Here is a 53,189-nt window from a genome sequence, read left to right as displayed (position 1 = left end):
TGCGTGTGTGAAAGAAAGAGAGCAAGGCTTTCCTGCAGTGTTCCTCCATGTGGGAGTGTCTGTTTCTATGGGTGTGTGTCTCAAAGAGGCTGTCTTTGGTCCTGGTATTCAGAGCCAGTTTCTGCTGCAAGAACAAGTTTCTTGAAGTTTAAAGAGGCAGCTGAGTAGGGGACTAGAGGAGGTTTACTCCTCTTGGTCAAAGGGGTACAGCTGCTCAAAGGAAAGGATGAGAAGACAGCAAAATCTTACAGGCAGGCTTTATTATATGCACATCTCTTATTTTTCCATGGGAATGGGGGAGGCTGCCTGTTAGCAGCTGGATTGACCCAACAGAGGACTTGCTTTATTGCAGGAAACTCCAAAACCTTGGTCTGGAAAGAAGATTCATTACAGGAATTTCAAGTCTGGTGGCATGTAAAAGCAAGACTAGCCTCTGATGATATTTTAAAGTTTAAAGATTGTGCTTGATGTAGCTGTTTCTCATGGCACTCCAGTGAAAAATTTGTCATATTCCTTGGAGTCACGAGGTCATACTCTGGCGTCATAAAGATGAACAAAATGTTCTCATTCTGGTCACATTTTCCCATATCAACCTGCAGGCAAACTCCCATTGATGATATAAAGTATGGTCTGACTTAATGTCTGGCATTGACTGTCATCTTGAGGGAACAACATTTCAAATGCTATGGAAATTTCAAAGACAATGGACTGAAGGATATGGTACATACACATACAGATGTGCTACAAGCTGTGAATTATACACAGCCCCAGGCAACTTTGTTGTGAGTCTGCAAGGATTTATTTGAAACACACACAAAGGGCCAGTACCAGGGTTTAATGACCACCAGAGAGTTTTTGGGCCCCTCTCTCCATCTTTCCTTGCTTGTGCCCTCCTTCCCTCTCAAGCATCCACATGCCTCCTACCTGTTTGTGTATCCTTCTTCCGTAGGTTTGCCGTTTGTCACACAACAGAGGGCAACCCCGCCCCCCACCTTGACAATTTGAAGAGTGAAAGAAATTTCCCCCCAGATTTTATGGTAAAGACCATAGATATTGGAGGGATTCCTAAATCGCCATATTTACCATAGAGATTGGAGAAATTCCTAGAGCATCATAGAGACTGTGGAGTCAGTTCCCCTGAAACCATCCCCTCCCCAGGCAGCACCCTCCAAATTGCTTAGCATTTCCAAGTGGAGGGCTGGCAACCCTATTCCTTTGCCCATGTGTGAGCCCTCCCACCACCTATGTTCACAGCCATCTATCCTTCCTGCCGCCCCAGTGACACTGCCAATGAGTGCAACTGGGAGCATGGGTGATGGAGCATTTGCAAGTTAGTGCACAGGAGGGAGCAGAAGTAGCCCGTCAGCTGCCTCACCTCAGGGTATGCTGATACCAGCCCAGCGACACACATCTACACCACATAGAAGACTTTGGGAAAGTCCACCCAGCTACATGGTGAGTGAAGGTATATTCTGAAATAAGGAGTAGCCTCACAAGGGAATATAAAAATATGAAATGAAATCTTTATAAAATGAGCATACAATGTTTAAGACTGTCACAATTTGTGTGACAGAGAACTCAACTTTGTTTCATTATTTTAAGTGGACACTGGATATCTAAACTCCAGCTCACCTTTTGTTTTGTCATATAGAACCCCTGGAGCCTCCCATTGTCTTGCTGTCTAATAAGTCCTTTTGATGCACGCATTGTTTAGAGACAAAGGGCTCAAGTCCAGATGGTATCTTTTGCATTCATGGCACCAAAACTTTGGAACTCTCTCCTCAGGAAGATTAATCTGTCTCCTTTTATTGTTTTCTTACTCCAGCAATGAAGACTGTTTTGTTCTGTTTGGCATATCCCCATAACTGTTACTGGTCTCTGCCCTGGTTTTTGGTGTCATGTCTATTTATATGTTTTTATTGAATTATTATGTGTGTATGTATACACATACAAACTTTATTTTAAATGTTTTTAATGTTGAGATGTTTTAATGTTTATGTTTACCTTTTGGGGACCCTGCTTTGGTGAAAAGATGGCATAGAAATGTTTTAAATAAATAAATAGATGCAATATTCTGCATCCTGTCCTAAATTGTGCAGAATGCAGACATGCCTGAGCCTGTGAACAATGTTGCCACTGGTCTTGATGAGGTGGTAAGAAAACAGGCATATGGCATTCTTTTTAATTGATCAAGGACAATTCCCCCTCTCTCACTGGAATGTCTAAAAAGAGGATAGGCAAATGATTAAAATTTGTCAGCTACCTACCACAAGAACACTCACAGAAGATTTACCTACCCCTTTCTATAGGTCGTATTTTTTTAGTATTTTTAGTGGGTTTTTTAGTATTGTCTAATTAGAAGCGTCATTTGATTTTTCAATACACACACTCATGTATTGTTTTTCCCCTGAATCTCTTTTGTACAAACTGGGCAGAACAATCTGTGGTAAGTTATTGTTGATCTCACGAGCCAAAGATGATTCAGCCTCAATGCTGCTTGGAAGTCAAGTTGAAAGGTATGAGGGAGGAGCATTGTCTTGTGGGGACAAGAGTACACTTGAATGTCCTGAGGGAGAAGAAAATCTTTTCATAGTCAGGCCCAGCTCTGATGAGAAGCTGACCTAAGATAGTGACAGTTTACTACTCAGTAAGTCATGCATAGAGAATAGAGCACTGCACAGCATTTCTCTCTCTTAGAGCCAAGCCACAAGTGACGCCTGACACAGGTTGGACACTTGTCAGCTTCCCTCAAGTTTTGATGGGAAATGTAGGCATCCTGGTCTTGCAGCTGTAATGGAGAGCCAAGCTGCAAAACCAGGACGCCTACATTTCCCATCAAAACTTGAGGTAAGCTGACAAGTGTCCAACCTGTGTCAGGCGTCACTTGTGGCTTGGCTCTTACTCATTCGCACACAGAGAAAGAGAGAGCCACCTTTACCATTACCAAAATAGTTTAATCTTCAGATACATAAGTACATAATGACTTACCAAAGAACTCTCCAAAATCATTCAGATAAGTCTTGGCATCCATGAGAAAACAAAGATTATGTAGAGAAATGGCTAGGGCAGAGGTTGGATGTGAGAATCCCAGACTCAAATATCTACTGAAGCAGGAACTTGAACAGATGGCCTTGGACCAGTCACTATTTCTAACCTACCTCACAGGATTACTTTGAAGCTAAAATGCTGCTCTAAGGTCTTTAGAAGAAGAGCAAGGCAGAAATGCAATAGACTGAATGCTGATTCACCAAATTCACTTTCTCTTAATCTGCCATTACCTCCAAATAGTGACAGCAGAGGTCGTTAGGCCATGCAATCATTTATATCTTTAAAAAAAAGGATCACTGGTCCTAGGCCACCTTGGAAATATCATTCATAGTTCAGTCTCTTAAACAGACTGCAACCATTCATGTATTGTGGCTTGCCAGATTCCTGACAACTTGTAACTATGCAGCAAAAATGGGTGCCTTTATAACCTCTGGGAAGTTGCCATACACAGGCTGGCAGGTTGCACTTGCCTTTGTGGATCACAAGTGATGCCGACGTGCCCTTAAAAGACCCTGCTTAACTTTCCGGTTTAAAACCAAACAAGTAAAACTAGTGGGAAATACTAGCTCTTCTATCCTTTGTCAACATTTTTCAGAAGTCAGCATGATGAATACCAATTCATTATGGTCTTGAAGATTCAGTGCATATTCTTTAAAACAAGTGCATACCAGCAAGTTCAATATTATTGTCAGGTCTGAAATACCTGTAAGGGCGTTGCCTAGAATTTTTGTTTTACCTTAAGAACTTGGGGGAAGGAGGATATGCCTGGAAGGGGTGGAGAATGTGCCTAACAGAATAAAAGTGTACTGCTTTGCTTACAGAGTGAAATCTAATTCCTAGGTACAATTTTCTGAGACAATGAGTGTTGAGAAATCAGTGGATGGCCATTATGGATTAGATTGTACAAACAGTTTAGTAGGAATGACTGTGCCACCTCTATATTGAGAAAGGGGCTAACCAACTCCACCCACCCTCCAGTGCTAAGATACAGAAGAAAGATCTGCATAGCATATGAAGACAAATAATATACAATATTATACAATACAATAGCAATAGCAAAGTGGCAGTTTTCTTATTCAGGAAACAAGATTCTCAATCTTGCATGAGTTTGCTCTTCGAGGTTACAGTGGTCCTGCAGGTAGACCACTTGGACGAGTAGTTTTTTGTTAGTGAGCTGCATGAACTGGCTCATCAAACTGCTTCAAACATTACTGGGAAGGGATGATTGAACATGTGAGTCCTTGTATATACGTGCTTTCAGATATCATACGAAGGGAAAACTCAAGCATCTTATTTATTCGTTTAGAAAATGTTTATGCCACCTCTTCAGGGAACCTGTCCAAGGTGGTTTACAAAATAAAACAGAACATTAAAAGTTATTAATAAAATCCAGCATTAAAAACCCAGCTACATCTTCCATAGGAAATTTGGGGGCAGAGCAAAGGGATGAGCAGGATCTCAGCAGGATATAATGCCATAGTGTCCATTGTCCAAAGCAGCTATTTTATCCAGAGGAGCCGATCTCTGGAGATCAATTGTACTTCTGGGAAAGCTCCAGGCTCCACCTGGATGTTGGCAACCCTGAAGTGCAAGTGCTGCTGATTCAGGCACAGCTTTGCATACAGATTGAGTGGGAATCAGGGCTTTTTTTCAGCTGGAACAGGGTGGAATGGAGTTCTGGCACCTCTTGAAAATGGTCACATGGCCGGTGTCCCTGCCCCCTGATCTCCAGACAGAGGGGAGTTTAGAGGGGAGTTTAAACTCCCCTCTGTCTGGAGATCAGGGGGTGGGGCCACTGGCCATGTGACCATTTTTGCCAAGGGTGATTTAAACTTTAAAAAACTCCCTCCTTGTTCCAGCTGACCCAAAGTGACGTCATTGTGTGGAGTTCCACCACCTCTTTTCCCAGGAAAAAAGCCCTGGTGGGAATGGATGTCCTTGTCCAGGGCTTGGTTCAGCCTGCAAACCTATTGCCACAAATTGCATGTATCTAGCACTATCCTGCAACTCCTCTAAGCAAAGTCTAAAGCCTTTCTCCAGCCTTAGGGCTTCCCACAAAAGAAGAGCCATTTAAGTTGGAGGAGGGCTCCACAGGTTGAATCCATGCCACTGTCTGTGAATTGCAACTTTCTTCTGCTCTTTCTCAGAAAGTTCTTCTAGCCTTCATTTTATCCTCACAACAACTCTGAAACAGATTAAGTTGTACAAGAACAACTAGCCTAAGGTCACCTGGTGAGCTTCAAAGCCAAGTGGGAATGTGAACGTGTGTGCAGGTACCTCATGCTACGAGACACAGTTTGGGGGCCTTGTTTGTGTGATATCTCAAAGCATAGAAAGAAACGTGTGAAGCTGCTTGGGTGTAGTCTTTCACCACTTCCTGAGAAAGTTGCCCTAACTAAATCTGAGCCTTGAACATATTTTGTAAACTTTGTAAGGCTCCTTTTAAAAATATCAGAAGATTTTTGTGGCTAGTTTCAAGCTGCTTAGAGTGTAAAGGAATTTAATATTGATCTGCTTTCCCCTACCTTAAATGTCTGCTTTGCATTGTAAAATATAGTCATGCTTGAGAAGAGCCACTGGAATCGAGCAAGTAAAAAAATCCAAATGGGAATACTTCCACAGTTAATTAAGGTCTGGCTTTTTTTTTTAACAAAAAACCCCAGTGTTTTCCTCTGTGCTGTTTACAAAATCGATACCCAATTTTTTTGCACTCCATTGCTTGGACACTGGAATCAAATAATGCTCAGATATTTTAAAAGAAGCAAAGACTCAACTGGTGGGCAAAGGAGGTCCAAGATGTGGTTGGGCATCTTTTACATTTGGCTTTGCTTCTCTAAGGGAGGGGGGTGCAGAGCTCCTTGCAATTGGCCAGACCTGGAGGGAGGCAGCCAGCTGGCTTCTGCTTGGGAAGCTGTTTGGAAAGGCTGCTTTCCAGGCATTTGTGGTTGCAGATGGCCTGGCCGGGGCTCTAAATTTCCCTTTGAATTGGGTGTTGCTGCCAGGTTTAACCCCCTGATCTAGGCATATCACTGTGCATAATAAGCCCTCTTCTGCTATGGCTAGGAATAGGCCAGCAGCATGTCCCAAAATTTGCTGGAAAGAACCAACTAGCAGACCTATAAGTCTGGAAAACAAAAAAGAAGCCTGGTATGGCACTGCTAACGCAATACAGCTGTTAGTCTTTAAGATGTCACAAGTCTCCTTCTTGTTTCTGTATTCCTCTGGACTACTTGGGGAAAGCGGAGGATGGAGAAATAAGTTATTTTAACCAGAGGGCAGTTGGAGCAGGATCTGGCTTCATCTTCCATGAAAGTGGGGTGCAGATCCCGATAAATGTGAGCGAATGGAGCCTCCCAAGCTAGGAGATATTACCCCAAAGCCTACAAAATAATGAATAAAGCTAGCCTTTATGCAGGCTGTACGCTGAGGTTACTTATGGAGTTTCAGCAGCAATGAAATGCATTCTCTCTACCTCAGAATCATTGCACAAATGATTCTGCTAAGGCTTAACTTTGTTGATGAAATATCTTTTCAGTAAGAGTTCCCAGAACCAAGTTTCAAATTAATATGTCAATTTTCATTGACCAGGCAACCTACTAGCATGGCAGAATATAACAGTGAGAACAAGGGACTGTAACAGACTATACAGGGCCACTGTAAGATATATTGTTAAAACAATAATAGTGCAGTCCTGAGAAGAGTTACAGTCTTCTAACTCCGTTAACTTCAATGGATTTAGGAGGGTATAACTCTGTTTAGGATTGGAGTGTAAGATTCTCCAACAGGTTCATTAACAAGACAAGCACGACTGGTACAAAGGTACATGTGAAGGAAAAAACAAGAAATCAGCATAAATACACTGACGCAGTGAAATAGCACAGTGGCAATATTGTTAAAGGAGTCAAAGCAATTAATCAAACACTGAAAACAAATAAACATTATCACTACAGCCTCAAACCTCTTCATTGTGACTGTCCAATGAAGAAATGAACACAGTCAATGCTAACTGTATTTGGGAGACATCAGCTCCGTTACTTTGATTATAACTGGCCCGGAGGAGGTCCTGCCGACGAAACAACAGGTAGCACTGCCGGCCCTGTTTGTCGGGCGGAGCCTGGAACGCCTGGCTGGCGTCTTGAAAAATTCTTATCATCCAGTGGGACTAACTGGGCTAAGGAAAAGGACTTCCTGGTTAGCCCACAGACGGCATCCCTTTGGAGTTTCCCTTTGGGACTGGTTCTACACGGCCGTCATTTTTTTCATTTCTTCATTGGACATTCACAACTTTAAATTTCTAAACAGCGGTTTGAGGCTGTAGTGATATTGTTTATTTGTCTTCAATGTTTGATTAATTGCTTTGACTCCTTTAACAATATTGCCACTGTGCTATTTCACTGCATCAGTGTATTTATGCTGATTTCTTGTTTTTTCCTTCACATGTACCTTTGTACCAGTCATGCTTGTCTTTCCTTGTGAAGGTGCCTTCCTATTTTAGGTTCATTAACAAAGCATATGCTATTAAGTAAAACACATACTAATTAAAAACTAGCTTCAGGTTGGTAGGCATACAGCAAAATTAGGGTCCATTAGCACCTTAAAGACCAACTAGATTTCCAGGGTATGAGCTTTTGAGAGTAAAAGCTCATTTTTATGATACATGAAATGAGAAAAGATAAGAGTCTTATAATCCTGGCAGAGAGTGGGAAGGGTGTCAGGAGGAAGCGAGCTATAATACATGATGTAATTAGCTTGATAGAGCAGGGCTGCGAAGTGCATAAAATCAACATCTGTAATGTGAGAAAAATCCTATGTCTTGATTCAACCCTGGGGAAAGCTAATCATGACTTACTTCCAAAGCTAAGATGAAGTTTGGCCCTCATCCAAAGACCTAAAAAGGATGCAAGTCAAAAGTAAACACAGGGACTTCTGGATGCCTCTGAGCAGAGGAAAAATGCTAAAGCAGTAGCAGAACCCCCACTCTGAAAGATAGGGCCTGAGTCCAGGGCTTTTTTTCTGGGAAAAGAGGTGGTGGAACTCAGTGGTGGAACTCAGGACCACACAATGACGTCACTTTGGGTCAGCTGGAACAAGGGGGGAGTTTTTTAAAGTTTAAATCGCCCTTGGCGAAAATGGTCACATGGCCGGTGGCCCCGCCCCCTGATCACCAGACAGAGGGGAGTTTAGATTGCCCTCTGCACTGCTCCAGTGGCGTGGAGGGCAATCTAAATTCCCCTCTGTCTGGAGATCAGGGGGTGGGGCCACCGGCTATGTGACCATTTTCAAGAGGTGCCGGAACTCCGTTCCACCACGTTCCTGCTGAAAAAAAGCCCTGTCTGAGTCTATAGCAATGTTGTGAAAGTGATGTAAGCAAATACTAACCCACCATCTAATATGGCAGAGATATTAATTTCTATAGCCTAGTAATTAATAAAGTATTAATTAATATTAATAATTTTAACAATTTTAATAATAATAAAAATAAACTTTTCTAATGGTAACTCTGTTTTCCTACTTGCTTCTTGCTTGGTTACCTGAACACACACACAAACACACATGAAACTGCCTTATTCTGAATCAGACCATCAGTTCATCAAAGTCAGTATAGTCTACTCAGACTGGCAGCAGCTCTCCAAGGTCTCAGGCCCAGATCTTTCACATTACCTATTGCCCTGTCCTTTTTAACTGGAGATGCCCAGGATTGAACCTGGGACCTTCTGCATGCAAAAGAGAATCCCTTCCACTAAACCATAGTCCCTCTTCTACTTCTAATCCCATTTTCATATGTTATGTAGCAGTCTTCTTCCAGTTACTCAGGCGGTCATTGCTAATACCTCTAGAACTCTGGTGGCATTTGGAGATTCCAGTCTGGAAATCATGCATTTTAAAACTGACTTTTGTTCAGAAGCTCCCAATAATTAATACACACTCTTGTGTAATCTGGCCTCATATGGTATGCCTACAGAAGGGGAAAAGTTTAATATATTTGGGGAGGGAATATATCATTGTATAAGCTAAGAGTATCTGATGAAGGGCTTTATGCGATCCTATACATATGAGGTCTGTATGAAAGACCCAATGGATGGATGGTCAAGATGGTGTTCTTAGAAAAGGACTTCTAAATCAAAACTGGAACGTTTCCTAACATTATATAGCAGAGAGAGAGAGAGAGAGAGAAGGAGAGAGAATTTTATAGCAGAAGAGGTATATGGGCTAATTGTTAGAACCAAAGATAAATGCATGTACAGGGAATTCATCTTTATACATGTCTGTATTGCATACTCTTATTAAATATCCATCTAAAAGTAAATGTTTTGTCTTGGGATTCAAAACTTTGCATCTGTTGCTCAGAACTTCTTATGTTAACTATGTATTGCAAGAAGAAATACTTCCATTTTCCTAGTATTAATTTCATTGCACGACTTCTAATATCCTACCCCCCTGGTTCTAGTGTTTTGAGAAAGAATAATCTCTATTTCTCCACATAATTTATAATTTTGCAAACTTCTGTTGTGCCCCTCCTCCAGAAACAAACAAATAAACACATTAAAATCTAAAATAACTTTGGGACAAGAAAACATTTTGAGAAAATTTTTATGCAGAAGGAGAAACACACAACTAGAAAAAAAATCAGTATAGACTAGGGACTAAAGTGGATTGAGGTTTCCTGTAGAAAAGTAACTAAAAAGAATATACAGTTTGGGTGAGGGGATAAAGGAGCCCCCTCCCAAAGTAGCTTTTCATAAACAAAGCAGCCACTGGGGGTTTGATTACACATTTTTGTGTGTAACATTTAGCTAGGCCCCGAGGGACAAAGCAAATGAAAGGATGGAAGATCTGTGGTTGAATTCTCCCACTAGTTTGTAAAATATAAATTATGGCAGCAAGGGACCCCAGTTCTGGTTAGGGCTGCAGACATTTAATCTTTCTTCCTTGCTCTGTTTTACCAGTTGTGATAGGGGAAAAGGCAAGGTCAAAGTCCCACAGCCCCAGTCAAAATTGGGGCCCCCTATGGGCCCCCAATTTGCTAGGAAATGCTAGGAAAATCTAATAACAGGGCTTTCAGCATCACATTGGGTTTGGCCCTCAGATTCCAAGGAATAAAACAAGGGCTGATTGACGCCATGTGGCAGATAAATCTGCTGTTTCTCCTGTTTGCTGATGAATATATTTAAAAGGGAGACATATATGTTTAACACACAGGGGAGCCCTAAGGTTCGGCTCAGATGGGGGAGGCAGACTGAGCCAATTAATTAATGAAGAATGGGGAAGCATTCATCCAGCTGGTCCTGACTCCTAAGCTCCACAACAGACAAAATGCTGTTTGAGCGCAAGCATCTTCTTAAAAATGACAGTGGGGATATGAGTTGTTTCCAAGATGCTCACGGTTCTTAAATGCAGTTTGATGCCAATTTCAACTTAAACTAGGATTCTTCTGGGATTGACTTGCAAAAGCACATCAGTACAGACCACTTTTTGATATCAAATAAGTCTATTTGTTGCTTTGGCTGTGATGACCCCACACCTGCCTGTACTGCGGAGGAGAGGAATTGTAGGCTGAGTATTGGTGGCACAGTCCACCCAAATGACAGCAGTGTTGGAAGTCCCATACTTCACCTATATACATTTTGGGGGTAGTGACTGCTTTTTGCATGCCCTGTGCAGTGCTGGAGCACAGGAAATATGTACACATGGGCTACTGCAACAGCAGAATCAACAGCAAAAGTGTAGGGTTGATTCAGTATTCATTAATTTATATGTTATTTATTGTCTGCATGTCTCATTGAGACTCAAGGCAGATTACACAGTGTAATTCAATATGACCAACAGCAGGGACATTCAATAAACAATATAGATTGAAAATTTGAAATTTGACAGAAATATAAATTTGAAAATAAGCAGAAATCTGATACAGAGCCAAAACAAACAGAAACAAATTAGCATGATATATTAAACGATGTGGAAACTACCCAGTAGGAACATACTTACAGTTACAGACAGTGCACAGTAGTATAACCTATATGTCCGGGGTCTGGGTCCCAGCCCCCAGACTTGGTAGGAGGGAACAGCAGGTCAGCCGGGCTGACAGGCTAACAGAGGGGGCAGCCAGCAGCCAGCAGGTCAACTGGTCAGCCAGCAGACAGCAGGTCAACTGGTCAGCCAGCAGACAGCAGGTCAACCGGTCTGACTGGCAGGCAGAGGGGGCAGCCGGGGGACAGCAGGTCAACCCCTCCCATGGGCAAATGGAGCCAGAACCTGCCGGTGCCAGGGGCAAGGGGCAAAAGGCCCAGGAGTTGCCAAAAGCCAAGCCACTCCAGGTGGGGCTATTGGAGGCACTCTGCAGGAAGCCCTGGGCAACCAGCCAAGGAGCCACAGCTGGACCCACCTTCAGCCATTAGCTCAGCCAGGAAGGCCGGGCTGCTAGCCTGGGGACTGCAGCTGGACAGGCCTTCAGCAATCAGCCAAGGCAGGGAGGCTGGGCAGCCAGGGAACAAGGCACAGCTGGTGCTGGTCAGTGGGGCCAGATCAGCTACCCCAGCTGCAACTGCTTGGTGCAGCCCAAGACCAGGCTGGAAGAGGGGTGGGGCAGTAGAAGGAAGCCCTATAAAAGCTGGCTGGGAAGAGCCCTGAGGTGGTGGGTGTGAGTGAGGAGTGATGATGTGGAGTGAGAGCAGTAAGATGCAGGGGTGGAGGCTTGGAGGAGAGTTCTGGAAGGAGGAGATGAAGGAGGATGCAGAGGGTAAGCAGGCCAGGTTGAGCAGGCCAGTGAGTGGACTGAGAGGGAGTCTGGGTGAGGTATACTGCCCCTCCTTCCACAGAGCAGGGTCCTGCAGAATCCCTGGCCCCCCTATGATGTCAGGAGCAGACCGCCCAGTGCCACACCCGGTGGCAGCGGTGGCAAGCCCTGACACTATAGTCCCTATCCTTTTATCAAAGCATTTATTTAACCCATTTCTTTACAGTACAGCCATGTTGCCTGTGTTAAGAAAGTCCTCTGTCCTGAATAACTCAGGTTTGCACAGTCTGTAGAAATGTGAGCTTTCCTGAGGTCCTCAGGGAGGCCATTCCACAGAGAGGGGGAGGGGCCTGCTAGAATGCACATGTATGACAGCTGCTGATTTTGCCATTTGCAGGGTGACACCTGCAGAGGCCCTGTTCAGATAAGCAAAGCTGCTGTGGAGGAGCATAAGGAAAGAGGTGGCCCCATAGATATGAGGGATAGGGTTTCCAGGTGCCTGCCAGTGGCATGAAACTCCCACTGGTTTGCCCCTCTGCCCGCCACTGGCAGGCATCTTGGGCAGAGGGGTGTACATGCCTCTACACTCCACTGTGATGATGTCACTTCCAAAAGTGACATCATTGCATGGGTGGGGGGCAGGAGAGCGCATGTGCTTCACATCAGGGCTGATTCTTTAAGAATCCACCCAAAATATAGTATGATGTCTGGAAGTGTTGACATCACACCGGGGAATGGGGGTCTGTGTGTGAGGGAATACAGTATATACTGCAACCCCCCGACCCTCCTGGAAACCTGGCAATCCTAGACGTCAGCGCCACAAAGGGCATTGCATGTGATAGCCAAAGCCTTGAATTGAGCCCAGTAACTGATGGGTAGTCAGTGGAGTGACTGGTGAATTGGAGTAATATGCATGCTTCGCCTAGCTCTTGATAGTAAACAAGCTGCGGCATTCTGTGCTGTAATGTTTTGCATGTAAATAAGTTTGTGTGTTTTGTTCCTGAAGGAGTTTTTAATATTTGTTACTGTGGGTTTAATTGCAGACCTGTGATGTGAGAAGGAGGGGGATTGGTGAGTGAAGTGTGCTATGACTGGACAGTAGCTGTACCCTAGGGGGTAGAGTGAACTGCTTTTTTTAGTCAGAGTGTGGAGAAAAAGTGTTCATTTGGACTAAGTCAGGCAAAGTGTGCAGAAGCTTGAGTCAGTCTGTGTGTATCTCAAAAAATGGTGAACTGTGTGGAAAATTAATCTTTGTGACTGGGTCTGTGAATATACCTTTAAGAATATATAACTATTTTTGAAATCACCAAGCTTATGAACTTATTCTGAAATCAATATGCTTATCAGTACTCTGCAACCATCATACTTATGTACACATAAATAAATTCTAAACAAAATACTTGTTTCATCTGGAATATAAAATCCTTTGTTTCACCTCACAGCCACCCCATGTGCTGACCGTTCTGTCATATGATTATGTATAACCAAGCCTTCTTATAATACCAGCTAAATGGAAGAGGTCAAAGGCAAAAGCCTTTGGTGGCAGCAAAACCCTTTTAGAAAGCAGCAATATATAGGTCATATAAACAGGACAAGATGCCACAGGTGATGTTAGCAATGAGATTCAAACTCCAAAGGGAAGATGTTCTTGAGGTAAAAGCCTGGGTAAAGTAGAGTACACCTGAGGCTCTATGTGTGTGGGGAAAAAGTAGTGTTGGTTGTGAGTGACCAGCACCCTCCAGAGGAAAAAGTTTAAGGTAATATAATGAGCACTTGTAATAATAGTCAAGGCAGTATAAACAAAATTGTTACATGCACCAACTGGAGCCTCTGAGTTGACTTTGAGAGGAGACCTATGTCCAAGTGCATTACAGTACTGAAGTCTCAACATTACCATGCTGTGGATCCAGGTGGCCAGATTGGTCATGTCATGGTAGCGGGTCACCTTGCAGGCTAGAAAGAGTTTGTTGGAGAATTTTTGTGCAGCTGCATTAACTTGGTTCTCTAGCAGCAGCGCTGGATCCATTATAATCCCCAGACTCTTAGTCAAGTACAAAAGTCAGCAGAACCCCATTGAAAGCACAGAGTCCTTCAGTATCTCCACTTTCTCAGCCAGCATCACTTCTGTGTTGTCTGGGTTCAGTTTCAATTTGTTCTCTTTCAGCCAAGTGACCACAACTATGAGGCAGCAACTTAAAATCTCTGCTGCATCACCAGAGGATTTGAATAGAGAGATAAAGAACTGGATTGTCCACATATTGATGACACCCAATTCCATAGCTATATATTATTTCTCCTAAAGGTTTTACATAAAGGTTGAATAACATAGGCAATAAGATTGTGCCTTGTAGAACTCTAACCTCCACTGTGAAGATAGCTGGTCTACAACAGCAACCCTTTGAGTCTGTTCCATAAAAAAACATTTAAATCAGTCCAAGGCACTTCAAAAAGGTTGCTCCCCATTCTGGCACGAAAGCTTACTAGGTAACCTTGGATCAGGCACTCTCTATCAGTGAGGATAAAATGGAGGGGGAGAGAACAGTGTTGAGGTCCCCATTAGGTCCCCATCAAATAAATAAATAAATAAATAAATAAATAAATAATGGGAACAAATTCCCTTGCAGCTTGGATGTGCTTTTTTCTCCAAACACAGAGCCCGGGCTGGGCCAATCCTTTAACAGATGGTTGTTCCACAGCTCCTCAGAGGGCTGACACTCCAGAGCACTTCCTTTGGTTGTGCCTGTGCCTACAGCAGGATAATGGGACCACAATGAAAGAACCTGTGGAAGCCAGACTCTCCCCATCTCGCCGCTTTTGACGCTGAAACCTCAGGCAGAGGCCGGACTGAGAATGAACCTCAGGAGGTTTCTCCACCCAACAGCTGGAACAAGGCCTGGAAACAGGGGATGCCGAGTCATCACATTTTCCATAGAGCAGGGGAAGCTGTTGCAGGGAGCTGGGTAGGGGAGTGGGGGTTGGAAGAGAAGTCGTGTCGCACATGATAATTGAAAACAGAACTGGCAGCAGGCAGAGACTGGCTACAAAAAGGGTTCTTAGGTACTAGAAGGCCTCCATTGAGTGAATTGCTCTGAGCTGCCTGATGGGATAGTGGAGATGAATATACCATTACAGTATGCTTGTACTGGACGCACACACACAAAACCTCTTGAATATATAATGCCATAAAGAGAGCAGCAGCAGAAGAGAAGAGGACAGGAAGACATTTTTGAGTGGGATGTCTTCATATTTTGTGAAAGCTAGGTAATGTGAAAAAGACCCTAAATTGCTGATTCGGTATCTCATAGGGAAAAACAAGAAAATGCACGTGAAAATGGGGAGAAAAGGCTTTGCATGCTGAAATGCCCTCCTTCACAAAACTATTTAACAGGGATGTTGTCCTCCTTTGCATTTGGTCATCAATGAATATAGCAAACTGACCATCTGCTGATTCTAGCTCATAATGCTGGCCTGGCCTACATCACGAGGGCCAAGCAAGAGGAAGATCGAGGTCCAAATCTTCAGAGGATTTTTTAAAACTCAGTAAACAGAACCTGGGAGGAGGGGTTTGATTTGGATCAGGGCCACAGTGTGGAGGCAAGAAATTACCTTTCCCTCCTGCATCATTTTCCGGACAATAGCCAGGACATCTGGAACTGCTGTTTGCCTCATTAGGGCAAAGATGTTGCTTGAATGTTGCCTGAATGCTTCTCCAATGGGTCAAGTAACAGTTACAGGTATTTGAGATCAGAACAACAACATAGGAGGGAAGGGGTTAAACCTTGCACCCAGTCCAAATTGGGGTCCTTCTCTACATCTGTTTACCAGTACTGAAATGCTCACAGATCTTAGCCCTCAGTGCACATGAGTTAGTATATTGGTGGCTTCTCCATCATGCATTTTCAATACCATTATTGCCAGGTGTTCTTTGCCAGCATCTGATAGCACAATTAATGTGCAGAACAAGTTAGGCCAGTTTTCAGAAAAGACTCAATCTGCTTAGAGAGCCATGCCCAGCCTCTTGCAGCCTAAGAAGCACAGAAATCAAGCTTTCCTCTTGGCAACTGCGTGGAATGAGATGCCCAAATTCAACCATATCTCAGTTAAATCTGGGTCTTTCTTCAACTACTGAGTTTCTTCAGCTCTTCCTGTTTGGTCCTAAGACCTATAAGGCTACGGATGTCAACTCTGGTGTGGGAAATTCCTGGACGGTTTGAGGGTGGGGCCTGGAGAGGGTGAGATGCGGGGGAAGGACCTCCACAGCATATAATGCCATAGAGTCTGCCCTCCAAAGCAGCCATTTTCTCCAGGGGCCTGATCTCTGTCTTCTGGAGATAATTTGTAATATCAGGAGATCGCCAGACCCCATCTTAAGGTTGCCAGGTCCCCTTATCCTTCCGGGGGGCGGCAGCGGGGAGCGGGACACTTACCAGTTCACCTCCTTTGTGCAAGTGCTCCTGGTGTTGCACTTCTGGGAGTGCTGTCATCACACAGGCTCCAGGAGCGCTCCTGGGCTTTGTGCCGGTTTGATTTGAGCCCCCAAATGGACTGAATCAGCCTGGTACGAAGTCCAGGAGCACTGCCAGGGCCTGTGTGATGATGACATCACTTCTGGAAGTGACGTTGTCATGCTTCGCTGAGAGTGTGCCCCGAGAGGCTCATTCTTGCACCCCCCCTGCTGGTCAGGTGAGTAGTGGCAGGGGGAGGAGCCTGGGACCCCACAGGGGGAACAGTAAACCTAGCAACCTTTTACAAGGCTAGTTTTTTTTTAAAGGTGCCAGTATTCATACATAAGGTATCACCAATTTCCTCTGATTCTTCTTTCAGGATTTGGGAGAGCCCCTCCTCCTATCCACGCAAGGTGCCAGTACTCAATACTGTGAGTACCATCACCACAAAAAAGCCCTGTATAGAGCTATAAAACCCACACCTCTGAAATGTTACCAAAACAGTGCTATCCTTTCTTTTGGCCCCATCTATCCTGAACTGTCTACAACCATCAAAACTTTCTCACCAGGAAATCATACTTGGCTCCCTTCTCATCTCCTGTATAAAGGAAGGCCTGGTCTGTAGTCTTCCCTCATAATTGTTTCCAGTTTTAAAGACCAGATCCTGAGCCAAAGTGACTTGTGCTTTTCCTCCTTTCATTGTATCACATTAGACAGCACTGAAGAAAATGTCTCCACTGTCATGTCAGCCTTTCTCAACCCTGTCAAAAGGTGTCTTATAGATCCAGCTGGCTGCTAACTCTCCACGTCCAGAGTCCAAAATCCACAACTGATAGTCTCAGGGTGAGCCACGGCCGGCATTCAGTGTAGGGTTACTAACCTCCAGGTGGGGCCTGGAGATCTCATAGAACTACACTTGATCTCCAGATGACAGATATCCATCCCCCTGGAGAAAACAGCTGCTGTAGGGGGTAGACTCTATGGCACTATACTCTGTTAAGGTCCCTTCCCTTCCCCAAGCCCTGCCCTCCCTAGATTACACCCCTCCCACTAATCTCCAGGAATTTCCCAAGCCAGACCTGGCAACCCTAACACCAGGGGGCCCAGCAGACAGAATCGCATCTCTGGTACTAGGAGAGGTGCTGTGTGTGAGCCCAAAGGCTGGGCTAACTTTTGCCAGACTCTGATGATGGGTTTATTTACTCTAAGGATTAACAACATAGCATTCCAGTTCAAAGCCAGCACAGAGTGAAAGCTAAACTGTGCTCAGCCTTTCATCTCTCAGGGATCCAAAGCTCTATGTGACCCATGATCACCTGCAGCACAGGTGTTTCCCACCTTCAATTCAGTAAATGTACTATATCCTTTTTCGAACCAACAGAAGTTTTCCCATCTACCATCTACTAATTCATACCTATGCCACCACATAGTATGGTACTTAACCTGGAAGATCCCTAAGGCTCTGTTTTTGGGGTCTCCCACAACAGCACAGGGGATTTCCACTGTAAGATGCCCAAGTTTTTAGGATGCCTACCTGCTCCCGTTTTTCTTCTCAAAGGGGTAGTACTGCAAGGTCTCTCCTGGCTGCAGTCAGCACACAGTGCTGCTCCTGCCGGCATACACGGCCTCCCTCCAGCTGTTGCTCTCTCGTTTTGTATGCAAGCAAGTCCCAGCTGGTCTCTGTGGACAGCTTGCTTGGGCTTGCCCAATCCTTTCCCCAAACCTCCAGGCTCCTGTTGAGAAGGGAGGCAGCACCCACAAACTGTGTCAGAGAAGAGAGGGAGTGGATTTATGACATCTCTTAGTGTCATCTGTCTGTGCTTCCAAGTTTGGAGACAGAAATGTCTTCCATTTTCTTGCTTCTTACTGCCTTTCTCCTCAGACATTTCAGAACCAGCTCCCTGTTTCTTCACGCTCTGGCATAGGACACATAATTGACCCGGATCTCATAAGGAGAGATGAGGCCCTGACAGCCCTAACTAGTATTTGTTACCTGGACCCCCCCCCCCCCACTGCTATCCCATGCCCACCATGTCTGATCTTGCAAGATTTGGACATACACATGGTAGGTATTTATAAGCGTGTCTCCAGTCTATATACAATTTGCCCATTGTTATGAGATGTAACCCTAGCTGCAAAAAAGATGTATTCTTTCAGTTTAGAACACTGATTCTTTCATGCCCAGCATTGGGGTTTCTTTACATGCTTGAGATGAAGAACCATGTCCCCCAAATGTAAATTAAAGACAAGCCCAATATTGTTAAGAGCCATGGAATCTGGGTCTAAGAAAAGACTCCTCTTCCAATGACCACCTGGACCACCCATTAGACCAGCCCACTCTTAGCTGGTTTTATCAGCCAGAGTGGTCAAGTGAGCAAGCAACGGACCTTACTTCCCCTCCAGCAAATACAGGCACAAATAACCCTGGAAAGAGCCTGAGCCCCTACCTTTAACTGACAGAAATCAATACTTGAAGGCTGACAATACTGTTTTGGCTGCATAGCAACAGCCATTGAGGGCATCCAATTCTTAAAGCTACTTCTATCATTGCGGGTTTTTAAAAAACAACAACTCCTTTTTTCACTTTCAGAATTTTCTGCAAATCTGGGGCTTCACTTACGTTTGTAGAAATATCTGTCTTGACGGTCTAGCCCAGTCTGGATTTAATTACCCACAGATGGGGCCATACTGAAAATTAGATATATTGATGGGATGTTATTTACCAAGTGATCTTATTTACCTTCATGGCGTGAAGAGCTTCAGCTCTAGGGATGCCAACCTCCAGGTGAGTCCATTTGTTCTTCCAGAATTACAATTGATATCCAGACTACACATAACAATTCTCCTGGAGGAAATGGCAGCTTAAGAGGGTGGATTCTATGAAATCACATCCCTGCAGAACTCCTCAGGCACCACCCCAGATCTCCAGGAATTTGCCAACCTTATTCAACTGCCGATTTTCACACATTAAATCTCCATCAAAGAGGCAAGGCATTTTTCTCCAGGCCTGTTGGCAATCCTGGCACATGCACAAATTTTGCTTGATACTTTTTAAGGATTTTAACCCTTCCCCAAGTTTTAAAAAATATTTTTTGGAAGTTTTTGCACATGTGGGGTTCCCCTAAATTTACAGGAAAAAATCACCCATCTATATGTAGCCTCATGCAGATTTTTTGGTAGTTTCAGTTTATTATTATTATTCCTATATACATTATACTACATAATAAGCTTAATACAAAGAAGAGAGAAAAAGACAAGTTTGTTTACAACAATTGTTAAGAAATAAACCCATAACATTATCTCTAACTTTTGCATTCTAGTACATAATAGGATTGCCAGCTCCAAGTTGGGAAATTCCTGGAGATCTGGGGGGTGAAACCTGGAGAAACCTGGAGAAAGTGGGGTTTGGGGAGGGAAAGGACCTTGGCATGGCATAATTCCATAGAATCCACCCCCCACAAAGTAGCCATTTTCTCCAGGTGAACTGATCTCTGTGGCCTGGAGACCAGTTGTAATTCCAAGAGATCTCCAGCCACTACCTGGAGACTGGCAACCCTAGTACATAATCAGATTGCCCAGAGTTCACAAAATTTGTTGATACATTGAGAATTATTTCTTTGTGTCTTTTTATGAATTTTTGATCAACATGCTGGGGCCAAGTTCAGAATTAAATATATAATGTTGCAGCTGTGAGGACAGCTGAGGGCATGGTCTACTATGAAGGATAGCTGAGGAGCTGCAGTAAGTTAGAGATAGGCACCGATTGATGACATAAGTAAAAGAAACGACGATTGCTGGAGATCAGAAAATAAGGCACAGTAGAAACTAGCCGACACAGCATTTCTAGGATCCATCCTTTCCTGAAATCGACCTATTCAATTAAAATCCTTGGAAATATTTGTGGGGAATTGCACCCTCTAGTGGAACATAGGTATATTGGTTTAATAGAATGAATCCAGATTATTTCCATGCCACAAGAGTCTGGTAAACAGGATTGCCAGTAGACCTAGAGAAAAATGTTTTGTCCCTTTAACATATCCTTAATATGTGGAAATGTGCCGCTGAAGCTTTTCCTGGCATGGATGTAAATAACATTCCACCGAGCCTCTATTAACCAGCTGCACTGGTTACCGGTGGAGTACTGGATCAAGTTCAAGGTCTTGGTGTTAACTTACAAAGCCTTATGCAGACTGGGACCGGCGTATCTGTGGGACCGCCTCTCCCTATATGAGCCCCAGAGGATGCTTCGATCCAGCGATAAACAGCTATTAATGGTCCCTGGCCCCAGGGAGGCCTGCCTAGCGTTGACCAGAGCTGGGGCCTTTTTGGTCCTGGCTCCAACCTGGTGGAGCGCTTTGTCTAAAGAGACCAAGGCCCAGCTGGATTTGCCATCTTTCCGCCAGGCCTGCAAGACAGAGCTGTTCCGCTAGGCGTACGGTTGATGCTGGCTGGGCCTCCCTGCCGGCCAACTAGAGGAGAACCCCCTGCTGGAAGCACTTACCACCCAGCCTTGTTAAATACTTTTGGAGATGGCTGGGTGGTGGTCTTTGGAGAAGTCTGCTGCTGTATTTTTTTTAAAAAAAATATTTATATGGTTTTAAAGCTATTTGTATTTTAAATTATTATACCAGTTGTAATCCACCCTGAGCCTGCCGATGCGGGGAAGATGGAATATAAATTGAATAAAATGAATAAATATTAAAGGGATAGGATTTTTTTTCCTCCAGGCAGTCGAAACCCTACAAAAATATTTTTTTACTTTATTACTCACATTTTATCCTGCCTTCTCTCAGGGAATTTACGGCAGCATATACAGTGTCCACCTCATTTGATCAGAGAGGAGGGTTATGTTGAGAGATACTGACGGATCCAAGATCAGCCACTGAACTTAATGGCTGAGCTGGGATTTGAACCTATGTCTCCCTTTCCTAGAGCAGTGCTCGAATCACTACACCACTCTGGCTCTGAAGTTGATCCAGGGTATCACTCTTCAGCACGGACTCCACTCCACATGGTATGAATACAATTAGGAAAAGGAGTGGATGAGAGAGTAGTGCCTGCTAGACAGGGTGGAAAGATGAAACTCATTCATTTAAGGGGTTAAACATCCAGTGAAGTTATAATGGTTAGCATCCTAAATTAGAACTTGACCTAGGTTCAAACTTCCATCCACTGAGGGTTTCTCTACACGAGACATCTGACACATGAAGAACATGTGTTGAGAGATGCAACATTAGCTGGGAAGTGTAGTTTAAAAAAATAGAGCTGGTGGTAGGGCAAAGGCTTTGCTATACACTGGAGCTGTGTGAAGGGGCTGTGAAATGCCAGAAGGGAAACTTCAGCCTATTATAACCCAGGTCCAAGCCTGGCTCTGGAAGGCAGCTCCAGCCCATTTCCATTCCTTACTACCCTCTGGTAGCAATCCCAATTTTAGACTGGAGAGATTAAATTGATAGAGCCTTCCAGGAGGCAAAGATGAAATTAACTAATCCTCTGAGGAGCAATCTCCACCAGCTCTGTTTTTTTAAACTATGCTTCCCAGCTAACATTGCATTTCCCTACACTTGACCAACACGCACCGAGGCATCTCGTGTAGAAAGACTCTTAGTCATCATGAAGCTTACTGAATGGCCTTGGGCCAGTCACACCTTTTCTCTCTGCCTAAAATACTTTTGAGGATGAAATTATGAGGAAAATAAAATACCCTGTTCTGAAATCCTTTGAGGAAGGGTATGATAAAACTGTTATTAATACATAAAGTAACCCATTCTGGGGACAACTAAAGCAACCAAACAGGAAGCTCCAACTGCACACATTTTTAAAATCAAGTGACAATCTTACATTTGGTCAAAATACCAACTTGCTCATGGATTGGTAAATTAGCTATTTGGATCAGCTGTGTTGGTAAACTGATGCTTTTGTGATTGCAACACAATCTCTCATTCTCATTATTAAGACTAATATAAAAATGTATTTCCCTTAGAAAATGACTGTGTTTCTGGAACAGAGCCCAGCATTAACTGTAGGGGAGAGCAAATTTAAAAGGAGCTCAAAATACTTCTCAGTCTAAAGGAAGCATCAACCTCTCACACCAGTTTTGTCACATGGTGAAAGAGTATGCATTTAAACGTGCACCATTCCAGAAATTAATAATAGAGTAGAAAAACTATTACAAGGGCCATCCAATTAGAAAGTGAAAGCTAGACTCATTTTTCTTAGTAGAAATCCAGTATGAAGACTTTTCTTCTAGTCTAGTAAACTGTTGATTACTGCTTTAAACAAATATGTCACACACACACACACACCGAAGCTGTATATATTCTGTGCTTTAAAAAATTGGAATTCTCAATTTAGGCAATTCAGGCTGCACCAGGAAAAGATAACTTATTTAGCCTGTATAACTTATGTAACTAGAGCAAATCTGCAATTCTCCTAAGTTGCACTTTTTAAAAACTATGTTGCTGATGTATTCAACTTTTGCTCGTGGAATTATTAATTGATACATTTTTCTTGCCTCACCTCTAATGAACTTAAGATGACATACGTGGTTCTGCCTTTCCCATTTTATCCTCTTAGCAATCCTGTAAGGTAGACCCAACTGAGAGTGAATGACTGGCCCAAGTCCCCTCCCCATGATGAATGGGGATCTGAATTTGGGTCTGCCCATGTATAGTCCATTTTAACCACCATACCACACTAGCTATGGAATACTGAAATGTTTTTCAGCATCTTTTTTGACTTATGAAATTTCAGCAGATATTCCTCACATACTTTTGAGCACATCTGTTCAGCTATATGGGCTAGAGACTTGCCTAATCTTTTTAAAATTAAGGCTAAGAGTCTCTTTCTGCAAAATCAGCCTTTATTGCATCCAAATGCCTCCCAGATTCCTTTCCACTTTCTCACAGATAATCCTTAGTTTTGCAGTTCTGTGTAATCTGCTGCAGTACAGCTCAATTTAAAAGGGATTCGCCTGTGCAAACAGCACATGCCCGTGAAGATGGTCCATGCAACTGGGTGGTCTTCGCCCATGTAAATGTGCAGCATTTGAAACCAACAATCTGCATCCTAGTAGATACAGCATTAACAGGCAGTCACTATGTACAGATATTCCAGTATGTGAGGGAAATGAATATGAAATGCTTTTCATGCACTTACTCCAAGCAAGCATCTCCATGCTTGCCTCATAATATAATTTATCCTTAAGGGTGAGACTGCATGATTACAGAGCAATTGGTGGCACATACAACCTTTGCCCGTGTGAGTTCTGTGGAGTTAATTTAGGAACAGAACTTGCAAGACAATGTAAGTTAATAAAGTTCCTTAAGTCAAAAGCCTCCAACATACAGAACAATGCGACATGATTTGTATAACTAAACACAGAACAGAAACTTGCAGTGAAAATCAGCTAAGTAACTGGCTGTTGCTTGATACAGCTTTGGTGAGCAAAGTCCAACTTCTCTGGTCCAAGTGCCAGAGTGTTCTAGTGCAGTTCTCCTGCTTAAAGGAACAAAGTGGACATCACAAAAACCAAGCTTCACACTTGTTTGGAAAATACAGCCCTTATACACTGTGATATGAGCCCAAAACTACAGCTCCCCAGCAAACCAGCTTTCCCTGTGCTCCTAGCCTCCATTTAGAGTCTCTCTACACAAGACATCTTACACAGGATGCTCAAGTGAAGGAGCTTACATTTGTTCTCCCGTTGTGGATACACATGCACTGCTAGGGAGACAGAGTACCCTAGTATATAAGACCACAAAGAAAGTAAGTCACTTGAGTGTGCTCATGTATGATGTCTTGTGTAGAGACATCTGCTGTGAAGAACACGTGTCGGGAGATGTTCTTCTGAACTTTTGTTGGACTCAGGTAGAATACCTTTTAAAGTTTCTTTTTGCCTTACCGCTTCTTCTGCCACTGCTTGCCACTGGTCAAGAACTGATCAGCCAGTCACTAGAGCTTCCCCCCACCACCTCTACCATAAAAACTCTTTGTACAGTACAATATAGATGTGCAATGGCTATTTGATAGTGGGTGACCAATAGTTATGTACAGCTCCATACAGGGAGGCAGTAATAAAGTGAAGTGGTTACTTAAGTATTGATTCCAAAATTTCTCCATTGAGGTTGCCATCATATGCATAAATTTGGGAATGAGTCCCAGTTCAAAGGGATTAACTCCAGAGTAAAGAGGCTTGAGTTGCAAAACTTAAGGGAAGGGTTGTCTGGAGGAAGACCTCGTGGTGGAAGTGTGTGTTTTTAAAGGCTCCTGATTTGTGGTGTAACCTTTTTTCTCTCTTTGAAGTGTGAATAGGAAACTGTGTGTGCTTGCTGATTAAGCTGAATGATGATCCCAAGAGAGATAAGAATACCAGTCCAGGTTTCATTTTGCACAGGGTCTGCACAGTCTGGGTGCAGAAGTCTTAGCATTTGAGAAAGAACTGAGCAGTGTCTAACCACTTCCTCTTCCTCCACCTCACCACTCTCTCTCCTCCCCCTCCCCCTCCTGACTGTTTCAGTTCCTGTTATTAATAATTACACTCCAAAACCAAAGGATGGTCAAAGAATTTTTAAAAATACAGGGGTGAGAAATCAGTGTCTATATATGTCAACAAATTATGAACATACCTGAGTTTTGTAATGGTTAATAAAATGAAAATATATGCAATAATATTGTGAGCTGAAAGTGTGGGTGGGAGTTGGAGGGGAGGTAACGTGCATTTGAGAGTAGGATTGCCAACTCAAGGTGGAAAATTGCTTGAGATTTGGAAGTGGAGCCTTGGAAGGAAGGAGTTTGGGGAAGGAAGGGAGTTCAGTAGGGATATGATGCAATAGACTCCACCCTCTGAATCTGCCATTTTCTCCAAGGAACTGATCTCTGTAATCTGGAGATCAGTTGGAATTGCAAGAGATCCCCATTAATTAGCATATTTTCTGATTTAAAAATGAAGAGTGGAGGCCAGTCTTCTCCAGAAATGACCTAAATCCACCTACAGTGTCACTCATTTCTAGTCACACAGACACTTTCACCCTCAGCTGCCCTGAGCCCATCTGTGGGGAGGGCGGGGTATAAATCGAATAAAATAAATAAATAGTTTGGTGTAGTGGTTAAGAGCGTGGAACTCTAATCTGGAGAGCTGGGTTTGATGCCCCACTCCTCCACTTGAAGCCAGCTGGGTGACCTTGGGCTAGTCACCGCTCTCTAAAAGTTCTCTCAGCCCCACCCACCTTACAGGGTGTTTTGTTGTGGGGATAATAATGGCATACTTTGTAAATCGCTCTGAGTGGGCATTAAGTTGTCCTGACGGGTGGTATATAAATAGAATGTTGTTGTTATTATTATTATTATATTATTATTATTATATTATTATTATTATTATTATTATTATCATCATCATACAGTTATCCTGTGTGTGTGTTGCTGCTAACCTTGTAAGCCGGGTAAGGTGCCTGTTGGTGGTGGTAGAGAGTGCCATCAAGTCACAGCTGACTTATGATGACCCCTGGTGGGGTTTTCATGGCAAGAGACTAACAGAGATTTTTGCCATTGCCTGCCTCTGCAACCCTGGTCCTCATTGGAGCTCTCCCATCCAATTACTAACTAAGGCCAACCCTTCTTAGCTTCTGAGATTTAATGAGATCAGGCTTGCCAGGGCTATCCAGGTGCCTAAAGGAGATAATTTCAGAAAGCCCGAATTAATTTAAAGAAACTGTTTTTCATAAATGGGGGTGGGCATTATCAACATTTTCTTTTATCAGTTAACCATGAAAATCTGCACAGACACATGTACTTGGCACCCAGCTTCTGGAAGTTTCTGTTGGTTATGTGGAAAACCTTGGTTTTGAATCTTTCCTTAAAACTCCACTTGGAAATGTGGAAGCCCCATTCAGCAACGAAAATAATTCTTGATGTTTTCACCATTTTATTTGTGATACTTTTCTACTTTTGCAACCTCTTAAGAAACAGATTAGTCAAAATTCAATTGTATTCATGGAGTGGGCTCCGCCCTATCCAAATTAACTGAAATCAGAACTGTTATGAATATGAGGATACTCACTGATACACTAAAAATACCTTGGGTTACTCTGCTACTCTGTGTTGGCTGGACATATATTTTGTCCGCTGCCCACATCCTTTTCCATTTTGACTATGGCTTGTTCAAAACTCAACAATTACTGGTTACAATGGCAAGGCCTAATTATAATGTTCTGCAGTAGATCTTAACTGCAGTGAGTTTCCACTGATGTGATGTTGCCTAATCATATTACTCTGGGTGCAATACAGTGTGGACTTCCTTTACTTTTACCAGCTTAAAGAATGGTGTGTCAACAGACATTGTTTGTCATGTTATTGCTCTCCTCTTTTTTCCTCTATCATTTATGCCTTAAAGGAAAACTTAACTGGCCAAAGAGGCAACAGTACCCAAATAAAGATTCTAGCTTATTTATTTATTTTGGGTTTTTGTTTTCTTTAAGGTATTTATAGGCTGCAGTCTCAATTTTTTTTTAAAAAAAGTCTGAAGCTGCTTATAAGATTAAAAAAGTAAAAGTTCAATATCTTATATACTAACAGCCAAGTGGCCCTTATCTGTGGATACTTAAATCTGGAAACTGGAACCATGAACTGTCAAGACAGATCTTCCTACACACATGAAAAGTGCCCTAGGTTTGTGGAAAAATCTGAAATCGAAAAAAACACATTAGGGGTTAAAAATGATTAAAGGAGTTCCTGTAGCTTTAACCAGATGTCCTCAGTGGCTGTTGCTAAGTAACCAAGTAACAGTTAGGTCAGTATTCCATGATTGGTTTCTGTCAGGAAAAGGCAGGTGGTAGGGAACAGGGCCTTTTCTTGTGCTGTTTTGGCCTATGAGGGATGATTCATGGGGGCCAAGTCCTCCAGCAACCACTAGGTGACTTGATACCACATGATATGCATGCCTCACCCAGACCTGGCTGCTTGTTACTGTTCAACAGCAACCCCCCCTCCCCCACCCCAAGCCAGTATAGTATAATTATTAGAGTTTCAAAGCTGGACCTGGAAGACCCAGGTTCGAATCATTATTCTGCTGTGGAAGCTCAGTGAGTGACTTTGATCCAGTCAGAAACTCTCAGCCTAACCTGCCTCTCAGGGTAGTTGTGAGGATAATATGGAGGCAAGAAGAATTATGTAAGCTGCTTTGGGTCCCATTGTGGAGAAAGGTAGTATGTAAATGAAGCAAATTAATAAATGTAGTTAAAGATGGGGGACAGGTAAAAGATAGGTGGTGAGTGGGTTTGAAGGAGAGAAGGACGTAGGAAAGGTGAGCATTTGGAGGCTGCCAGGAGAAAGGAAGAAATAGTATGGGGAAGGAGATTCAGTGAAAAGTAAAGTACCCCCCACAAGTCTTTGCAGATTCTCCACCATACCACTGAATCTGACTCAGCTAGCACCATGCATCTAGACCTTATGGAACAGGCTGCCTGGGATGGATAGGCAAAAGATGAAGCTAGGGGGGCAGACAAAGGTAGTGGGAAGGAGACAAAGAAGCAGGAAAAGGGGATCGGGTATGGGGGGCAGGAAAGGGAAAGGGGATATGGTTGGAGAGGGGGAAATGAGATCCCCTCCGCAAGTCCTTTAGAGTTCCCCACTTGTCAAAACATAAATCCTCAGGATAATCCATTCCCAAACAGATGCAGAATCAAGAAGTTTCACAATTTTTTAAACTGCTTCTAGATTTATGATCCTTTAGGAAGGTGAGCCTGTTATGTAGGGAGTAGAGATGTTAAGAATTAGTTATTGATTGTATTTCATGACATTAGATTTCATAAGAATCATGAAATCTCAGATGGAAAAATAAATCAGAGGCTGCAATCTCAGGAATAAAACCCCACTAAACTTTTGGGGACTTTGTTGGGGTTTCAGAAAAGCAAATACATATGTTATTAAACAAAACATTCCATTAATATATACATATATAATATGTGGAATAATCTTTAATAGAGATAGGCGTGGACTGGGAAAATTCGAAGTCGTACAGTTCGTGGTTCGTAGCGTTTCACAAACATGAACTTTCACGAACTTGCCCCGGTTCACAAACCGGTTCATTGGTTCGTGAAAACGTCACTTCTGGGTCAGCAGAAGGTCTGCAGAGATCCCATCCCCCATTGCCTAGGAAACTGATTAATCTGTGCCAGGAGGCCTGCAGTGACAAACCAAATACGAACCAGGCTGAAACTCATCACGGTTCATAAGAAATGAGCTCCCACAAACCGCTGGTTCGCGAACCACGAACTGGTCTGGTTTGTGATGAACAGTGGTTCATATTTCAGTTCGTGCCCGCCTCTAATCTTTAATTATGAACAGATAAGTAAAGGGGAAAGTATTTAAGCAAGTCTTCAGCAGTGGTCAAAATTGAACATACAGGTTCATAGGGAACAAACATTTAAACCAATACATAATAAGAGTGAAACCAAGTCTGGCCTGTATGTTATAATAAAATAGTAAACCTTATTTACAGAGCTTTTTATGTAGAATACAAATGAAAGATACAAGCTCAGCAACAAAAAAAATCTTCAGACCTCCTGTATAAAACCCAGGCTTCACATAGCATACTCCATCCAAAGTCCTAAGTGAAACTTATCTGTCATAATTAGTTGTCTTTCATGTATTGTATACATATATTAATAGAAAATTTTGTTTGTTGTACATTATGAGTGTTCTATTTTTTTGGCTGCTTACTTTTTTACACATGTACTCTACCTGTTTTACAATGCAATCCTAAGTAGAGTTACACACCAACATTTGTTTTATTTTTAATTGGTTTCTGCTATGAAAGCTTGCTGGGTAACCTTGGGCTAGTCACGCAGTGAAGGATGGGATCACAGAACAATTTTGCAAAGTATTCCAAGGATTCAAATTTCTGCCTTAATGCAACTGTATTGGAATATTTCATTTCTGTTAACTTCCAACTTCCCTCAGTGTGTCTTCAGCCCTTCCCCTGGGCCAAAGTATTTACAACATTGAGTGCATTTTCAGATGTGAAGCCTAAATCAAGGTGTTGCCTGAACTGGTTTCTAATGCAACGCAGCCAGAACATGCGTTCTATTCAAAATGACTCCTTTCCACACTCCTGTTGCTATCCCTCATTAACAACAGTCATACATGGCATAAACATCATGCAAGAAGCTCAAAGGGGCTTTTTGGTGTCTTGGGGCTGAGTGTGTTTGCGGATGGATTTTTGCAGTTTGTGGCCAGCACATGTGTGGGTGGCTACAAGGGTGGAGCAAGAGGGGGAAGTGTCAGAGCAGCCATCAGCTCTGTGATAAGGACTCAGGAGTTTCCTGCATTCACTTTTTGCACTGTGTGCGCACATTTCTTGAAGTTCCAGAAACAGCATGTGGAGATGAGGGTGCTGCTGACAGCACAGGGTGAGTGACTTGGCAGAACTGATACTGATGGGCAACTGGGGTGAGTGTGCGTGTGTGTGTGTGGGGGGGATCTCAGTATCTACAGGAAATGGGGAGATGTAGGAAGAAGGATGTCAATACAGTACTGTTAAATTGGGCTGGACTGTAATGCCTCTTTTGTAGACTTCAGGGGACCTGAAATAAGAGAGATCTACTATATTCAAGGGGATTGTAACTTCCTTGAAACAGTGTCGTGGTAATAGCTTTATGGGTTCCATGACGTGACCTCAACAGCCCATGTCTCTGCTATCGGCTATTTTGACATGGAGGAAGGAACTTACCTTTTCCCCTGCTCTGCAAGGCCCACCTTTTGTGAGTGTGTATGTCTGATGATGTAGCAGGATTGTTCCAATACCTGTAGCATACTGGTTAAGTGGTTGGACTGTGCATCAGTACTCTGCTGGTTTGAATCACTCTACTACCATGAGCTCAGCTCGTGGCCTTGAGTAAGACACTCGCATCAGCCACAACTCCCCAGCTGTATTGTGGGGATAATAATAACACTAACTTTGTTCATTGCTCTGAGTGGGGCACTAATCTGTCCAGAAGAGAAGTATATAAGCACGGTTGTTGTTGTTGTTGTTGTTGTTCAACTAAAGAATTTCTTCAGAAAACAGGAAGATCAGGGAGTTCTCAGTGAAAGTGATTTTCTTTATGATCTGTAGGTGTGTCTCCAACGCTAAACACTCATTGACCTGTGTAGTAGCTGCTCCCTAGTTTATCTGGGCTTTCAGTACAGAGAATCCACTGCTGGTGCAGCATGGTCCTTGCCTGCCCAGCATTCTCCAGAGTTCAGGATTCTAGCCTGCTCCATGAGGAACTGAAAGACGGAATGGACAAGTCTACCTTCAGTAATCGGGAGATTAAGAAACACGTGCGTCTACAGGATAGGTAAGTCTGTGCAGCTCCTGAATCTCAGGCCTCTTACATAGATACCAGCATCCAGAAGGAGCATGTGTCCTATGAGAAGAAGCCCTTGCCTACGTGCAGCAGCTGATGAAAACTGGCACATTATTTTAAAAAATATTCATGCTGCTTCAGGAGAGGAAAATGTAGCATAGTGTTAGAATGCTGGACTAAGGCTGAGGAGACCCTCATCAAATCCCCACCCTGCCATGATGCTTACTGAGAGATCTGGGCTCAACCCATCTCCCTCTGCATAAGCTACATTAAATGAGGAGGAGAACTATGTAGGGCACCCTGAGCACCTTGGAGGAAGGGCAGGATAAACATCTAATAAATAACAAAGCTCTTTCCACAGGGATCTAGCAGTATGCAACTGTGCTCAGTCTCAGGACTAATGGAAGGACATTTTTATTCATCACAATATCTACCTAAAATCAACACAACTGAACATTGAGATGATATATGTGACATCTGAAACCCTTTTTCCTGAAGCTGTAGTAATGTGACTCATTTAAATATTTATATCCAACTTTTCTACCCAGTGGGGACCCAAAGTGTCTTACATCATCATTCTCCCTTCCTTCATTTTAATCCTCACAACAACCCTATAAAGTGCATTACAGAGGGTGACTGGCATAATGATATCCAGCACACCCTTTCATGGTAAAGTAGGGATTCAAACCAGAGTCTCCAAGATCCTACTCTAACACTCTAAGCACTCCATCATGCTGACTCTCTACTCTTTTGCATGTTCCAAGAAAGCTTCCAATAATTGCTTCTCTTCCAGTTGTTTCGGCTTCCATTCAGTTTGGTGAAGATAAGGAGATGCGAACAGCTTTTTTATGTACAGTTGAATCATAATAGTTGAGTCTCTGAATTCTGCTGGTCTTAGATATCTTATCAACCTTCTCCTAAACAATCTGAAGGGCCAATGTGGTACAACGGCTAGAGTTCTGGAAACAAATGTGAGAAACTGAGGTTCAAATACTTGTTAATTTTTGGATTTCACTGGATGGCCTTCCTTAGCAAGTCTCTATCTCTAAACCTAACCTGCCTCATAGGGTTGCTGTGAGGCTTAAATGCTCTTCAGAGCTCCTAAAAGTAAGGGTAGGATGAACGTACCTAATAAATACATTTTTCTAGCATTTTTTCAAGTATATGCTTGCTCATGTCCACTTGACTGCTGGCTAGTGTTGCAAACTGGCCTGTGGAAAAATCTTCCTTTAGTAGAGGCCTAGTGTGTGAAAACAGGGCAGTTTTCATGGCATGGAGGTAAATAACATCTCCGGATAGATAACATCCTATTTCTCCATCTTCTGCTAGCAGATGAAGACTTTTTTTCTTTCATTTGGTGTTCCTTCAGTGATCCTTCCTTCCTGCTCACTGTTTAAATTGTTGTTTTTATGTTCTTGTATGTATTATAGCTCCGGTTTTAATTGTTTTAATTAGGTATTTGTGTTGGTTTTTAAAATGTGATTTTGTTATGAATGTTCTTGCTAGCTGCCTTGGTGGCCTTTATGAGGGCAGAAAAGCGGGGTATAAATTCTGTAAAATAAATAAATAAGCCTCTGTTCAAGGGACAGGACATTTTTTCTCTAGACCAGTTGGCAATTCTACTGCTGGCATCCCATTTGTAGTAATGAGTATTCTAGGAACCAATGTATTTGTCTGCTGTTGCACGGAGGGAAGCCTTGTAAATGGGCACTGGATAAAAACAGATATTCTAAGTTTGGTAGAAATAGTTTTGACACAGATTTTCTTCCCTGAAAGTAAATGTTGCAGAATGCAGCAAATATGTACCATACTTTGGAATGCCTGCTTGCTTCCATACGGAGGTATTGCTCCAATTTGGGTCTCTAACCTCAGTGGAGGAGGGGGTGCATATGAGCTTCCACACAGCATCAGTCTTCATGCGAGAAGAAAAAATCCAGAGAAGGTTGCCATGTTGTCTTATATAGGTGTTATACAAAGTTACATGTACCTTTGAATTCCAATAACTATTCTGAGTCTTTTCAGTACTTTTCAGCAGCAAATTGTACTCCCTATGACATTGATTGTGGTGTCCAGGTTGATAATTGGCACATCCAGACTTCTTTGCCTTTCAGAAGAGGTTCCAATGTGTCACTGGTGCTGGACATGAGTTCCTTGAGCAACACAGAACCTATTCGAGCAGTCTCTACTCCAAGGGACGTCACAGTGCAGCTCCTGAATTCAGCAAGTCATGTTCTTACTCAGGAGATGCTCCAGCAGAAGATCTGGAATCTAGAGGAACTTCTAGAGGAGTTCGCGGTAAGATGCTCAGAAGTGCTCCATCCTGATTTTTTATTATCAGCTAAGCTCCTGCTGCCCAAAGTCCTGCTGAGTCTTCAAGGCTCCATCCCATGCAACTGATAGGTTAAGCAACTGGACTTTTTCTGTGGTTAGGGAATGTTTGCGAACCAACCCAGGACCTTACTATAAGTCTGCTAGCGTCCTAAGCAGTAAATATCTGAGATAAAGTGTCTTCTGCTCCCATTATTCAGAGTGTGGTAAAGCAGGAAAGCTGTCAATGGAGATTTCTGTTGTGCTACCATTACCTTTGGTGGCTGATACTGGATTAATCTTCAGAACAAATTATCTGTCTGCCTTTCTTATATTTTTGTCCAACTGTGTTTCAGGAAGTTGTTTCAATAGTTCTTCCTTTACTCCTTAACAGAAAATCCCTTCAAACTTCGCCAGTTCAGAAGAGCTGGACATCCCAGGACGAGCAGCAAAGGACAGATACAAATCCATCCTACCAAGTATGTTCATTCTCAGTCCTCCTGAAGTGTGGGAGAGGGAATGGCACTCATCTGGATTTTATCTAGTGCCTGACTCAGAATTTGTATTGTTGCATCATGGAGTTCATGCCTTGAGGAACCCTAGCAGGCCCCTACTTTAAGTGTTGTTCCCAGTCCAGGCCCTCAAGGACTGTGTGTGATTCCCCTTCACATATCCACACAAATGTGTGTGTCACTGTTTTAATACAATAGCTTCCAGGTTCTGAAGTTGCCTTATACTGAGTGAGGGTATTTGTCCATCTAGCTCAGTATTGTCTGCTCTGATGGTTGGCTGGAGATCTCCTGGAACTGAGCTCTAGCCAACAGAAATCAGTTCCCCTGGAGAAAATGGCTGCTTTGGAGGGTGAACTCTATAGCATTATACCCTGCTGAGGCCCCTCCCCCTCATCAAACTCCACCCTCTCCATGCTCCACCCCCAAAATCTCCAGGAATTTCCCAACCTAGAGCTGGCAACCCTAGCTCCAGGGTCTCTGGAGCAGAAAGGCATTTCCAGCCTGATGCCTGAGATCCTTTCACTGGTGGTATCAGGAACTTAACCTGAGGCCTTCTGCATGCAAATTGTGTGCTCTACCACTGAGCTCCTGCCACAGAAATGAATTTTAAGGGAGGTTTTTACAATATGACTACAGTGGTTTTAAGTTCAGGCTGTAAAAACTTTTTAGCTCCATAATACAGCACTTCAGTCCCTCATGTAATGACATCAGGGCACATTAAAAAGACAAACCCATTAAGTCAAGAACTGTGTGGTCCTCTGAAGGACCACTGTATGGAGTGTTGGACTGGGAAGACTTAATTCAAAACTCTACTCAGTCATGAGGCTCAATGGCTGGCCATGGACAAATCTCTTTGCTTAACCAGGAGTGAAAGTAACTTTATTTTCTTACTGGCTCTAAGGGGTTTAAAAAGCAGAAGACGGGACATACCTGTTCAGCCACTTTCTCACTGGTACTCTGGAGCAGCCTGTACTACTTTATTTTCACTCCTGTGCTTAGTCTATCTCACAAGATTGTCATGAGGAAAAAAATTAAGCTAGCTCCATGTATAATACTGAGCTCCTTGAAGGAAGGGTGAGTTGTGAACTGAATTAATTAAAAATGTCTCCACACTTTAGGATATTGTGAGAAAATTAGGCCTGTAAGGTTGCTGTTGTTGACATACTCTTGAACTAGAGACACCAATTCAATACCTGCTTGCTGGTCTAAGCAGAGGAGGAAACATAAATAGTGTCATAAGGGTACCTTTTTTCCTTACGATCCTTGATTACTTAAAATTAAAGAAAATTCTAAAGCCTAGGAACCTCTTGCAGGTGTCATCTTTGCTTTCCTTTTCATTGCCGTTTATTTTATTGTATTTTATGTGTGTTTTAACTGTTTAAGTGAAGTGTTTTTATTTGGTTTTAATGGTTTTTAGATATGTTTTTTGTTAGCTACCTTGGTGGTCCTGATGAGGGCAGAAAGGCAGGGTATAAATTTTGTAAACAAATGAAGTATAGTAGTAAAATTAAAATGATATAGTAATCATAATAAAATTTGTAAATAACTCACAGTAATAATAATTAGCACATGGCCTTAATATACTGTATTTCAAGTGCAAATAAAAGCATTCTTAGTCATTCTTATGATAAGCCTGTCAGGCAGGAAATATCATCTCTAGACAGGATAGGACCAATTCATCACCGAAATGACCCAGGCAGCTGCTTGAGCATTGTAGGGGGCGGCGATGGGGGAAATTGTAAGTGTGGTTTATGCCACAACTGCCTGAGGCCCAAAGTGAGCAGTAAAGGTGCTTCCTGTGCATCCTGTCTTCTATCCTGCTGGGGTGGCAGCAAGATTCAAGACTGCTGCCTCTCAGGTGTGCTGCAGAGAGAGGCGCTTCTAGCAGGGAAGGAGGACACTTATGGTGACTCACGAGTATGTATGACGAAAAGCAGCCAAAGGGGGTGAGTAACTCAGGACTTTCCATACCTTACTGTGCAGTGTCTCATCTTAAATCCAGAGCTTCCCATGGGGTCTTTTATCTCTCTCTTTTTTAAATCCAACAGTTTCCACAAAATATTGACAGATGTCAGAGCATGCCCACATAAATACCCCTTACAAATATAAAGCTATACAAAACTGCTCCTTCAGATCCTCATGTTTGGAGGGCCCCTCTTCACAAGAGCAATGCTCCAGGCGCGCTTATGAAGTGTACATGCCTGCCTGGTGGTGCACCCATTTCCTCTACTTTTTCCTTCTATGCTTTTAGTTGCCATCCAAGCTAAGGTGCTCCAGGTTATGTTGAAAGTGACAAGAGGAGCCCCCACCACCTTTGTCACAGCACAGTGGGGCCAACTGCTTGGCTTTAATCTGGCCAGCCCAGGGCCATCCAGGAGGAAGCAATCTTCCATAGCACTGCCTGGGTGACCAGGTCAAAGCCCAAGCCACATCAGCTTTCAAGCAACCACCTCTGAAGCCCATTTTGGAGCCTGCATGGGCTCTGCAGGAAAAGGTGCATGTGTATTTTAGTCCTCACATCACCAGTCTCCAAAACATGGATCCTTTGGGGGTGCCACAGGAAGAGAGAGCTTGTAGCAGCAAATTACCCTGAGGCAGCCCTGGCCAAGCCAAGCACGAACACCCCCAAGTTGCACTGCAACAAATGACAGGCAGCATCAGCCTACTGAGAATATTTTCACTGTGCTAAATGGTCAGTCTGCTCCTACCCATGAGATGACAAAGCCTATCATAGAGAAGAGTTCTGGGAGAAGCAGTCCTGCAGATATGTGTGTCCCAGGCCATAGGTAATAACCAGCACTTTGAAGTGAACCTGGAAACCAATGGAGTAACTAAAGTGGGTGTAATATGCTAACTCCACCTTGCTCCTGATAGTAGTTTAGCTGTGACATTCCATACAAAATGGCACAGCTGAAGCTTCTGAATTATCTTCAAGGGCAGTCCTATATCATGTACGTTACAACAGTCTAGCTTTGAGAATACTGTGGCATGAATTCACATAGAAAGATTGCTGCGGTCAATGTAGGGAGCCATTCTCCATGCTAAATGGAGATGCAGATGGACACATCTAACTGAATTGTCCTTCTAGATCCCCAGAGTCGTGTCTACCTCAAGAGAGCTGAAAGCCAAGAAGAGGAGAGCTACATAAATGCAAACTACATAAGGGTGAGCCAGGGGGTCATTTGGACATGAGAATTCTGCAGGTGTGTGCTTTATCATGGTTATTATCTTTCTCATGGTTATTTCTGTCTCTCCCTCTAGGGTTATGATGGGCAGGAGAAAGCCTACATTGCCACTCAGGGCCCCATGCTAAATACAGTCAATGATTTCTGGACAATGGTGTGGCAGGAACAGGTTCCTCTTATAGTTATGCTCACCAAACTCAAAGAAGAGAAAGAGGTATCTCTGAAGTGGACCTGTAGATTTCTTTCCATTTGCTCTGTGTGGTCATGAATGAATTTTGGGGTGGGAAGTTAATAGATGGAACTGGCCATTTTTTGAAAGCCTGAGTAATGAGCAAGCTTAATATGTCTACACATTCAAGTAATACTCAGAAATGAGCAATGAATAGTTCTGTTTCCTCTGAGGATATTTATATATGATGTCTACCAACAGTGGCAAGGAAATAATGTTGGTTGCATTTGTTAAGTGCTTTCTGCTTTTGAGAATGATGAGTCCAATAGCTATGCTATAGGGTTTCATTTCCTTTGGCTAAGAGAGTGCTGGAAATATATGGTGTTGTTACTGGTAAATGTACAAGCAGAATCTATTGAAAGCAACAGGTTCTTAAAGTAGGTTGCAACATTTCTTATCCTTTATCAGTCTCTTAAAAGCTGTAATTGCACAGACCCCAAACTTTCCCCAAGATGATTCTGTTATACTCCAACTAAAAATCCCACATCTGTTTTTATCCACATTTTAGAAAAATTGCAAGCCTTTTCTGTTCTATTGCATCTCTTTCCCTCTGGCTTTATGTCCCACCTTGCAGATAAATTGCCTTATCCAGGAGAACACATTCATCATTAAAAAATAAACTGAATATTATTTTTGGCTATTAGCATGTATTCAGATGAACAAAGGATGGTCGCCTAGGAGCTATAAGTATATTTTGGGCCATAAACAGAAGTTTATTTATTTTCTTTTATATGTTCATCATTTCATAAATTTGCTGTTTCAAATTCAATCATAAACAATGAAATAAAAACAACGAGCAGTGACTTAGGTTGGCTACAAGGTGGAAAAGAGTACTTATACCCAGACAATAGTTTTCAATTAATTTGTGAATATGTGAGAGAACTAACTGGCCAGGCAAGAAACAGAAAGTAATTAATTAGGTTGAAAACGAAAAAATGAAAGGAAAAATGCAGGAAACAATTTACTTCTGAATAGATACACAATCTTTGGGGGAAAGTATAATGCTCTAGCAAGTGCCATGTGGAACCACAAAGTCAATTATGCTTCCAGTTAATTGGGGAAGAGTAATCCTTGAGTGCTGCAAAACAACCCTCGTGTGGATCTATCTTAAGCTTCAATGATGCTTTCAGTCTTCTAGAATGCAAATGAATCTTTGTAAACTACAGGTTACAAAGATTCAAACTGCTGCACAACACAGCAGGAAGTGGATCAATTGTTTACGCTTTAGCCTGTCCCTTATAAGATTACAGCTTTAATATTCCAGAGACCAGAGAAACTGTGAATATTCCAGAGGCACTATAGGCCCCAGTTATCAACATTGCTTTCAATATTGTCTTAAGCTCTCTTCCCTGCAGAATTGTCCTATAAAATGAATGCCAGGCCTTTTTGGGCACCACTGCCTTATTTAATTGTATTTTCTGTTACTCACCTATGAGCAGTACACTTGTTCTTTGCTCAGGCCATACCTGAGGGCCAAGCTACAAGTGACGAACATAATGATTGAGTGGAACGCAAATGGAGCGCAAGTGAACAGGGAGGAATACATGTGAGTCTGTTCACTTGCCATTCAAGTGTCATTCGTCACTTGTAGCTTGGCCCATAGACTGGACTGTGCCAGTGGGTCTTGGCAGGACTGGGTCTGATGGATGAATGGCTTTGGATGAATGGCTTTGCTCTTTTTGTGCTATTCTAGGATTCTGGGTTAGTTACTTATGCTATGGCTTCCTCTTTTGGGGATCTGTGATTTTTGCTTTCAGAAATGTATCCGTTACTGGCCTGAAACAGAAGCAACCTACGGGCCTCTCATAATCCGAGTGCATGGCACATGCGAGTGTGAAGAATACACCATCCGAGATATTGGCCTGCAGGTAGGCTAGTGACTCAGGAGAGCTGGGGAAAGGAGGGATCTGGTGTGAATTAGATCTCTTTAAGCGAGAGCCCTATGCTACTGTGGGTTCATATCATGTGGGTGAGCACACAACTGCAAGTAGGAAAACACAGTCAAAGAGTTGCTGATACAAATTAAGTGGTTTATTAGACAATGCTATTGCATAATAAGCCAATAAAGCAAACTGCATGTTACATGAATGGATGGTAACAGACATGGATATAGAAACACCAGAAAATGTATATGGCTACAGCAAATAATATGAGATACATAAACAGGCAGTGCAAGAGAATTAGCAAAAAAAAAGTCTACAGTACAGTTCTACACTAGCTCACAGCTATGTAGTGCAGAGATAAACCAATGTGCACACTAAATACATTTGAGGCAAAATGTAAAATGATGAGAGCAAGCATAGTGCATGTTAGCTATTCTAATTATTAAAATACTGTTGATGTTAATTTAATATGAATATTAAAATATTGGCAGCAGTGGCCATGGATGTCTTTCACCTGCTTTGGCTGGTAAGCCAGCTGTGGCTCTTCTTGGGTGGAAAAGATTTTGCTGCTTTCATGCATGCCTTGGTAACATCTAGATGACTGCAATGTGCTCTTTGTGGGGCTGCCCTTGGAGCTTGTAATGAAGCTATAGGTAGTACAGAATGCTGTGGCCCGAATATTGACTGGATTGGAGACCACCCTCCAAAGCAGCTATTTTCTACAGGGGATCTGATCTTTGTCGACTGGAGATCAGTTGTAATTCTAGGAGATCTCCAGCCCCCACCTGGAGGCTGGCAATCATATGCCAGGCCTGCAAGGCTCTGACACTGCTGCTGGGGCACCTCTGGGTGTGGCCTTGTTCTTACTCCTTTCCCCACAGCCCCTTGTTGAGCTGCCTGCCCCTGTGGTGCCTGGCTGAGGCTGCCCCTGCTGGAGGCTCCTCTGGAGTAGTTAAGTGCAGGGGTGGAGCAGAGCAGCTTCCTCCAGACACTGCCTTGGGGACCACATTTGAGGGGAAAGGCAGTACAGAAATGTTTTAAATAAATAAATAAATATCTCCTCCTGGCCCTCCTACCCCAAGCAGAAGCAGGTTCATAGGATCTAGGAGGGTTGGGAAGACAGGTCTCTCACAAGCTTGTGGGCCTCTCAACTTTCAGACTCCTGAGAATTAGGAGAACGGAAGGACAAGATAGCGCTAGGCCTTTGGAGGCCTCAAGACACAGCAGTAAGCCATAAATTTATCAACATCCAGGTGGGGCCTGGAGTTCTCTCAGAATTACAGCCAGGATTGCCAACCTTCAGATAGCAGCTGGAGATCTCCTGGAATTACAACTGTTCTCCAGGTGACAGAGATCAGTTCCCCTGGAGAAAATGACTATTTTGGAAGATGACGTGTATGGCATTATGCCCCACTGAGGTCCCTTACCTCTCCAAACTTCACCCTCCTCAGGTCCCCCCCCCCCCCGCAATCTCCAGGAATTTCCCAACCTAGAGCTGGCAACTCAGGGCTACAGAGATCAGTTCCCCGGAGAAAATGGCTGCTCTGGAGGGTGGGCTTCATGGTTTTGTTCTTTGCTGAGGTCCCTCCCTCCCCAAACCTTACACCTCCTAGGCTCCAGGTCCCCAAATCACCAGGAATTTCCCAACTTGGAATTGGCAACCCTAGCAAGGTTGCATCCTCAAGGCAGGTGGGCCCTAAAAAGAAAAGGCTGCTATGTCTGCTTCTCTCTTAGTCTTGTCTCACATTTCCCTTGGTTGGTAGTTGTATTATGGTGGCATGACAGATACTCCTTCGAAATGGAGATAGAGGCATGGACTTTATTTTCCCCTTAACTTTGGCACCCAGGGACAAAAATTCCCAGACTCATAACATCTGTCCATTTGTATCCCCAGAACAATATGCTAAGCAGAGTTCTTCTAGTTTGATACGAGACTATTCTTATTGTTTGTCAGAGCTGTACAAACTGCCTCCGAGTCTTGGACACTTTTTGCTCTTTCAGCAATCACAAGTGCATTCTGAGAACTTCAGATTAAGGACTTTCAGGCTAGTGTCCCTATAGAGCATGATAGTAAATTTTAAAAGTTTGGGAGGTCCTTCTTATGCGTGGGGCCCAGTCCCCTGACTACAATCCGCTTACATATAATAATGCGTTCCAATGCATCAGGCACCTACAGACTTCTCTTGGCCTCTCAGCAGCTGTTTAACTCGTTTGACACAGTTGGCATAGCAGCTTCTAGGCTCTTGCAGCTGAATCCACAGATTCTTCCAAAACCATTGAAAGAATGATGAAAAATAATCTGTGCTTCTTCCCACATCAAATATATTGCAGGGCCAAACACAGGTGGGGTTGTCTGGAGAGAGGGGCCTTTCATTGTAAAAATCCATTTGGACCAGGTGCCCCTCTGAACAGAAGTGTTCTCTTGATATTAGGAGGTGCTTTCCAGTTGTTTACAGCGACTTAAGGTTAGATGTTCCTCATGGAATATGAATTATGACCCAGTGCTATATTGCTGTAGTTTCATCCAAAACTCACAGTGTCCTATGCCAAACTATTCTGACGCAGAGTCTCTGAATCAGGATTTGAAATCCATTTTGTTCAAAGATGGAGGCATTAGCTGTGGTCAAAAACCATGCTAGACTAACAGAAGGTCCTGTTGACTGTGTATATGAGCAAATGGAATGAGAAGAGGGTTGTACTACAGAAGCCTAGGCAATTTCAGTGGAACTGGAAACCCCATCCTAAGCATTTTCAGGAAGTGGATGAAAACATTTTTGAATCATAAAGAAAAAGTTATGATTCAGCTTTATGGATTAATACATAATTGTTTTTCATGTCATACTTTTTATGATGTGGACAGTATTTTAATTCTATTTGTGCTTTTTCACATTAATCTTCTTCAACGTCTTGCGGGGGTGAGGGGCAAGAGAATAAAAAAAAATTAGAAATAAAATCCTTTCAATCTTATGATGGTTCACAGCTCAAAGATGAATGTCGCAATGTGAAGCACCTCGTATTCCCATCCTGGCCAGATCAGAAGGCCCCGGAGTCAGCCAAGACTTTCTTGAACTTAGTTTTGGAGGTGGAAAAAATCCTGCAGGCTTCACAGAGCACAGGACCTATTGTTGTGCACTGTAGGTAAGAATCTTTTCTCACAATCCTGCAGCAGTGCAAAGAGTTCAGTTCCTTAGAAGCTTACTTGAACATACTGTGAATGTCAGTGATTGGAACAGAGGAGGGCTTTTTTTCTGGGAAAAGAGGTGGTGGAACTCAGTGGGTTGCCCTCAGAGAAAATGGTCACATGGCTGGTGGCCCCGCCCCCTGATCTCCAGACAGAGGGGAGTTTAGATTGCCCTCCGCGCCGCTGAGCGGCACAGAGGGCAATCTCAACTCCCCTCTGTCTGGAGATCAGGGGGGCGGGGCCACCAGTCATGTGACCATTTTCAAGAGGTTCCGGAACTCCGTTCCCCTCGTTCCCCCTGAAAAAAAGCCCTGGAACAGAGACTATTGAAGTTGTCTACCCTATGGCCTGTTAGCTGCCAGAGCATAGGAAACTTCTCTTTCCCACGATCATGGTTACATTTGGGCTGGGGCTTCTTTGGCAGCAGAAACTCGTTGCAGTCTCAGGGCTCAGAACATGTGGTTTGAGATGTTAATATTTATTTATTTATACCCTATTTTTCTCCTCAGTGGGGAGCCAAAGTGCCTTATAAAGTTCTCTCCTCTCACATTTTAGCCTCACAGTAACAAGACAGTGAAGTAAATTGGCTGAGAGAGACTGGCCCAAGGTCACCCAGCAAGTTTCCATGGCTCAGACCTAGTCTGGCACTGTAACCAGTATACCATACTGGATCTTAATTTGTATGGACATCTATTACAGTTGAAGTATAATACTAGCATTTGTTGCAGATGATGCCTATCTTTCCAACAAGATGGATGGAATGTAATATAAATGTAATGAAACAAATTGATTACTTGTTGGTTTTGGGCCACAGAATGTGCACATTATCTGAGGCTAGGAAGAGAGGATTCATGGGAATATCTCATGAATACAAGCTGACTGCTAAGGTTGACTTTGTATTCCTTATTGCCCTGATCTTCACAAAATGTGCCTAAATTTTCCTAACTTCTTCAGTATAGTAACTGCAGCTTCCATAAAAGCTGTTAAGAGACTACTGTGGTGACTACTGAAATAACAGAAACTGGGTCTTTGCTGATCTGTTTTCCTCTCAGAGCCAACATTGGGGAGTGGAATAGGAATAAGCACCTGGAATTAAATAAAAATAAGCCTAATGCTAACAGCAAGAGAGAAGATATACTTCAACATCATCCCCATCAAGTAGCCAGCCATTTCTTCTCCCAGTACTCCCAACTATTTTATCGTATCCCTAAGTTCAGGACTGCTTGTCCCTGATTGCCCCAAAATATGATAGGTTCTGACTTAAAAGTCAAGGATTTGAGAAATAAGCATGTTCCTCACCATATAGGATTGTCAAAGCCAATCCTTAAGATTGAACTACAGGATATGAAGAACATGGGGTGGCCACCATATATAGCAGTCCTGGGTTGAGTTCCACTCTGTAATTTCTATTTACATCATTATAATGTCTATTATAATGTCTATTATAAGGGGGGAGACATTATAATGTCTATAATGTCTCCCCCCTAACCTACCGGTTGCACCTCATTATCTGCTGCTGAGGGGGCAAATACACATCATAATCCCTTGTTGGGATTAATGGTTCTTTCCCCTTTCCTGATATGCAGAAATTTTCAGTCCCAGAATCTTCAGTGACATCTATAGGCTGATGTTGTCTTGATGTTTTTTCCAGTGCAGGAATTGGTCGGACAGGCTGCTTTATTGCTACACAAATTGGATGCCAGCAGCTGAAGGACAAAGGAGAGGTGGACATTCTGAGAATAGTATGCCAGCTACGCATAGACAGGTGGGGATTAAGTGACCATCAGTCTTCTCAACCTTCTCATCGTATGTAGTAAGGAGCATAAAAGAGCTCCAAAGCAAAGCTGGGTTGAGGAATAAGCTTACGTAAACTATAGTTTGGGGCCTCATAGTATGAAGGCCTCTAAGTAAAACAAAAACAAAAACCCACTAACCACCACTAGTCTAATCTTGTAGCTTCCACTTACAGAGTGTTGGACAGCCGCACAGCCGATTTATTTATGCAATGATTTCTTCTTCTTTTTTTTTTGTATCCTACTTTTCTCCCTGATAGGGACACTGAACATCTTATAATAATAATAATAAAAAAGAAAGCACAATAGAAATAAAAGCAAGAAAAGGGGGTGGAGAGGAGGCTTCTAAGTACAGAGCCAGTCTTCCTGTCTGTTCACCTGACATCTCCCTGCCAGAGCAAGGCTGTAGCCCTCAGGTTAAGAATAGCAAGACAAGAGCCCTTCAGCTCACACAAGAGCCCAGGACTTAAATATCTGGAGCAGGAGAGTTGCCATTTCCAGGTCGGGGAGTTCCTGGAGATTTGGGAGGACAGCCTGGGGAGGGTGGAGATTGGGGGGCGGGGGGGGGAGGGAAGGGAGCTGAGCAGGGATGTGATTGTATAGTCTGCCCTCTGTATTGATACTGAAAGTGAATCATCCCTCCAAAGCTGCCCATTTCCTTCAGGGGAACTGATCTCTGTAATACAAAGGTCACTTGATATTCCAGGAGCTTTCCAGCCCCACCTGGAGGTTGGCAGCCCTGTGTTGGAACGTGGCCAGATTATGACATGATGAGGCCCTAAATTATATCATCTTAAGAGGCTCCATATGCTTTAGTAATAAAAGTTTATTCAGACCTTCCTACTGGTTCTTTCTCTCACCTACCCAAGCAATTGGCTGGCAGGGAAAGAAATTGGGAAGAGCCAGCTAGCTGCATAACATCTTGAGGAAGGGAAATTAATAGTTGGAAAAAGTGTGATGGTTTTTACTATACAAAACCTACAGCAGAACTGAGCAATCACAGTATGCGTTGTAAGATATAACACAAACAAAATATCCATTTCTGTGCTCAATATAACTGTCTTAAAATTAGCTCAGTGGTTTTCAAGCTTTGTTCTGGGGAACTTTGGAGTTTCCTTGAAAGCTTACTCAAAATATTTAATCTTTTCATTCATTTATTCTAAGATTTCAGTGAAGACAAAAAAACCACCTTCCAAGCAATAACAATAAAATATAAGAACAATAAAATTTAAATTACAGTAATAATATAAGACAGTGTACAAATGTCTCCACCAAACATCAAACAGCAAAAAAGTACACTTACAAAATGCCATCATCTAATGTTCTGAAACGTTTCTAAACAAACAAAAAAAGGCTTCACCAACTTCTTGACATCTGGACTATGATTGCTTGCCAAAAATAGCTAAAAAGCTACCTGTAAAGACTTGCCCACCACTGCTAATCTTCCCTTGCACACAGTATGGGAGCGCTTGAAATGTTCTTCTTCATCTCAGAGCTAAACTACACAAGATGAATTACACAAGGATGCTCAGGTGAAGGAAGACACAATGTTAGCTGGGAAGTGTTTGAATTTCCCCTCTCTACAGAGCCGGCAAAGATTGCTTCTCAGAGGGTTTGTTAATTTCCTCTTTGCCTCCCTGAAGGCTTTGTCAATTATTAACAAACCTGCTGGGAAATGATCTTTGCCCACTCTGTAGAGAGGTGAAATTAACAAACCCTCTGAGGAGCGATCTTTGCCGGCTCGGTAGAGAGAGGTGAAATTCAAACTGTGCTTCCAGGCTAACATTACATCTCCCTTCACTTGAGCGTCCTCACGTAATTCACCTCATGTAGTTTAGCTCTCAGTTAATGATGCTCAATAGGTCTGCCAAACGTTGTACAAGAATTGATGGTGCACCCCAGAATCCTCTGCAACACACAGGGATTATAAGACTAATTTGCACAGAAAGCAATGTATCAAGGTTTTCCTTGAGGCAGAACGTTTGAAAACAGTTGTATTAGTTTATACAGTGCCCTTTAAAAAGCTACCATTGTTGTTTTGGTTCATTTCTGCAAGAACTAGGGTAATGACTGCATGTAGAGCCACTGCAGCGACTCAGCATGTATGGGATGGGGGTGGGGAGAAGAGAGGAATTAGGGTGATTTCTGATATAACTGCCCTCTGGACTTATGGCTGCCTAAATCCTACACTCTACACACAATATAACAAGGCAATACCCAGTACAGAAGAAAGACTACACAATGAAAAATCACCCAGGTATTTAGAAAAATATTCAGTTGTTATTATTTAACAAAAGGACAATCACTATGTGAACACTTCATACAATGTGCAAACAGTGCATTCATGTACTCTAATTATCTCTAAGAATGTCCTTTTCTCACAGTCCAAACCATGCAGGGAACTCCATGCCCTGCTCCGATCCTCTTAGGAACAAGGCAAGTACTCCGTGGGTAGAAGAGATGGTAAGTATGAATCACTTATGATCCTTAATATATTTGATGTCTTTTCTTCTCTTTTCTTTCCATACAGGTGTCTTTCCAGATGTTATTTGTAGTGAGTACTGATACACATGTCACTCTTTGGGTGGTGAGACATACGTTTATGAGTACAGGTGGTCCACCAGCCCCTGAGGAAGTCATGAGGATGAAATTTGCCGCTTAGCCGGTTGCAGTTAGGGCTGCTTTTTGGTTGGACACTACAGATAACATCTGGGAAGACACCTGTATGGGAAGAAAAGAGAAGAAAAGACATCAAATATATTAAGGATCATAAGTGATTCATACTTACCATCTCTTCTACCCACGGAGTACTTGCCTTGTTCCTACAGGATCGGAGCGGGGCATGGAGTTGCCTGCATGGTTTGGACTATAAGATAAGGACATTCTTAGAGATAATTAGAGTATATGAATGTACTGTTTGCACTTTGTATGAATTGTTCACATAGTGATTGTCCTTTTGTTAAATAATAACAACTGAATATTTTTCTAAATACCCGGGTGATTTTTCATTGTGTAGTCTTAAATCCTACACTCTAGCATCTCCTTTTATTTGTTTAACCACACCCCCTCAATCACCCACAATCAGTAAAAAAGAGAGACATAAACTTTATCTAACTGGTTGGTATTTTTAAAATTTTTAAATTTTTTAATTAGTGCAAACCAGTTTTTTTTAAGCAAATAGGAGAGGGGGAAAGAAACAGTGCTGGCTACAATAACACTATTAGCAAATCTATACATTGGTATCTATAAAAGATTTCCAAATATCTAAAAATAAGTCCATATGATACACAATTGCCTTATATGTGATATGTTCAAATGTTGGTAAGTTTATAAGGTCTTCAATCCAATGATCTATAGGACGTAGGCTTTTATCTTTCATATGTTGAAATATAACTCTTTTAGCAACTGTAAGGGCACAAAGAGTCCATTTCCGTTGACCATTGGTTAGATTCCAAGAGATAGGCAAGTAATTTAACAGTACATTGTCCTCAAAGATAAATGAGTTTTCTAACAAAAAATTAATATGACTAATAACTGCCTCCTAAAAGGGCTGAATGACTAAACATGTCCAAAGCATGTGCTTAAGAGATGCATTTTGTGAATTACACTGCCAACGGTTAGACACCGTGCTTAAAACTTTAGTAAAAAGACATTGCCCAATATACTCTAAACATAATGTTTTGCTGAATAAGTTGCAACTTTAAGATCCACAGTAGCAATAGGTATATGGCTTAAAGCCTTATCTCATTGCTTTAGCAAAATTGGATGCTCCAGATTGTTACTGCATTCATCTCTAAGGCTCTGTGTATAATATTTATTAACAAACGTCAAATATTTATATACAAATATTGTAGATATCACTTTCTGTATTGATTCAATAAGAATCTTCAGAAGTGGGGGAGATGCTGAAGTACTCATGCTGCTGGACCATATTTGGACACCAACAAATGTTGCAATTGTAAACAAAAACAAAACATTTTAACATAAGTAGACCCTAATGTATTCTACTTGAAAAGTAGTTCCCAAAAAGAGGCCTTCAAAAAAGCCCAAGATGGATACTCCAAATTAGGGGTGGGATTCCATTAATTTGTACACACTGACAAATATGCCTGAAGATAAGCACTAAGATCTGGAAGACCAAATCTTCCTTCATTAATTGAAAGTTGCATCCTCTTTAAAGAAATCATGGGTGGTGTTGAACCCCACATAAATTTCTGAAACAAAGGATTAATTTTATGAATATATCTATAAGGTAAATAAAAAGGTATTGTACACATAACATATATAATTCAAGGTTTAATATTCATTTTGTGTGTATTGCTTTACTCCATAATGACAGGTTTAAGGCTGCCCATCTATCCAAATCCAATGATATATCTGAGATTAGTTTATTAATATTCAACGGAATTATGTCCTTAATATTCCTTGGGATTAATATTCCAAGATAAGTAATAGCATATGGGCAACATCAAAAATGTCCCTGAGTAATTACACTCTGTGATATATTGTCTCCCAGTGGCATCAATTCTGATTTTGTCCAATTAATTGAATAATGAGACAGATCACCAAAATTATTAATAAGACTCATTAATTGGAATGGAAGACTGAGGCTCTGAAATAAATAATAAAAGATCATCTTCATATAAAATAATTCTAAATTCTAAATGAGAGGAGAAAGAGGACAACCTTTCCTAGTACCTCTTTCAAGAGGAAACGGTACAGAAAAAGTACCATTGGTCTGTACTCTGTACCCTACATCTAGGGGATTAGTACAAAATTCTAATCTAGTTCAAAAATTAATGGGGAAGCCAAATTTAGTCAATGTAGGGAAAACAAATTAGCAATATATTTTGTCAAGCTTTTATTTAGCATCGAGTGAAAAATAGCAACTTGATCAGATCTCTTTCTATTTAATGCAATCAGATCAGCGACCTATCTAAGATTATCAGATTCTTGCCTATTTTGTATAAATCCTACTTGGTATACATGTACCAAAGTTCTAATAATCTTTTGAAGTCTGTTAGCAAGAATGGCAGTTAATATCTTAACGTTCACATTCATCAAAGAAATAGGTTGAAAATTTGCATATTGAGTGTGGTCTTTAGAATAACAGTAATATAAGCATCCTACAGTGATGCTGGCAATGCATCAGATACAAAAATCTCTTTGTACAATTGAAATAATTTTGGAATTAAAAAATCTGAAAAGATTTTATACCGTTCAAAGGGACCCCGTCTGGTCTGGAGATTTACCAGTGCTCACATTCAATATCAGAGCTTAATTTCCTCCATATGCAAAGGCTCAGCAAGTAACTGTTGGAAGAGTAAAGTGGGAGAAAAAATGTTTCCAAGTCTTCTCCTGATGGCTCTTTGCCCTTTCTATATAATTAAGAGTAAAACTTTAGAAACTGCAAATTTATTTGTATGCATTACATTCTCCTCATACTCAATGATAGGAATATAATTCTTGTTCTTTTGCTGCCTTAAATGATGGGCCAATAATCTGCCAGCTCACTCTCATCTTTTCCAGTATGACTGACACAAGCACGTCAAAGCATGTTCTGCTTTCATTGGCAATATATTATTCAACTCCTATTTAACCTTTTGCAACTCTCAATAGAGATCTAGATTGGAAGATGTAGAAAACGGAGTTAACAAATATTTCAACTTATTTTTCATATTCATTTCTTCCCTTTCTCTAAGCTTCTTCTTGTGAGAAGCATATCCAATAATCCTTCCACTATAACAGCTTTACAAGTTTTCCATTCAATAGCACAAGTATTCGCAATTCCTTGTTAATATTAAAATACTCTGCAAGCTCGGCTATCATCTATGTTTTAAAAGTTTTGTCATTGAGCAGAGAGATGTTAAGATGCCATAAGCTTCTTGGTGGTCCAAACCAATCAAGAAACTAGTGAACTAATGAAATAGGGGCATGATCAGAAATAACAATTACATCTATAACATAGGCTTTATCTGAGGCATCATCAACCCAGCTGAAACAAGAAAATATAATCAAAAACAGTTATGATGTAAAGAAGAAATAAAGGTATAGTCCCTGTCCTTTGAGTGTAACATGCACCAATGATCAATCAAACCTGGGCTGAATCCACACACCCACGAAGTGTCCTGGCGTTGCGCTAAATGTTCGCTAAACACCCGGAAGTGTAGGAAGTGACGCTACACTTCCAGGTGTTTAGCGAACATTTAGCGCAACACTGGGACGCTCCACAGGTGTGTGGATTCAGCCCTAGTTCAACCATATAGGCTTTAAGTATAGATCTTACCAATGAACATTCTTTACGTGGGGGTGTGTTTCAATCAAAAGCTGTATTTAGTATTTCATTAAAATCTCCCCCCCCCCACTAACAAATAACCATATCTAAGATCTACCAAGTTACTGAAATGTTAATGAAACATATCTGGAGAATCCACATTCGGACTGTATACATTAACCATAACCGTAACAGAATCAAAACTTTTCATAACAAAAATAATAAAGCAACCATTTGGGTCTGTTATTACTTCTTGAACCTGAAAAGAGACACGTTTATGTATTAATATAGGCGCACCCTTAGATTGAGTAAGGTAAGTATACCCTCTTTCACTCAGCTGTTGTGTCTTGACAGACAAGACGTAGATGGAACTGAACAACAAACATTTATTTAAAGAAAATAAGGCGTAAAACAGTAAAGGTTTAATATGGAATAATAAGTATGGAACATACTGCTGGCAGAGACAGTGGCCAGGTGGAGGGCTGCAAGGGAATCCCTCCCCTGTCCTGCCTCCCAGTGAGCCCACATGGCTCTGTCTTTGAAAACAATTCCCAGGTAAAATTGCATCACTGGCCATGGGTTTGAACCTGTGCCTGGCATCTTGTTTAGCTTGACCCTTAGTTAATCAGACAAACAATGTGGGGAGATATGATTCCTTTCCCTCCAGACAGGGTTCCTTAGTATTCAAGATTCAACTTGGGTTGCCAACTCCAGGTAGGGAAATTCCTAGTAATTTGGGGGTTGAGGCTGGGGAGGGTGGGTTTTGGGGAGCAAAGAGTCCTTCCTTAGTGGGTAAAAACCCATAGTCACCGCTCCAAGGCAGTCCTTTTCTCCAGGGGAACTGGTCTTTGTCATCTGGAGATCAGTTATAATTCCAGAGGGCCTCCGGCCACCATCTAGAGGTCAGCAAAACTAGGTTCAACCCTAACCTTTGAACCGCTTACTACTTACTACTCCAGTTCCAGACTTCTTTTTACCTCACTGAGATCCTGGTCATAGAACCTATACACAGAAAGCTAGATTTTAGGGGCACTTAACAGTGTGTTTGTTTACTTTACTAAAAAGAAGTGTCCTTCCCTAACCTGGCCCCAAATCCTAACTAAAATCCAAAATAAAAACCTGTCTAAGCCAATGGTGTTATCCACAGCCACCCAAATCCCTGTCTGAAGGGGAAAGTACCTCTTTTTCCTCTTTAAGCAGAGGCTGGCTCATCCCTCCCATCCAGTAGTGTTCTAGGGAGTCTGGTTGGCTGGCAATCTCTGGGATTTGCATGAGGCCTAATTCACCAGGATTGGTTCAGAGCCCTGGAGAATAGGTAAGGCTAGGGTTGCTGGTCCCCCAGTGGGGACGGGGGATCCCCATTCCCAGCCTTCACCCTCCTCCCACTCACTTGGCCGGTGGGGGGAACAGGTCTCCTGGGGTGCATTCCCAGCGCAGTGTGACGATGTCACTCTCAGGAGTGATGTCATCATGCAGGCCCTGGGAGTGCTCCTGCGCGTTGCGCTGTAAATGATATTATTGTGCCTTGCCAGGAGTGCTCTCGTGTGAGGAGATTCAGAAGGTGAGTGCCAGGTCCCCCCCACCCACTGGGAGGGTAAAGAGACCTGGCAACCCTAGGCAGGAAATTGGGTTGGTTAGTGCAGCTCAGTGATAGAGCACAAACATTGCATGAAGACTCTGGCTCAGTCCCTGGTATCACCATGTACAGGTCTGAGATAGCAGGTACTGGGAAAGGCCTTTTCCTAGCTGCCCAATCCGAGGGAATAATACTGATCTAGATAGTATAAAGGCACCTTCATCTCTTCATTGTTAGCAAAATGTCGCTTTCTATGGCTGTATGATTAAATAACTTCTCTTTGTATTGCAGAGGTGGAATGATACAAACCAGTGAACAATACCAGTTCCTCCATCATACGCTGGCCATGTATGCCTCACAGCTTCGTTAGCAGACTGACTGTGTTAGCACAGGAAATCAGCAGCCACTTCACCCTTGGATTGATGGACTCTATAAGGCTAACAACTGTCACATCCAGAGAACTATAATGTATATTTTAACCCTCTGTAGTCTAAACCAGTTCACAAGAAGATCAGTCACACTGGTTGCATATAATTGGATGGTGTTATATCTGGAAGCAGACTTTCAAGTGAAGGTCTTTCTTTCTTTGAAATTTCTGAACAACAATTTATGTAATCCCAAATTTGATATCCTGTTTATGGGAAAGGCTTTGGCCGAATCCACACTTCCTTTCTGTTTCTGTGCCTTTTTCGCAAGCAGTGCGCTGTTCATGCAGATACTCACATGCTTTCCCATTCCGCGTGTTCCCCGCCATCACCGTGCCACAATTGCGCCTTCCTTCCAAATCACATGATAGTGGCGGAAATCCATTTTCTCCCCGCCTTTTTTTTTTTGCACAGTGCAGAAAGGTCAGTATACCGGTAAACCAACTGTAGTGAGCAGCGGTTTGTGTGAGAAAAGAAACGGTCACTGGAGCATGCGCATGTCACATGGGGACCGTTTCCCTACTGTGTCCCGCCATTTTTAAGAGCGCGAGGAACCAAGCCGAGCAATCCTGTATTTCCCACAATGATCGTCTCCAGTAAACGGCAGGTGCGGAAAACAAATATATTCCTGAAAGCTTAGGATGCAGGTGGGAGATTCTACCATGTGCAAAAGACAGAATGCATCATCTCGTGGTGTTGCATGGCTGTGCTGCGAAGCATGCCAACCACAATCTGAGCCATCATCACAAATATCACACTCTGAGCATCCATGTTGTTAACTACTAAAAGCAGAAAACCACTCTGAGCAGCAGAATTTCCGGACAATGCCTTTAATGTGACAATCTAATTTCAAATTTGCCCGCCATACCAACCAGCCAATTGTTAGAAAGTGCCACACAGAAAACAGAGAGCCACCAGGCTCAAGGAAGAACACCAAGGGGCACCAATATGAAAACTTCCGTTGTTAATCCCAAATATCCATACAATAATACAATTCAATGTGAATGCAATACAAAATGAATGCAATACAAAGGGCCAATATAAGGCAAGATCAATACATCCGTAACGAGGCTTAAATAAGCCCATATGCCGGCAGTCTGTAATAAAGTCCAACCGGCTAAACCGGGGAAAGGCAGTCAACACAATGCATCCCAACGATCCCAACGATTCGTTAGACTTACTCTAAGGACTTGAACTGGAAGATGCAGAGCGGTTCCTTGTTAATTTTGGCCTGAAGAAAGAAGAATGTACT

General features: G+C 42.5%; 1 protein-coding gene across 1 annotated transcript; it reads left to right on the top strand.

Annotated features, from left to right (window-relative positions):
• The first annotated feature begins 29,570 nt into the window (after positions 1-29,570).
• On the top strand, positions 29,571-52,824 carry PTPN7 (protein tyrosine phosphatase non-receptor type 7). The gene is made up of 10 exons (XM_054980843.1): positions 29,571-29,633; positions 30,338-30,563; positions 32,684-32,867; positions 33,274-33,358; positions 36,480-36,556; positions 36,653-36,790; positions 38,563-38,673; positions 41,669-41,826; positions 43,521-43,634; positions 51,804-52,824. The coding sequence occupies exons 2-10, from the start codon at positions 30,433-30,435 to the stop codon at positions 51,880-51,882; spliced, it is 1,077 nt and encodes a 358-aa protein (XP_054836818.1). The 5' UTR covers positions 29,571-29,633; positions 30,338-30,432; the 3' UTR covers positions 51,883-52,824.
• Positions 52,825-53,189: the final 365 nt, after the last annotated feature.

Source organism: Eublepharis macularius, chromosome 5 (genome assembly GCF_028583425.1).
Source record: "Eublepharis macularius isolate TG4126 chromosome 5, MPM_Emac_v1.0, whole genome shotgun sequence".
Lineage (NCBI taxonomy): Eukaryota > Metazoa > Chordata > Lepidosauria > Squamata > Eublepharidae > Eublepharis > Eublepharis macularius.
The sequence above is the reverse complement of the archived record's forward strand: the minus strand, read 5'-3'. Positions and strand labels throughout refer to the sequence as shown.

What these genes read in the sequence shown, in the direction of transcription:
- PTPN7 (XM_054980843.1), top strand. Translation starts at nt 30,433, where the DNA reads ATGGTCCTTGCCTGCCCAGCATTCTCCAGAGTTCAGGATTCTAGCCTG. An exon ending in AACTTCTAGAGGAGTTCGCG is followed by an intron (nt 32,868 to 33,273) that starts GTAAGATGCTCA and finishes ACTCCTTAACAG; the next exon opens with AAAATCCCTTCAAACTTCGC. An exon ending in AACTCAAAGAAGAGAAAGAG is followed by an intron (nt 36,791 to 38,562) that starts GTATCTCTGAAG and finishes TTTTGCTTTCAG; the next exon opens with AAATGTATCCGTTACTGGCC.